The sequence below is a fragment of the Homalodisca vitripennis genome, chromosome X (genome assembly GCF_021130785.1).
Source record: "Homalodisca vitripennis isolate AUS2020 chromosome X, UT_GWSS_2.1, whole genome shotgun sequence".
Taxonomy (NCBI): Eukaryota; Metazoa; Arthropoda; class Insecta; order Hemiptera; family Cicadellidae; genus Homalodisca; species Homalodisca vitripennis.
The window spans coordinates 41,648,672-41,720,760 of NC_060215.1; positions in this window are offsets into that span (position 1 = coordinate 41,648,672).

Consider the following 72,089-nt stretch of genomic DNA (forward strand, 5'->3'; position numbering starts at 1 on the left):
GATCCAGCCCACAAGCAACAGATGCAAAAAATCCGTTAAACTCATGGGCAACCTCGGCTTCGTCCTCCACCAATCTATCTCCAATTTTCACTTTGATTTGTATGGAAGTTTTGGATTTATTGTTAATGATATCCCACACAGTTTTGGAAACGTTTTTGGAAGAAAGAATTTTATTCGAGACATCATATGCTTTCGCCGCCTGGATCACTTTTTTATAAATCTTTTTATAATTTTTAAAATAAATTTTGAAATTTTCATTTACATTAGTCCGATAAATTTCTCGAAACCAGTATTCCTTTCGTAATCCAGTTACTGTTTGTCATTTTAGGGCAAACTTTGATTGTTTTTGTAGGACAGCATAGATTGAGATGATAATTAAGGCAATTATTAAATGATTGAAACTGCTGTTCTACGGGTTGTGTAAAATTTAGAAAATTCCATTGTTCCTTTGAAAGGGAAGCATTAAGGAGAGCAATGTTATTTGGCCTTGTGTCTCTTATGATTTTTGTAATTTTTGGCTTCCTCTCGATTTGTTTTCCCATAATTATAGCCTCTTGGCCATAGTGGTCTGAGATGGCTGTATTAACCACAGACACTGTGACTTTTGGAATGTTGGAGACGACGTTGTCGATAGCAGTTTGTGTCATTGGCTTTACTCTCGTTGGAGATTTGACCAACAACTCCAAGCCGAACGACCGTAGCATATCGACAAGTCGTATTGTGGTAGGATGAGTGTTGTTCAGCGCGTCGACATTGAAATCTCCCATCAGTACATAATTCAGCTGAAGGTTGGTTAGGTCTCTCAGTAAAGATTTTAATTTTGAAAAGAAAACATCATCGCTTCCATTGGGAGACCTGTAAATACCGACAACGATTGTTTTTGATTTGTTGATGTCGACTTTGATTCCAGCTGCTTCGAAATCTTTTTCCACTGTTTCCTTGATTGAAAACACTGTGAACTTGAAGGCGTTTTTTAGAAAAATCGAGACTCCCCCTCCTTTGGAGAGTTGTCTGCAGTAAGAAGTAGCCCGATTGAAATTTGGAATTTTGCAGAGTTCAATGTTTTTGTTGTTAAACCCGTTTTCGGTCACGACAAGTAAATCTGTGTTCTGTTCTTCACAGACGAGTTCATTGAGCTTGTTGGTTGCGAATTGGGCGTTTTGGCGTAGCAGCCGAATGGAATTTTTATTTAGAAAATTTGCATTCGTTTGTCGTTTATTCGGCGTATCTGTCAATTTGTTCTGGCGCTGAAATATGGGTTCCCTGAAAAAAGCACTTTTTGTTCCTATTTTTTCCTATGTCTGAAATAATACAGTTTTAGGAGTCTCTAAAAAAACAGGTTCATTGTCTAAAGTCTTCTTGACCGCGTCGGCATAGGAGTCGTGTGGGTGGACGAATGACTCCGCAGTCTCGGACAACGCACCCTCGTTTCGGAGAGTCGGACGCAGGGCTTCAGTCTTCCTCAAAGGCACCGTACATTCAGCAGCGAGGCTCTCCACCACGAGCTCCGCCAGCTTACGCTTGCCGCTCATGTTGAGGTGCTGGCCGTGGGCTGTGAAACACTGTCGGCTGATCCTGTTGAAGTCGACCACGCGAGTTCCGTATCTCACAGCCAGCTCCTGAATAAAAGCATTTACCAGAGCGGTCTCCAAGTGAATGGGATTGTTAGGCTCCAAGTCAAGGCGGTGTGGGAGAGTCACGATGACCATCTCGGTGTTGGTGGGTCTAGCCGCGATTTGCCTCTCTAAGTGAAGATATATGTTCTTCTGTTCGCCGTCTGCCAGATCATTGCTTCCCGCAATTAGCACCTCGCAATGTGAGTTGTGTGTTGGGGAGGGCCTCAGGATGTTGAGCAGGTTGGCCCCGGGCTTGCAGATGCCACTCACAGTTGTTGCAGGAGCCACCAGTTTTCCCACCAGTCCGGCGAGATGACGAGCGTGGCTGTCACCACTTATCCCCACTGTTTTGAAGTGCACTAGAGTTTTTGGTGTTTGTGTTATCTGATTCCTCATGTTCTTATTTTTTCTTCGCCTGTGTTTGGGTTTATTAGGCTTATACTTCGTTGCAGAGTGAGTATTTTGTACCTTTTTGTAATTTTTTTCTTTTGCTGATTTTTTGTGTACAACCCTCATCCAAGGCTGTTCGCTCATGCTCTCGTCCTCGCAGGTGATACTTTGAAGTTTCAGGCACTGCTCTTCCGCTTCTAAAACCTCAACCTCAACCGTCGGTCCGAGCAACTCGCACTGCACCACCGAGTCTGTAAGTTGGCCTGACGGTTGCGACGAAGATTCGTTCTGGACGGCAGAGTCCACTGTCGGAGCTCGGTCAGTCTGAGTAGCGCGATGTACCGGCACAGCAAAGTCCACCGCAGTAGGCAAATGATCCTCTGGTAAAGCGAGATACGCCTCGCACTGGACACCGCAGTCCCTTGTCGCGGAAGCGCGGGCGGTCTGGTCGACGTGGGATGTGCTCACTTGAAATATTTGGTCCGTGAATTCTAGCAAACGAGTGTCCGACTCTATAGTATGATTGAGTAACTTTTGATATTCACTCTCCAGGCGCTCAATCTCTTTTCTGAGGCGAGAAATCTCCGCTAACGGATCTTCAGGAATTTTGTTGGCTGCATCTAATTCTTGCCTAAGACCAGGCAGATCGTCAGATAGTGAGAGATCCGTGGCGGGTGTGGAACAGACGGGTATTGCACAGGAATCCAGCGCAGGTGGTGTACAAGGCACAGGAGGCACCGCAGGCGATGCAGCAGTCACAGTTTGGGATTTCAGAAGCAGTGATAAGAGGGTACGCATTGTGACAGTATGTACGCCACTGTGTTTTTGATTACAGGTGATAACTTGCGTCATACCCGCATCAGTTTTGATCGACGCGCCACAGCTCTTCCCTAGACAGCGCCAAGACACCTCCTCCCCATTTTTTAGAATTCGTTGCTGCCGATATTTAGTACCGTTGAAAAGAATGCACGGTTTTCCAGTCTTTGTTTTATCAACAGTGAATGACATTTTATAATATATATATACACACACACACATATATATATATATATATTAATTAAATTTGTATAAAGTGGCAATAGCCTAATTTAATTTCAATAAATATTGAATCGCAAAAAGTACTTGCTCCACCGGGACTCGAACCCGGATCTCTCACTTGCCGGGTGAATGTGCTACCATTACACCACAGAGCCCTCACTTTTTACGATTCTATTTTGTATTTGGCCGTTTTTTTTTCACATATATGTTTAAATAACGAAACTAACAATATTTATTGAAATTAAATTAGGCTATTGCCACTTTATACAAATTTAATTAATGTAAACAGAAGTCATTTGACAGGTATTTGGTCTTCCGATCATATGTTAGTTTCGTTATTTAAACACATATGTGAAAGAAACGGCCAAATACAAAATAGAATCGTAAAAAGTGAGGGCTCTGTGGTGTAATGGTAGCACATTCACCCGGCAAGTGAGAGATCCGGGTTCGAGTCCCGGTGGAGCAAGTACTTTTTGCGATTCAATATTTATTGAAATTATATGTGTGTGTGTGTGTGTGTGTGTGTGTGTGTGTGTGTGTGTGTGTGTGTGTGTGTGTGTGTGTGTGTGCAATATAAATAAAATAAATAGATGGTTAAAATGCAATAAAATATTAATAACAGACAACGAATACAAATAAAAATTTCGATAATAAATAACAAGAGGTTAAATTATAAAGATTAAAAATATTTCTAACAATAATAAACGATATTTAATTTATAACAAGATCCACTATTAATAAAATGTGGATAAAATATAAAACAAAATTTAAAATAACACAATAAAAAAAATAAATATTAAAGATATAGAAATGAATATATGTAAAAGAAGATAAAATCTTAGACAAAAAGATATTTCATCAGCTAAGATTCGAACCGGCGAACTTTCGTGAATAAGATTGTGACACTGCCGCCTTGACCAACTAGAACGGTAATAAGATTTGAATGTTTATCTTTCATTAGTCGCGGTGCTCCTAGTTACGTCAAACGTGGATTATTGCAGTAAACACGTCTAAACCTTGTTAGTCTGAATGTTAAATTTATAACTTATAACTGCTTACGGAAAAATTAAACTGTCCTATTTTCTGTCAGTTCCTAACTATGTAGCTTAATAAATCTATTTCCGGAGTCAAAATTATTCGTTATGTCATAAAATCAGATAAAATTAAATTAAACTAGGGAGCGACGTAAAGTACGTGTCTGTAGGGTAGGACCAGGTCTACCAACACTCATAATATAAGTGTGCTAACTGTCTTATTTACCAGGGAGTTTGTGGGACGGTTAAATGTACTGTTGTAGAAAGAGCGGAATACATAAATATTTAGGTCGTTTTGACGAAAGAATCAAGTGGAAAATCCATATTAATAAATTTAAAAAAAACTATTTAAACAATATTTTGAGATACTTTTATTATTTAAGAGAAATGTATAATGAGACATTGTTACGAATGTTATATTTTGCTTTGGTCCAAAGTAGATTAGTATATGGAATAGTTTTTTTGGGGAGAGACATATTTTACAAACATTGAGCCATTATATATTCTGCAAAAACATTTCATAAGATTAACATCCTTTAAAAATAAAACTGAGTGTTCACATCCTTTTATTTAACATTAAAAATACTCCTATTACAGTATACGTTTGTCTGCAGTGTAATGAGACTGTTCTATAAGAATGGTAACATGCCTTGTGATAATAATGCACACAAACATAGACTTAGGAATAGAAATGCATTTTTGTCCCAAAATCTTGTACAACCTTTTTTTACAAAATCCTATATTTTTGTTGCAACTAGGATTTATAATAAATTACCAGACCGTATTTAAACTTATAAAAATGCAAATATATTTGTAAAAAGACTTAAACATTGGTAATTTAGTATGAAAGAGATTGAAACACTGCTACAGATTCCTGGATGAAGTAAATTAAAGTTGTAGTAGCATACATTGCAGCAAGGTATTGTTAATTAATTGTTTGATTTCCTATGTTTTTATATTAGTAATGACTGTATTAAAATTATTTTATTATTATATGTATGTATGTAGATATTTGTGTGCATGTATATTTTACAAGGAGTTATTTTATTTTACATGACATGGCACAATTTAAGTATATTAAATAGATGTGTGTTTTGTTTTTTAGCGAAAAGTTGAATTTTTTTTTTAATTCTGAAGCTGGATTCTTGTATACCATTTGTCATAATACATTGATGGAACCTCCAAACAGGCTTAGCCTTGGAGGCCCTATTATTTCCTCAAACATATTAATACTATTTTTTTATTTTGTTTTAAAACTACTAAATTAAACGGACATCTAATTTAATTTAAGTTTATTCTTAAGTAGGGCTTATATAGCCTAAAACAAATCTGGCAACAAGACATTTGAGTTTTAGTTTCAATTTTTTTCTATGTAAAATGAACCACATGTAAATATTTATTGTATTTTGAGGAAATAAATATGTTCTACTTCTACATCACAATGGGAATGGGACAGCAGTAATGTAATAACAATGACCTTGTTTTTAACTCCTCCAAGACAAAACTTATAGCATTAGGAAGGCTAAAAAATGAAATTACTAAACCTCAAATCTACAAAGGGTTGAAGCAAACAAGCGTCTAGATATAATATTAAATGAATAACCTTGGAAGCTTCACATTCACAAGCTGTGTTCTGAACTCAGTTCTGCTATTTTTTTAATTGAAAAGAAAAAAGAATTGTAATTACACTAACACCGACAAAAATAGCATATGTTCCTCCTTTGAATCTCATATTTGTTTGTTATGGGATAATCATTTGGAGGAGCTGTTCAATTGATAATCTCGAAAGAGCCCTTCTTACACAAAAGCACACTGTGTGGGTCCTGGCTAGTCTTCAACCTTGAGATAGCTGTTGAGAAGTCTTTAAGACCCTTTGCATTCTTAGAGTGGTATCTATCTACATAATTGGTCATCAGTCATGCTGTTTCACAAGGAAACTTGCTAGAATGACAGTTCATGATCATCACACGCAACATGGCAATGACTTTTCCTTACTGACGCAAAGAAATACACTTTTCTCCAAGAAACCTTCCTATATTAAAGTACGACTAATCAACATGCTTCCACATGACTTAAAAAGATGATTATGCATCTGACTCGGGGATAAATCCATCTACACTTTTGAAGAGTTAAAGATTGCAACAAACACTTAACCTTGAGAAGAATAAAATTGACTTGTATTTTAATAAATTTTGTATTTTGATGTCATTATCAAAATCATGTAAATCGATATACGTCAGTTTTAAGACAATATTGGAGCCAACAGAAAATCAAGTGAACCACCTAAAATACCACAAACAGATCTGCAAAAAACAAACAGAACATTTTTTTAATCAAGGAAAGAGCTTTTTTTTAATCAAATTTGTTTAAAAAGCTAAAAATTCATGAAAATGTTATAAGATGTTATGAAAAAACTTTCAGAAGCTTTATGAAAAACTGATGACATTCAACTAAATTCTTTTGAAAAGTTCACAATTTAAAACAAATTATCAACTTTTATGAAATATAATTCTTAAATAAAAATATACTTTATTACATAGTAAAATGTAATAGTAGAGTTTAGTCTCCTACCCTTGCTTGGATGGTACTCGTAGAGAGAGTGAAGTTCTCAATCTTCAACTGAGTACGCTGTAACAAAGTGACAGCTGAAATCTGCTGCCTATCTGCGTTTGAAGAGATGAAACGACATCAAACAGCTATCACTAGGTGGAATATATACTCCTTTGCTCATACTTGATTTCCAAATAAGTCAGGTGCATAGCATATTGGTAGTGCCCCCTATGCCTTAGTAGCCATACTAAATACAGCATAGAGCTCATAATACCTACAACTTGAGAGAGTAACAGCTATGTTCAACGAATGTTGGATAAAACCTCCATTAGGGATGTCTCTACAGACAACTATGAACAGTTGAGCTTACACAAGTACATCAGTGTGGTACACTTTGTCAGCACGTGCCAATGCAGCTTCAGCACCTGTAGCTCATGCTACATGGGGAAGGAAACCTTCCTTGCCTGGTCATGCTCGAGTGGTTCTCTTGCTCACTTGAGAGCATTTTTTCTGTAATCTGAGTTAAGATATACTTCTCAGAGTTAAAACTGATTGCTCCCTTCAAAAGCTATATGGCTCTCAACCATTTATTATGGCTACTAATGCATATAGGACATGACCTAATTAACAGGCGGATTTGCAAAATACAAGCTTTTTGTTATGGTATTGTCCTCCTAAACAAAACAATATACCGGTTCAAGGGGTGGAAAAGAGAACTAAGTTGCAAAATGTTCCAGTATTATAGTTATGGTATACATAACTCATTGTTTTAAACTGTGTTTTTTAATCTAATTTCTAGCAGTAACATATAGGCCTACATTCTAAGAACCTAGCCTTAATAGTACTACTATATTGACTTGATAGTAAGAAGTCCACATTTTGTTCTCTTTTTTTTATTTAAGTAGCCTATTTCTTTATTTATAAATATTTTATCTGAAAATTGTTGCTGTATTGTCATGTATGATAATTGTATTTATAAAACTATACCAGTATGGTAAAATGTACATATATATTTTTTGATAGGGATTACGGTATTCTAATAACACTGAATTATACAGTTTAATATGTATTTATATTGTTGTGTATATAAATAATCTGTACCTACTCAAAATATTATACAGTCGTTAAGGAAGAATACTAAATATTATTCTAGATTAGCATATGAGCTGCATATCAACATTCAGGTAAGAATGACTGATTGCAGCTTTCAAATAATATTAAAATAAAATGTTTGTGAACTGGTCCCACGGAGCGAAGTAATGCTAAAAATGCATGATTGTATTTAAAAATGATACAGTTAAATCTGCGGACGAGAGTGTATAAAAGTACGTTTAATTTTATTGTTTTGTTTGAAATTTATATTGTATTATACTGAATTTATATTTATAGCGATAAACTTTTAAATATAATCACGTTTGATTTATCTTAAGAACATTTTGTAATTTTAATTAAATACCAATAATTATTCTCTACAGAAGAAACACACAACAACTATGGCGCTCCCTAAACAGATAAGTTTAAACTAATTCAGCCCGTAACCTGGTGGACAGGAACTGAACTAGCAGTACAAAACACAACAGCAATGGCGCTCTCAACATACTAAGTTTAAAATAACTTAACCCCTTAAAGCATTTAAGTGACTTTAAAGTAAAGTGAAGTCAGGATGACTTAGGTGTAGGTATTTTAAAACATTTATTGGCACTTAAGGTTGCTTTAATATAATTAACAATCTGAGCTCATTGAAGAGTAATTATGAGACATCCAATGCTGTGTCATGTACTGTATGTTATGCTAAGTGACGCATAAGAGCGCTTTTGGGGCTCATAAGCCAATCAAAGAGCATAGGCATAATGGTTTAGGGCATCTAGTTTCTAATTACAGTTATGATTATGAGGTAGGCTCTATCTAAGAAATAAAATGTCGATACTAATAACTCATTACCTCATCATATACAATCACTTACCCCGGATTACAGATTCCAAACATAGAGTTCTTTGTGAGTTTAGGCTTACAATCTCGGTTGCTTTTGGTAAAAAAACGATAATGAGATAGTGACGCCTGGACCTGCTCATTTCTTTATCAACGTGGAAAATACAAATAATCCTTGCACGATAATTCCGCCTTTGATTACCCTGTAACTAATGGAAATGGCCATAGCATTGATAACGTCCTTTGAATGAGTAGTAACATTTATAAAGTTATTGTGCCTTTGCTGAGATACAATAGTCCATGGCCAATTCCTCTGTGACATTTTTTAAGACAAAGGCTGTTCCTCTTTTAAGCTTATTCTGTCATGCCTCAAGAGCCATTAGCCTGTGAGAAGAGATCATCAAACAGAATAAGGAGTGAATCGATACAGTACAAGGTCGATGGTAGTAATAAAAAGTGCTAAGGCCACCGACAGGATTTGGAGCTATGCTGTACGACGTTTTCGACCTGTCGGCCATCGGCAACTATTCTGACATTGACATCTGTAATTAGTACACATCATGATGTTTTGTAATATATCATAGACAACGCCAATGAAAAAGCTCATGACGATATATTATCGTCGTCATTCCTGATATTAAAAATACACGACGACGGAAGTTGGCTAGTTATCTCGAGAGTGGCCAACTTCGTGAGTGAAGCCAATAAGTGCCAAAGGTAACGTTTTATCAACCAAACAATGTTACAAGTTTTTTTAGTAAAGTATCTGGAAAATACACTCCAACTAATCCATTTCACACGCCGATGTAAATTTTATTTCATTGGAGGATGTTTGTGATTGGTTTATTTCTGTTTTTTTATGAAGTATTAATAAAATTTCTCCATTTTTAACAAGTTTTCAGATTGTTTTAACGTTTTATTTGTATAATAAAATAATAATATTATATATATATATATATATATATATATTTATTTATTTATTTATTTATCTGTTATCTGTTAACTTTTATCTGTCCCGAGAGTAAAAGTGACCGCAAACCGAAGCTTCCGGTACAAGTTACTGATATAGGTAGTTTATAATATATATATATATATATATATATATATATATATATATATATGTATTCTCTTCATGTGAAAATAAAAAACCAAATATTGATAAACTCTTTTTATGAATTTTCTTATGTCAGCATACTTCTTCAGATAACAAAGAGTGTATAAATATTTACAAAGTCAAGTAATTAAACTAACTAAATAGAAACAAGAAAAAGAACTTAAATAGAATAATAAACAGGGGAAAATACCTCACAGCTGATGTTTCATCATAAACACCAAAGAGTAAAAAATTTTGAAATTAACGAATGTTCAAACCTAAAGGAAATTTTGACCTTAAAACAAGTTGGTGAGCAGTTTCGCTCCTTCTCAAATTAAACCTATTTAAATTTTCGTTGGCATGCAATGGAACATTATTGATGCCTTTTAGTTTGTAACAGTTTTCAATTTTGTCCTGATTATGTTCCCTGGAATGTACAGCGAGGGGCTTGTCATCTCCATGAACAATACTGTAACGGTGACCTGTCATTCTGATACGAAGAGGGTTAGAGGTTTGGCCAATATACTGTTTATTACAAAAATTACAATTCAGCTGATATATTATATACTTGAATTACAATCAATTGTTCCTTTAATTGGATACGTTTTATTGGTTATGTTACTACTAAAATTTTGACTAGAGGACATAATTTTGCACGTACCACAACGTGGTTTTTGACAGGGTTTACAACCGTTAAAAATGTTCTCTCGATTTTTGTGTTTAAGATTGGTTTGGACTAGCATATTTTTAAGATTTGACGGCCTTCTAAAGATGACCCTAGGTGGTTTTGAAAATATATCTTTAGTATATATTTTAATATATTATAATATATATAAAATATAAATAATATATATAATATTTATATATATATATATATATATATATATATATATATATGTATATAAAATATAAACTACCTATGTCAGTAACTTGTACCGGAAGCTTCGGTTTGCGGTAACTTTACTCTCGGGACAGATAAGTACCTTTTGCAGTAATGAGTTAGTTGCTGAGCACTGAGCAGTTCTGTGCTGAGTTAGTTTGTTGTCATTCGGCGTCACTACGAGGCGACACCACCCTGGGTAGTCTGCCGAGTTGCGCGTTAAAACGAGCACTACCGGTTAAGGATAATAATAATTAACCTCCTCGTTTAAATCTGTGTTAAACATGAAACGTTTTAAACAGTGGTTTACAAAATTACGCTCTGAAGATAATGACTAAGACCTCCATAAGTGTCCAATTTTCTGAACCACATGGTCAAGAATACAAGTTGAGATATTAATTTAATGACAAATTTATTTACATACTATTTGAAATTCGAAATTCTAAATTACATACTCAATTACTGTATAGTTGCATCTATCTTTTATAAATATTTGGTATTAATCGGATCACAAGTTTCTGAGTTATGAATCTTCCAAGTTGCAGTTCGTTTGAAAAAGCCATACCCGGTATTTCTCGTTGTTATTGATATAAACCTAGAGATTATTGTTAGTTAACAGTTTTATACATAGTTTTATACGCAGAAATAAACAAGATATATTATAATATAACTCCCGTTATTGTAGCTCTTTTAGGTAGACATCAAGATTTAGTTTTGGTATGAATTTGTATTTGAAACTGACGATTCTGTCCAATATTTTGTTAATGTTATGATTAAATTTTGTTTTAATTTAATACGATTTATATAAACTGTATTTGTTGCAGAAGATTTCAATTATCCCGGTGTAAACCCCCTAGTTATTTATGGTAGAGAAGTTTTAATGTAAACTTACAATACACAGTGACCTGACCTTTGCCCTCCTTTTATTAGTTCAAAAGTGCTACAAAATAAACATTTGGACCTCATATTTCAAAACTTGACCGTGGGAGTGCCCCCGGATCCCCTACTGATTTGCGGTTATTCCATACTACCCGGTGTTCCAGACACCCCCAGAGAAAATTTCTGGATACACCGCTGACATCAGGCATACACACAATGCCGTCTTGTTTTGTGGTGGGAGGATGGAGGCCTTGTAAGAAGCCGGGAATCGATGTGAACGGGACGGGAGGAATCTATGATTGCACCCATTTGATGCACCCATTTGATTTGATACTAGGCCGATTCCTGGCTAGATTAAGAAGTTTAAGAAAGCAACACTGCATGACTCCATACGATAATGTTGAAAATAAATCTATAACTCACTTTCAGTAATCTGCGAAAATGTTGGACAAAGCTTTTTTTAATGCTTGATTACGAGCTATATGCCACTAGTGTATAATACATTTTGACTAAATAATCATCCTGAGTTTCAACTTAAGTTCATATGTATGTGTCTACTCTTTTACATTCCAAATGATGTGTTTGAAAACATATCTCGTACATAGCGTCTTAAAAGTCCCACCATGTTATTATTTTTATGTATTTACTTCAGGAAAGCTTATATGACCAACAAAAGATTTTTTATAAATGTAAAATGTAAACCCTTTTCCAGGAAATAGGGTATTTTGGATAGACACAAACATATTAATAGGGACCCCTGTCGAGTATCAACTTGTTTGAATGTATTAAATGTCTCTATAACGTTATAATATTACACATTGGTGTGGTGGCTGATTGAAGCTAAAATCCCAAGAATTACGCTTCAATCTCCCGGCTTCAATTTGTAACGAAAGCCAGTCATACCTGTGTAACGAAAATAGTTCTTTGTTATTTTAAATTTTTGTTATATGTAACAATCTTCTGTATGTATACCACATATTAAGGATCTAGAAGTATAAATAACCAAGTTTGAACTTTAATCTCAAACTAACTATTAGAGCTAAAATCATGGGAGATACATTAAAATTACATATGACACAAACTATTTACAAATAGTAAGTTTTAGCGCTAAGAATGAAAGTAGGTATCGGTTTTTGGCGCTTTTTAACCAAACTACATCTTTAAAAAATATAACTCGAGAACTTGTGACAAAATTAAAACGAATGTCCAATAAATACTCTTATGACAATTTTACACCAACGTGGAGTTTTTTCAAGAAACTAAACAAAAATCAAATCTTGATCGAGTCGATTACTATTACTGCTTCACGACATACACGATTAAGGTAAATTAAGGACCTCCGATGAAAAGTGTGCAAAATATTTTTTACCGACGGGACTTGGTGTGGACAAAATCACATGATATGTTACGCTTTGCAAGAAAATGTTATTACGGGTTCCTACTTCGAGTCAAAGGCGATAGAGGCTGCGTTCCAAAGAGCAGGTGCCCTTGGCAATGGTAAATTAACAAAATCTGTTTAATTAAACCGGTGTTAAAATTAAAGTTCTAAATTCTAATCTACAAAATTATACGCCCAAGACTAAGAGCTCCACAACGTGACCAATGCAGAATTGTTCGAACCGCCCGATCAAGAATAAAAGTTATCATAGTAATTTGATAACAACTTCTATTCGTAGTCTATAATTCAATATGTCAAAAATTAAATGATCTAAAACAGTACATTTTTACCTACCCATTTTGAAAAATTTGGTTTTAATAGGGTCACAAGTTGCCGAATTATGAGTTTTCACAAATGCAGTTTAGTTGAAAACACTAAAAAGTAATACCTTTTATCGTTCCTACCGATATAAAAAAAGAATTTGTTTGTAAATAATTGGTTTGATATGTCTAAACGCAGAAATAAACAAGCTTTAATTCTTAATTTAAGTCCCGTCATTTTAGCTCTCATCTAGTTAGTTTATGGTTAAGTGTAAACTCGAGTATCTACACCTTAGAGTACCTACTTCAGCCACTAGGTAGCAGAACGTCCCAGTCAGCAAGATAGTATTATAGTAGTAAGCCGCGGAGCCTCCGTTTTCCATAGTGGTGGGGAGGATTCCTCATATACGTACTAATATTCGAGGTATATTTTAACTTGCGTTAAACTGAAAGTATACTCGTTGTCGAACCATATACCATAGTTCAGTTTTGTTTATATTTGAACTGTAACAGCTGAGATACAGTACAACCATTCATTGCGTAAGTCCGTTAAAGGTGCAACACAAGACTAGCTTTTAGTAGTGGTGATGGAGGGGCCCACTCTTTGTCTCCCCAGCGTGTGATAACCCCATCCAGGTGCCCCATGAGGAGCTCGTGTGGCTGAGAGTCCAATCGCACTCCTTAATTATATAATAACACTGCTATCAGCCACCAACTGCGCTTTTAGCAGCTCGTTAAGGTGGCTTTCAAATAATGATAATGTCTACTGTCTTAAATGTACTTACAATGGCTATGAATTAATATATATAAAGAAAACACAAGCTGTTTTACAACCGCGAGGGTTACTGTTACGATGGAATTATAAATTAATTACCAACAGATTATGTTATGTTCACAATGTGATCTTAGACAACACTTAACCAACTCTGTAAAATTTGCAAAGCGAAAATATTATAGAACAAAATTAAATGAGACAAAAAGGGATCCAAAATTATTTTGGGGTATTATAAATGAGTTAGCTGGAAGAGTCAACACCAAGGACTCGTTTCCCATTACAAAGCATCTTCCAGGAGCCATCATGAATCCAAAGATTTAAAAAAAATTTCCAATGATTTTAATAATTTTTTTCCGCTGTTGGAAGTAACCTGGCAACAGAGATAGACACAGGAGGGGAGCTAAGCTAGTAGTGAGAGACTCTGACTACACACTGGGCACGCACTTCACACTGTGTACTGTTTCGGAACAAGATGTACTGCACTTAGGAAAGGGTCTGCCCCGGGACTGGATGGGGTATCGGCTAATCTTCTTACAAATAATATTCACTTTATCTTAAAACCTTTGACACATTTAATTAATACCAGTATTTCAACAGGAATTTTCCCTGATAAATTTAGATTGGCAAAAATAATTCCCATATAAAATTCTAACGACTTTACAGATAAAAGCAACTTCCGTCCAATCTCTTTGCTAAGCGTGTTCTCTAAAGTACTAGAACGAATAGTTAAAGGTACTTATCTATGTAATTACAGCTAGTACATATCTTACTTGGAAAACAATAACATTTTAAGTGAAAATCAGTATGGATTTGACAAATGTATAAATGATGCTTTATTTAACATAAATAAAGATTTAAATACCAATCTATCTAAAAACAATAGATGCATGCTCATATTCTCAGACCTGAAAAAGGCGTTCGACTCAATTCATCGCAGAATTTTATTGGACAAATTAGTAGCTATAGGCGTCCGCGGCACTGCTTTGGCTTGGTTTAGTAGTTATTTCAAAGAAAGGCGTCGAGTGGTTTCAATCTGTGGACATAATAGTGACGAACAAACTGTCGATTATGGGGTAGTCCAGGGCAGTACGTTAGGACCAGTTTTATTTTTGATTCATATCAATAATATTTCCAAAATTAATTTATTTGGGAAGCTTTATTTGTTTGCCGACGACAGTTTGATTTTCATTTCAGGTAAAAACTGGTGAGATGTTAAATTAAATGCAATGAGTGACTTAAAGACGTTAAAAAATGGTTTGACCAAAATATTCTTTCATTGAATATTTCCAAAACAAAACTTATGCCTATTTCTCTGCATTCTAGTACAGAATATAATTTGACAGATATAATAATTCATCAGTGCGGTAGTTACTCGAATCCGACATGTGGGTGCAAAGAAATAGAGCTCGTAAAACGCTACAAATAACTGGAAGTTGTTTTTGACTCTCGCTTAAAATGGTCTGAGCACGTTGATAATGTCATTAACAAAATTAGAAAGTAGGCCTATATTTATGCATTTAGGAAACTAAGTGAAATTTTAAACGGAAACAAGATAAAATTAGCGTATCATGCTTACGTTCAGCCACTCTTCTTTTCTTCGGTAACATTGCGTGGGGTGGTGCGTGTAAAACGCTTCTCGAACCTCTTTTCATTACGCAAAAGAGTATACTAAAGGCAGGGTTGAGGAAAAATATGCGTTATCCAACTGAGTCTCTCTTTCAGGAATCCTCCCTACTTTCACTACGACAGTTATATATAAAAAATTTACTAATTCACATCTACAAAAATGCTAATACAATATTACCAGAAATTTTGCACTCTTACCAAACAAGATTTCAGAACATGTTGGTATTAATGTAATTAGATTAGATTAATCCTTTTCAAAAACCAATTCTTACTATATTTCACATATTCTATTTAGAAACATATGTTACAAATTTCAGCATTTAAATTTATTTGAATCAGGTAGTATTACAAAATTTAAATATATTGTCACAGAACTGTTTTTACAAATTGGAGTCCAAGGATCCGAGACTTTCATTCACTCAGACTGGGGACCAACCTGACCTTGACCCCTCCTCATCCACCGGCGCTCGTCATATCACGGTCTTGTGTATGATGGTTTTGTCTAATACGACAATATTATCTCTTATCTCCTTCATCACACAACTACATTTCTACATTTTATGCCTTAAAACACACCGACACGTTACAGTAACACTTTTTCGACATCTAGATAACACATACACACACATACACTTTTTAGTACGACTCTAGCCTCCGCACAGGCTGCTTGCCCATGTAGGCTAATTTCCATTTTAGAATATATGTTAATATGTAATAAATAGTTTACTATTATATAAATAATATTTATCCAACTACTATACTTAAAATTAAATTGTTTTATTTTATCGCCACTTGGTAAGTATAGTAAAAGGGTAATTTACAATTTATCAAATGTAAATAAATCTAATATCTATGTGTATATTATGTTTTTGGAAATAGAAAATGTTTCTACTCTATTCTATTATAATACAGCCTAATCTAATATATATTTGTACAAAATTATTTCCTCTTACATTATTGATAATTTGTTAAATATAACTAATTTTGCCTGTAATGTAACAATAATGTAACTTAATATTCACGAATGCGACTCCAGCGGCAATAAATGGAACTACTACACCTAGTGGCCGATGATAAAACTAACGGTCCTGTAACTCACGGGCAGAACCAAGTCAATTGCCACAAGATTGTTAAAAATGTAACGATTTTTTAGTTGATTGTTAACGAAAAAATACTACGCGTTATTGCGCTTTAACGAGTTTTTTTATATGTGTAGTACAACACTTTCTAGTGCTTATAATAATAAAACTGTGGGGATTAAATCATACTGTAACATGAAACAATTATAAGTAACATAACGTTTACTAATAGCTTTTGTTGTGCTTGCAAATTAGGCCTCCGGAATAAAACAAATGGTTCACTCTTAATTTAAAACAAGGTAATTAAAATGTTAATTGATTATTATTGACATGACGTTTTATAATCAAAGCCGCTCACTCATTCTATTTTAAAATATACTATTTTTAAGTAATCAACCCTTTTGTATTTTTCTGTTTAAATGCTGATTTTAATTAATTATTTTAGTATTAAACAATGGAAATTGGTAAAAATTAAATAAAATATTATTCACTCCATATACATTTGAATTGCCTACTCGTTCAAACTTGTAATCTACATTATTTTCAAATTTAGTTTACATTACGTTGTTAATGTTACTTCGAACATGAACTAATACGGATGTCCACAGAATCATGTCACACTTATAAATAGTTTTATTTGTTAATGTTACTTCGAACATGAACTAATACGGATGTCCACAGAATCATGTCACACTTATAAATAGTTTTATTTGTTAATGTTACTTCGAACATGAACTAATACGGATGTCCACAGAATCATGTCACACTTATAAATAGTTTTATTTGTTAATGTTACTTCGAACATGAACTAATACGGATGTCCACAGAATCGTGTCACACTTATAAATAGTTTTATTTGTTAATGTTACTTCGAACATGAACTAATACGGATGTCCACAGAATCATGTCACACTTATAAATAGTTTTATTTGTTAATGTTACTTCGAACATGAACTAATACGGATGTCCACAAAATCATGTCACACTTATAAATAGTTTTTATTTGTTAATGTTACTTCGAACATGAACTAATACGGATGTCCACAGAATCGTGTCACACTTATAAATAGTTTTATTTGTTAATGTTACTTCGAACATGAACTAATACGGATGTCCACAGAATCATGTCACACTTATAAATAGTTTTATTTGTTAATGTTACTTCGAACATGAATTAATACGGATGTCCACAGAATCATGTCACACTTATAAATAGTTTTATTTGTTAATGTTACTTCGAACATGAACTAATACGGATGTCCACAAAATCATGTCACACTTATAAATAGTTTTATTTGTTAATGTTACTTCGAACATGAACTAATACGGATGTCCACAGAATCATGTCACACTTATAAATAGTTTTATTTGTTAATGTTACTTCGAACATGAACTAATAAGGATGTCCACAGAATCATGTCACACTTATAAATAGTTTTATTTGTTAATGTTACTTCGAACATGAACTAATACGGATGTCCACAGAATCATGTCACACTTATAAATAGTTTTATTTGTTAATGTTACTTCGAACATGAACTAATACGGATGTCCACAGAATCATGTCACACTTATAAATAGTTTTATTTGTTAATGTTACTTCGAACATGAACTAATACGGATGTCCACAGAATCATGTCACACTTATAAATAGTTTTATTTGTTAATGTTACTTCGAACATGAACTAATAAGGATGTCCACAGAATCATGTCACACTTATAAATAGTTTTATTTGTTAATGTTACTTCGAACATGAACTAATACGGATGTCCACAGAATCATGTCACACTTATAAATAGTTTTATTTGTTAATGTTACTTCGAACATGAACTAATACGGATGTCCACAGAATCATGTCACACTTATAAATAGTTTTATTTGTTAATGTTACTTCGAACATGAACTAATACGGATGTCCACAAAATCATGTCACACTTATAAATAGTTTTATTTGTTAATGTTACTTCGAACATGAACTAATACGGATGTCCACAGAATCATGTCACACTTATAAATAGTTTTATTTGTTAATGTTACTTCGAACATGAACTAATAAGGATGTCCACAGAATCATGTCACACTTATAAATAGTTTTATTTGTTAATGTTACTTCGAACATGAACTAATACGGATGTCCACAAAATCATGTCACACTTATAAATAGTTTTATTTGTTAATGTTACTTCGAACATGAACTAATACGGATGTCCACAGAATCGTGTCACACTTATAAATAGTTTTATTTGTTAATGTTACTTCGAACATGAACTAATACGGATGTCCACAGAATCATGTCACACTTATAAATAGTTTTATTTGTTAATGTTACTTCGAACATGAATTAATACGGATGTCCACAGAATCATGTCACACTTATAAATAGTTTTATTTGTTAATGTTACTTCGAACATGAACTAATACGGATGTCCACAGAATCATGTCACACTTATAAATAGTTTTATTTGTTAATGTTACTTCGAACATGAACTAATACGGATGTCCACAGAATCATGTCACACTTATAAATAGTTTTATTTGTTAATGTTACTTCGAACATGAACTAATACGGATGTCCACAGAATCATGTCACACTTATAAATAGTTTTATTTGTTAATGTTACTTCGAACATGAACTAATACGGATGTCCACAGAATCATGTCACACTTATAAATAGTTTTATTTGTTAATGTTACTTCGAACATGAACTAATAAGGATGTCCACAGAATCATGTCACACTTATAAATAGTTTTATTTGTTAATGTTACTTCGAACATGAACTAATAAGGATGTCCACAGAATCATGTCACACTTATAAATAGTTTTATTTGTTAATGTTACTTCGAACATGAACTAATAAGGATGTCCACAGAATCATGTCACACTTATAAATAGTTTTATTTGTTAATGTTACTTCGAACATGAACTAATACGGATGTCCACAGAATCATGTCACACTTATAAATAGTTTTATTTGTTAATGTTACTTCGAACATGAACTAATACGGATGTCCACAGAATCATGTCACACTTATAAATAGTTTTATTTGTTAATGTTACTTCGAACATGAACTAATACGGATGTCCACAAAATCATGTCACACTTATAAATAGTTTTATTTGTTAATGTTACTTCGAACATGAACTAATACGGATGTCCACAGAAACATGTCACACTTATAAATAGCTTTATTTGTTAATGTTACTTCGAACATGAACTAATACGGATGTCCACAAAATCATGTCACACTTATAAATAGTTTTATTTGTTAATGTTACTTCGAACATGAACTAATACGGATGTCCACAGAATCATGTCACACTTATAAATAGTTTTATTTGTTAATGTTACTTCGAACATGAACTAATACGGATGTCCACAAAATCATGTCACACTTATAAATAGTTTTATTTGTTAATGTTACTTCGAACATGAACTAATACGGATGTCCACAGAATCATGTCACACTTATAAATAGTTTTATTTGTTAATGTTACTTCGAACATGAACTAATACGGATGTCCACAGAATCATGTCACACTTATAAATAGTGTTATTTGTTAATGTTACTTCGAACATGAACTAATAAGGATGTCCACAAAATCATGTCACACTTATAAATAGTTTTATTTGTTAATGTTACTTCGAACATGAACTAATACGGATGTCCACAAAATCATGTCACACTTATAAATAGTTTTATTTGTTAATGTTACTTCGAACATGAACTAATACGGATGTCCACAGAATCATGTCACACTTATAAATAGTTTTATTTGTTAATGTTACTTCGAACATGAACTAATACGGATGTCCACAAAATCATGTCACACTTATAAATAGTTTTATTTGTTAATGTTACTTCGAACATGAACTAATACGGATGTCCACAGAATCATGTCACACTTATAAATAGTTTTATTTGTTAATGTTACTTCGAACATGAACTAATACGGATGTCCACAGAATCATGTCACACTTATAAATAGTGTTATTTGTTAATGTTACTTCGAACATGAACTAATAAGGATGTCCACAAAATCATGTCACACTTATAAATAGTTTTATTTGTTAATGTTACTTCGAACATGAACTAATACGGATGTCCACAGAATCATGTCACACTTATAAATAGTTTTATTTGTTAATGTTACTTCGAACATGAACTAATACGGATGTCCACAGAATCATGTCACACTTATAAATAGTTTTATTTGTTAATGTTACTTCGAACATGAACTAATAAGGATGTCCACAGAATCATGTCACACTTATAAATAGTTTTATTTGTTAATGTTACTTCGAACATGAACTAATAAGGATGTCCACAGAATCATGTCACACTTATAAATAGTTTTATTTGTTAATGTTACTTCGAACATGAACTAATACGGATGTCCACAGAATCATGTCACACTTATAAATAGTTTTATTTGTTAATGTTACTTCGAACATGAACTAATACGGATGTCCACAGAATCATGTCACACTTATAAATAGTTTTATTTGTTAATGTTACTTCGAACATGAACTAATAAGGATGTCCACAAAATCATGTCACACTTATAAATAGTTTTATTTGAAAAAATTATACCCAACACAAGAATGAGATTAACATAGGATTAAAGAGTACTTTTAATAGTTTTTCGTCAGTGTTTTTGAGCTCGACGTGAGCACCATGACGAATTCTATGTCGCATTAGAGAAAATTAAAAGCTTCATCACTAAAACAATACGGTTTATAACATTTTGATCCACTCCATTTTCATACAGAATAATAACAGCATGCAACAGTAAAGGTCTATAACCAATAAATTAAGTCTTTTCTTAAGCACTTTGCGAACTTTAGACTTGGCGACATTCAATTCACGAAGGTTTCCACAGACTTTTGGACTTATTACAAAACTGTTTTGGATGTTGTCGACGGTTTCATCTCTTCAAAATAAACTGAATTGTATTTGAAAGGTTACTATGATGATTACTTTCGAAAAACGATTGCCACATAATACTGGATGACAGAAATGGGTAACTCAACTGATGAAAACAACATTCACAAACAGCTGTTTAATTTACGTATGTTGCTTTCATACACTAGCGATCAATTAATAATATAGTAGCTATAAGTTAATTAAAAGTTTGACATGACTTTGTGGACACACTGTACTATTATAACACAAACTAATTGCAAGAATATTTTATTTAAAGTTATTTAAGAAATTTACGAATGTAGAATTAACCAGCAAGGAAGAATAAATACATGGTGACCAGCTTCCGCACTGGCCCTTCCACTACCAATAGTCATTGACTTCTGTAATGTGTGCGGCATTTTAGTACTGAGTTTCCTACATTTACATTTCTTACCGGAAAGAGCTTTATTGTTAATGACAGTGTTGTGCTTAAATTAACTATAATAAAAAATATAATTTCGTTTTTAGCTTTTTTCCACTTCGTCTTGGTAATTTCTTGACCAGAAAGGGCTCCTCGGATGTTGTGCACCTCTCAATATCTGACTGTCCTAAATGTGGGAATTTTATATTTCAATTGAAGATTTGAAAATTTAGTTCCCTCACTTTGTTCAGCATGTGCCTACCTCTTGCTTTGCTAAAAGCATTCAAGTAGTAGACATCGTGACTGAATGTCTACTTCCAATAAATATATTGTCTTTGTAAGTACAAAATTCCAAACAGTAATTTAGTATATGTTATGAATATTGTTTGTACAGCACGCCTCGTGTTGGCTGTTCAGGTCGAAACCTAGGAAGCGACGATGACATTGTCAGTAGCAGTGCAGGGCGGTCACGGTCACTTGTTTGTACCAACGGAGCCCCAGACATGTTTGTACTAGTGGAACAACGGGTAACTCACCGAGCTGATTGACTACCCAGTCTGTAAGTGACCCACTATCCGGGTCGGTAACATCTCGACGCCCACAGCGACGGACACGGAAGGTTCGGACCCGCTGCGGCACGCCTGCCTGGTTTCACCAAGGATAAGGATGAGTTCTTTCTAATATTTAAACTAAGCAAACTTAGGACGAAATAATTATAACATGTAGCCTAATTGTGATTTCGATTTATGGAAATTTTATGAATACGGTAAATTTGTCCGTGTCATCTGGTACAAATTAGCCTAAGCTCCTGATAGTTTTTTTACAAGAATACCAATTAATAGCTTATTTCAAAAATTGTGCCTTCCCATGAGGTAGCAGAGCGTTCAGGTATTATAATACGGGCAATTAAAAAAACTTGGATTTATTTCGCGACAGTTTCAAGTACCTGGTTCGATGGTGCAGGCTAAGACCTGGTCTAAGTTCGGGTTATCGAAATCAGGTAAATAAACTTACACATTTCAATCGAATACTATTTTAAATGGGAAAATTTCAGGGAGAAAATTGCTACAATGAGTAAAATTAACTGTTTTAACAAACCAAATGTTTGCTGTGCTTCAAAATAATTCCCACGAATCGTGCAAGTTGCGTCTTGTCACAACAGGCATTGGTCACCACGAGATGCAAATATTATTTCATAGTTCATCAGTCATAACTTATTAAAATACCTCATCTTTACCCTTTACATTTTTATTTGTTTTCCTAGTAAAAGCCTTGACATTATCGGAAGTTACAAATGGCTGTGGAGGGACATTAGACTCTACGTTATGGTGTTTACAATGCCTACATAGTTTTTATAGAATACCATATCCAACATATAATGTCACTGAGAACTAATAGTTAATATGATTGAATATTGTAACATTTACTTATTTTTGTAAATTATTAATCTGATTAACGCAATTAGTTTGGTGTATTAATCCAGACTTGATTTTAAATGTACTCTATACATTTTGCATATCAATTATTTATGATGTTTTGGACGATTTTCCCGCTCACACCTTTCCAATTATAAAAGCATTATGATGAGCAATGCTTTAAATTAAATTAATTGATCTCAATATCCCTTGCAGACAGTGGTTGAATAAAACTTTAGTATACGGTATAGTTTGTAAAATACCGATGTTTCATTTAAGTTTATTTGTGGCAGTAAATTTGTTTAACCCTAGTTCTGCCTGTCTAATTTTGTCTATACTGGCAAGCCTATTTTAGTTGATTTGTAAAGGTTTCTTTAAACTGCTGTAAGATATGTTATTTTTACACAAAAGTTATTTATTGTTTTTTATAGCACGATTTTAAAAATTTGTTTTTATTATGAAAAAGTTTTAATAGAAAAAAATATATAGTTATAGTTGTATGTACGATAAAATGTTATCGTAAACTTTTGGGTTCCCTAGTTCCTACCTAAAACCTTAAAAGTATAGAGAAACATAGAAAAATAAAGCAATACATAAATAAAAAAAGTAAACAATTTTGTGAAAATATGATTTAATGCTATACTGAAATTTATTTAAAAAGTACAAATTCACAAAACAGACTTTTTACCGACCTATAAAATAGCGCTTTACATTACCCGAATTTGTTATAATACAAGTATTACAGATGTATGATATTAGTGACTTGCTGGTTTTTGATTAAAGCTTTGTTATAAAAAAAAAATTAACTTGTAAAACACAACACAAAATTCAATTATTTTTCAGAACAAATGTCCTAACAACACACATAATAGCTCCGGGGATATATTTTGTAATCTCAGTATATATAGATGCTAGATCGTGAAATTAAATGTTTTCTTTTTTCCCAGCTGATTTATTTCCCATATCGTTTATTTTCCTAGCTGTATCGGGCGGTTTAATAACGATTTTATTGACTAAGTTTCACAATGAATAAAATTATGCAAGATATTTTCTGAATATAAAATAATTATATAAATTTTAGTTGCTGAGTGTTTATGCTTTCTTACATGTGAAACGTATATTCTTAAGTACAACTCCTAATTGTTTGTTATTTATCAGTTTTTGCATTACAACAGTTGTTTTAAAATCAAATAAGACATGTATATAAACGAGAATTTTTATTTTCACATAGATTTACATTAAGATTTAAACTTAAAAATGCTGCTCTTTTCTTTCAACAATGCATGCTTCAGTTCGGCGGTTTAAGGAATTTCTTGGTCTTACAAAGATCCCAGGAGTAGCTCTGATGTTGCTACATCCTTTTTGCACATGGAGCAATTCTTGTACATCTGGAATTTCTGTTTCGTACACCTGTGTTTGTAATTGAGTGTACCTATAATTAATTAAAAAAAATATTTTAGAAATGCCTTTTGCAATACAAATTTTTGAAGTTATTAACATCAAAAAGAATTATTATTATTTCTACAGCTATAACCTTTAGGTGACCCCATAAAAAGCGTACTCCTCCTTGCTGAACATAGCAACCCATAAAAGTTTAATATTTTAATGCAGTAAATAGTGCCAGTGAACGCCAGACAAAATCAAAGTTAAAAGATTATTTACATCACTTCATAAACTTAAAAAGAAACCACATTTAATACTATCATTAAGGAAATAATTGATAACTTTCTATTATTAGCTATAAAACAGCTCTTTTCCAGCTAATTCACACACACACACACACACACACACACACACACACACACACACACACACACACACACACACACACACACACACACACACACACACACACACACACACACACACACACACACACACACACACACACACACACACACACACACACACACACACACACACACACACACACACACACACACACACACACACACACACACACACACACACACACACACACACACACACACACACACACACACACACACACACACACACACACACACACACACACACACACACACACACACACACACACACACACACACACACACACACACACACACACACACACACACACACACACACACACACACACACACACACACACACACACACACACACACACACACACACACACACACACACACACACACACACACACACACACACACACACACACACACACACACACACACACACACACACACACACACACACACACACACACACACACACACACACACACACACACACACACACACACACACACACACACACACACACACACACACACACACACACACACACACACACACACACACACACACACACACACACACACACACACACACACACACACACACACACACACACACACACACACACACACACACACACACACACACACACACACACACACACACACACACACACACACACACACACACACACACACACACACAGTTTGTTAGCTGCTTATCCATATTATTGTATATTTGAAAATAAAGAGTAATTTGAATTGATTTGATTTAATAATGTGAATACCAATTAATAACAAACAGTTAGGACTTGAACATCAAAATATTCTTTCTGATGTAAAAAAGCATAAACACTCACCAACTAAAAATGATGTAATTATTTTATTTATCAACCGATAAAAAAATTGATATTGTTAGTTTTTTCATTAAATTTGCAATAAATATATATTATTGCAATTACACGAGGGATTAGCAATTTTTGGGATATCAAAGTTTGAATAGTTTGAAATGCCGTCATTGTAAAATGGAAAGTGATAATAGGTATTTTTTTTTATTTTTTACTTTAAATAGCTTAACAAAACAGCTAAGTTTTATGTTATTTGTTTCAACGGGTTCTGAGATACTATTAAAAAAAACACACATGGACAGAAAACACTAACCTTAAAATCCCAGAAGCATGTGGGCGCAGTGTTTTGGGTTACCGTTAGATAACCAAGTCAAGCAACGTCGAGCGTCGCTGCTGCTTGGATGGGTGACCGCTGAGCTACCTTGTCCTTGCAAGCTTGCCCGGCCATTTTTGGTGGTTCGAAACTCAACTTTAAGTGCCAAAGAGGGTTTCTTATCCCTAACTTTCCAGGCAAAATAAGACATCTTTTAGCATTTTATCTTTTAATGTCGCTGCTGTGGCACAATCATTAGAGTTGGCGTGTCCGTTTGTTCCTAATCATTCTCTACGCTGAAATTGATTATAGTCAAAGTCAAGGAACTAACATGTTTTTATATGAGGATCGTTCGAAGATTAACCTGTTTTCTGCAAACATTTCTGCGAGCAATTAGCATAGAGCAGAAACTTGAGTTTTGGCCTGGCCGGTTAGTTATATAACGGTATTTTAAAAAGTATGTGAACTGCCACTTCACTACAATAAATACTGAATTATGAAAATTGCAGAAAAACAGACAGAAGACCCGAGCATTTAACTTGAATAACATAGATTAAATTATCGTGGGACTATATTTCACATCCGACAAATGTAAAGCTTTGAGTCAAAGGTGAGGGGAAAACGTATAAACAAGCCCGTACCACTTCCTACTGGTAGTGAGAGAGCTTACAAAACTTTGAAGGTAGATCTCAGAATTTGTCACAATTCACGAATTAACGTGGAGCAACAATTTCAGTTGCAATGCACGTTAAATATGAATTAATTTGTGAACTTTCAGTCAACCCAGGGGGTGACCTGAGATAGAAACTTAACTCATGCAAGACTAATGTCAGCGCGCCCCCCCCCCCCAAGTCCGTCACTTCTCCACCGTCCTTTCTATACTTTATGACACCTCCATAATGTAATTTTTTACATTCTGTTTTTACGTTTTATATTTTTTAATTGTGTTATATACGCTCCTTAACACTATCAGTCCCACATGAAGACTCGTAGTCACGGTCAGGATATCTACACTTGTGGCAGGATAACGTAGACTTGATGACAGTTGATGATATTGAGGGTCGTGCATGAGTCGGGCCGAGGGTCTGAGACACTACTGGGGGGACTGTGGGGTGACGGGCGGTGGTGCTTGCGGTATGTGTATGAGGTCAGATAATGTGTTGGAGCGGTTGAGTGTGTTATTATCCTTTTTATTTTCTCTTGTCCATTTTTAGCCTGTTTCTTTACCTTTCATCAAAAATGATGTAATTAAGTTCACGAGTTATTTTATATGAACTAAGCAATTTGGTTTACATTTTATTATAAAGTTAAGTATGTTAAAAGTTTACGTTTGTCTTTATCCAAGTATTGTTGATTAACTGTATATGATATGAAGTTGAGTGTTAGAGAGGGTTTGTCAGCCTTAACTCCGCCTGGCGGCTGTATATAATTTTAGTGCAAGCATTTATTATGAGTAGAAATTGGTGGGGGGGGGGAGTTTAAGAGGCTCGTTTAGGATTTATTTTTGGGGTACCAAATATTAACTTTGGAGAGCTTGTTCAACCATTATACTTAGTAGTAGAGTTTAGTCTCCTACACTGGCTGGGACGGTAGTCGAAGAGAACTAAGTACGCTATACCACCACTGTGCTTCGGCTCTCTTGGCAAAACTTAGTTGAGTAGATACTATTCTTAGTGAAGCGGTTTCGACGTTGTTTCGTCTCTTCGGACTCAGATAGAAAACAGATTTCAGCTGTCACTGAGTTACAGCGTATCTCTTCATGTATTATGTGTAGCTCATAAGTGCATGAAGCTATATGTCCATATCTACTATATAAGAATGGATAATGTAGATTAACGAACATACGTATTTACCTTTCCTGATCTTGATACCAATGACAATCTTAGCTTAGATAATCTTTCGAAATTTAGATACAATGAAATTACTAAGATTAACGCAAGTTCAGATCGGAATTTCGTTTAGTCCGAGGGTCCAAAAGAAACTAATGCAAACTTATGATAAAATCAGTATTACATAGATACATAAAATCTGAAAACAAAAACACATTTAGTTCGTAAAGCAGGAAGTGTCTTTGACACATTATATTAGTGATATCATATATACAATCACACGTGTGTATAATATTAAAGTATGTTACTATAATACTATATAAGTAACATTCACCGATATGTGTTACTTTTTGGCGCCGTTGCCTAAACGGCGCCCCATTCTATAAGGACAGAATAAACAATTATTTTAGGGCGAACGTAATGGCTTGTACCGGCGTTTCAACAAAAGTTATACTGCGGATATAATTATTCAAAAACTGATTATGAGATTGTCGGAACCATGAGGTATCACAGCTAGGCCAGTCCCGTTAAAAAATTGTATGTAATACTGTATTCGAACTTCATAACTAAAACTATACCACTATCAACCACAGTGTTTGCCAGCCAACCAAAATACAGTTAAGTGATATTGGTTTAATTAAATAATCATGGTAGAAACAACATGGACAGAAGAAGCATTATCCGTGTTTTAACGCGACTGTAGCTGTTACTTCGATAGAAAATAACATTTTCGGCGTGGTGTGAAGTGATTGCTTCACGTAGATAATGTAGGCGCTCCACACCTTTATTTATGTACAGCCGTATTATATTCTTTTCGGTAGGAGAGGGTGAGGGCTCCTTTTCCCTTCATTACCTATATAATTTCATTCCGGGAATGAACGGCCCTCAGACTTTGTGGTATCGGTGAAATTTTTTTTGTACAACTATGAATCAATATACTAAAAATTGTATTTTATTCATTATTTTGTATACAACAATGGGAACACCGGTGCCACAGATCCTGTCGGGTCTGCATCAGTGGAAGTGCACTTCCACCGGTGCAGGATGTTCATTCAGAGCTGGTTGAACTGCACAAATACCAACACTTGAATTCCATCCATATTCTCTCCAAATCCACAATTCAGGATTATAAATTAATGTTAATTGAATGTATGAGTGCCATTGTGCTTACTGTTTTAGTGTGAAATACATGTGTGAGTGTAATAACTGTTTAGTATTTACTACGAGTACATGATATGGTTAATCAACAGATAAAGTTTAAATGATTAAGAGTTATTTTCCCTTTTTTAACTAATTATTTATAGTTGAACCGTTTGATTATTACACGGTGTAGGTTTTTATGCCTAATGTAAAGTATTATATTAATGTTAAGATACAACATGTGCTGAGAAATAAGGACTCGTATTACTTTATTGAAAGTTTGTTTTTTACGATGGAAGCTAAAAGGATTTTTCGGACTTTTGGTGGTCAGATCCACCTGAGTAAGAGGTCAGATCGCAGATCGCGAAACGTAGTGTTACTGACTTTTTGTGTCTTTGAAAAAATCCTGTCACCTCCACAACCCGGATTTGACAAGCCTTGTTCTGTACCAGCACACTTGTACTTATCATAATAATGGAGCTTCTTAGCAGTTACAAACTTGTACTAATTACAACAGCCAAACTGAGTTGATGTGATCGTATTGTTGCAAATTGGTCTTGTCTTAGTTTTAGTTCAGGATGTTTGAAAACTAATGTGACAACATTTGGGATGCCAATGTCACCCAGAGTTGTTTAATTTCAAACTGAGAGTATGGCAATCCATTTTGATCTTTGACGCTTAGGATGTATAGGTTTAGTTAGTGTTGAACAAGGTATTATAAATCCCTTTAAATCCTTTTGATTAAATTTAAGCCCATTCTACTATTATTCGTATGACATCGTACAGCGGGGTGAGTCAAACAACATTACTGTACAACATATTACACTTCCACCACTTTCTATCCCTTAACCTCCTCTTTTTTACAGTTTTTATAATTTCACCAAAGTAATTAAATGGAAATTATAGTTTTATGTGGCAAAAAGGTAGTATCAGTGAAGATAAAGTGTGAGTAATCTACAACAGTAATACATTTTTTTTCTCACCCTCAAGAAAGAACTTCATAAAGATCATTATCAGTCGCTCACCGATCTTCAATCAACTGGAATGGAATAAAACAGGAAAAGAAGGAAACCTTTGTGGACTTGAACACAAACAGAGTGGATATCATCTTCCTCAGCCACCGAGCTTCACACCACCGGAAGTAGAATCAAAACCCTAGATTGACGTTTACGAGCCTGGTTATGATTTCGACTAGATAACTGAAGTCTACAACGCCATTACCGTCTGAACCTACACCACCCGTCAACATGTGAAGAGCTGTTCAAAGTGCACTGTCCAATTCAAACACCGATGTTCATTAGCAACTCCCATCGTAAACCTGAGGACGTTCCTGTGTTCAGCATTATTAAAAAGAACAAATACAAATGCCACATCAAACTATTCAAAAGTAAAGTTATTTTCAAATTGAACCTAATCCCTCCTAGTCAACTAAACACTTCTCAGTAATCACACTCAGTATAAACTCTTCATTAGACACCCAGTGACAAAACTTCACATATCGACTACTGTCATTATGATGATTTTGTGGCATTTCGGCTTTACTGTTTTGTTTATTACAAACAAATGTCGAACTTCTGACAGTTATTCAGCACTTCCAAGTGTCCCATAAGGGGTTGAAGATTATTTTATTATGGTGTCAGACTATAGTGTATTCAGATTATTAGGATTATGCGGTATAATGTTTTCTTTCCATACTTTTATTTAGTAAGCAATGACGAACTGTTCACCAGTTTCATCTAGGGGGTCAGTCAGAGTAAGGACCCCCCATGTTGGGAAGGGGAGTGGGGGTCTCTGTATTTAGTGTTTGTTTCAAGTTAGCTCTGCTGTATAGTATCGCTGTGTGTCCCTCTTCGGATTATTAGTATCGAGTTATTTTCGTATGTGTAGTTATTTAGCGTGTGTTGTGTAGGTGTCGATTGTCTACTGTTTTGGTGTCGTCATCGAGTTCTGTCTCGAATCCTATAACAAATCATTCTAGCTAATTAAGAACTCATTGCATACGACACAAAAAAGAAGCTTATGGTTGTTCATGCCGTGATTATCATTAAGAAATACAGAATCCATTATACAAAAAGAATAAGTAATTATATCGAATTCATTAACTTAATAACTCTGTTATTACTCAATATAAACGTGTGAGGAGTGATTTGATATGTGTGTGACGTTGTGAGACTGTGGTTTATGCGAATGTAGTATAACTAAATTTTGATTATTTGCATCCCGATACCTTCCAGATTTGTTTACGCCATAGTTCTGTTCTCAGACAAAGTGGAAGCGACAGTTTTATATCAATATTTATAACGTCGTTTGGCTCACAATCCAGGGGTCAGGTAACATTTGGAAATCCGCTGCAATGGAGTTGTTAGATACGTTCGACTCTTTATTTGCCCCTTGTTACAAAATTGATGAAATGTCCTGCAATGAATTACCGTAATTCTATTCGGGATAAAAAAAACTTTCTACTTTCTCTGCTTTCAAGGATAATATATTAAAGGGCTATGGCTTTAGAAAAACTGGAATAAAATAACTCCAACCATAAATCGATTGAAATCTTCTCATCCTGGATGTTGTCAATTCATCCTTTCACTGAAGTCAACGATGAGTTAGTTATATTGTTCCAACGAAGGAAACTTTACCAAATAACAATATGTAGCCCGGTTTCGATTTTTATTCCGGTAAATGTAATAATTACGGTAAAACTTTCGGTGTAACACATACAACTTCTGTACTTGGTTGGCTGGTTCGATTCCTTCCTCTGACGAGTTTTTAGGTATAAGAATAGCACCAGCTTATTTTTAAATTGTCCCTAAGAGTTCCCAATTAAACAAGAAAGGCATGTTAATGATAATTACAGTAGAGACCATTACCTCAAAACCAAAACTTGATCTCGTGTATTTATAAAACCGGATTGTAAACATGAAACAAGTTGATATTTTGTTTACAGATACTCAACTTAGGAGATAAGAATGCATAGCTACATTTGTTATCTTATTGTTGCTCTGCAGTTCAAATACAAGATTGTAAGCTATAGTTTTTATAAACAGACAGTCTTTTTTTCAAACAAAGTGTTGACTATTTGAAATACGTCCTGAAAGTAGTTTATGCTCCGTAAAAGTAAAATCTGTACATGATTATTACCAATGTTCTAACTATTGAAAAAGACATGTTGTCTATTACAAAATTAAATAGCATGTGTAAAAGTGTGAGTACAGTTTTCCTCAGAGCTGTACACAGGTTTAGTTTGTAGGTAGTGTGGTAATATTTTTACTATGACATTTTTTGTTCTTATAACTACACTTCACCAATCCTCGAATTCAACGATGACACCGGCGCCAACTCTTGTAAAATCGAATGAGCGTGTGAGAATAAATCCTCAGACGTCATTTTGCAGGTATAAAACTTCATCAAAAGTGGTAATTTAAAAATTAAAATCTTTAGTTCAAATAAATAGTGGTATCAGTACCAGTACAATTCCGTCCACGAGTGGAGAGCCAATTTGCATTTTCCAAGCACACGACATGGTATTTTGTTAAATCGACAGAGAGGTTTAGCTTAAGAAAGAAATAATTTTTCAGCCACACTAGTTTTAGTCTAAATAAGAAGTTATCGAAAGGGAAAATATGTTTTTAACATGCAAATATGCGTTAGCTTCAAAAAAATGTATGTAAACTAACCGTCACACATATAAATAATAATTATAGTCACCACTTTCAATGACAAATTCTCTTTCTATAGTTGGCTAAATGTCATTTAACTTCAATTATTGTGTCTGATGAGATTACTCCATCGATTTTACGATAAACTAGGTTGTGTGCTTATACCATGTAAATGGGCTCCTGGAATATTGGGATCGAGAGCATATCGTAGTTGGGTGGTACAGAATTCAAGTTACGTTTGACCTTTCCAGAGCGCTGTGTAGTCTAATGCTCCAGCTCTATTTTCCTTTTTAAGGAGGAACTGATCACATTTTTAGCTTTATTTCTGTACGAGGATCTAATAAACAGAATAAAGAGGAAAATCGGTCCAATAGAAGGTCGATAGTATTGACGAAAAATGGCAACGGCCATAGAGAGATGTCTTGCAATTTTTTAGACCGTGTGAATGAACCCTACGTCTTAGATAACCGCTCCCTTTTTTACTTATCTAATGTATACAAAAGTTACGTAGAATATTTTTCACCTGATCTTGAAGATATAAAACAATTATTTCCTAACTTAATAGATAAATTTATGCAAAAGTAACGTTTTACTATAATTTATTTCATAATATAACAAAATAACTAATAATAAAATGTAAGTGAAAATTAATTATGTTAGTAATTTTTTTTTGTATTTTTATCCAAATGCATCATTCAGCAAATATGTAAAATGCCTTTCATTTGACAGAATACCTATCTGTTGAGCGAAATATACTGCAACTGTTGTGTTGTTGTTATATTTAATTTATTTAATTAAATGCACTCTTGAGCTAAACATTAAAGTTGTGATGTTTTTTAAAATCCTGAAATACTTAGCATCCATGTACTTAAAATTTTATTTTGAACACATTATGAATTTTTCAGATTTGTATGAGATTTGATTTTTTAATACGGGTTTCTATAAACAGAATTTTTAAACAGTCATTTTAAAGAGGTTAGTTTATTTATTAGGTTATTAATTTACAAATTATAAATTTTGTCCAAATTAATCATAACTTTGGATTAACAATCATTGTATAACTGAATAAACGTGATGTTAATTTATCTTTGGGGTATATTAAGGATTAAAAGATTAAAGAAATACAAGATTCAATTCAGATTTAAAATATCTATTAAACTTATTGATAGTGAAATAGTAAATGAAATAATATTGATTGTAACTTAATAAAGTTTTACATAGTAAATATTGTTTACTGTTAAGGTTAACAATGTATGATTAGTAATATAGATCCTTTAACCTCCTGGCGTTTTAACAATTTCAAATACGTCATCAAGTTTTAAGTGTAAATAATAATAAAACTTGTGTTGTTATTTTTGAAATGTTATAAGACATCACGATTTAGGCGCATTATTACGAGTTTAAACAGTGCGAATTTCACTATGACCTTTTTATACCCTATTTATATATATTTTTTTTATATATAATAATAAAAATGATATATAAAATGATATATAAAAATGATATATAAAATAATGCTAGTAATTCCTGAGTTAAGAATATCAAAATTAATCATTGTGGTTGATTTAATACTTATAACAGAATGTACTTGTGCCTATGCGTAAAACCAAAAGGAGGCACATTGACTGTCCCTGAAAAGCGGTCAGTACCACAATTTGTAAGTAATTTGGGAAGGGACACTGATCGCACTGTTTAAACTCCTAATAATACGCCTAAATCGTGATGTCTTATAACATTTCAAAAATAACAACACAAGTTTTATTATTATTTAAGATGACGTATTTGAAATTATTAAAACGCCAGGAGGTTAAAGGATCTATATTACTAAACATACATTGTTAACCTTCAGTATGAAGTTTACTCTGCACTTTAGTATAGTTATAATTATAAACTATTTAATTTAAACGGGGGATTTTCGCCGGCCTATTGTTATATCAATAGAAACTGACATCTCAGTGCGCTTTCTGCTTTATCGGTCGGTTTGACCATAAAACTGCCCTAATTAAAATTGTGACCATCGGCGCAAATAGTACACGTTCCTTTAGAGATGTAAATTTAAATAGTCCAATAAAAATATTATTTTAACTAATTAGTATATATTGTACTAACATTTTAAAAGTATTCATAATAATTTTTATAATTCAAATAATAATGTTTCGTGTGTTTTCAGCGAGATAGCCATATTTTATGATATGCTGTGCATACTTTAGGAACCACTATAATTAATAGTTAATTAATTCTCAATTGACATTGGTTTTAGGTAAGATATGTCCTGTTCTGGGCTAACCTTGGGTCCTCTTCTCGGATCAAAAAGCATATATACAAAAATTTGACTACAAAATAAATAGTAAAGCTACAATAACACGAGTTACATGAAAACTTGTCTAAGCTTTTTATTTCTACGTTTAGACATATACAGCAAATAATTTACAAACGACTTGCCAGTATGGCGGTTGTTGGCACGTTAAAACCAAACGAGCTGGCACGTTAACAAAAGCTGCTTGATAAATTCTGTGTTAAATATCAGACGTTTGTAGTAGTGGTTTGGAACATTACTCGCCCAACATTGATGATTTAAGAGCTCCATAACGAGGGCAAAGTCGAATATTTTAATTAACTGTTGAGAAAGTTATGATATAAATACACTGGTTAATCTAAAATTACACAATCATAAAACAGTACACTTGTAAACAAACTACATAAGTTATGAGTTTTAACTTTGCAGTTTGGTTGAAAAGCGCCAAAAACCAATATTTCTTTCGTTCTTACCCCATAAAAACCTGAAGTTATTGTTTGTAACTTGTTTATATTTCTAAACGCAGAAATAAACAACAACAGAAATTTTAATATTTTAATAATTTTCTAGCCAATAAAATTAGGGCCAACTTGAAGCAAAAAGAGTTTGTCCCTGCAAGGAACCGAACCTACGCCTTTGGCACGCTATGAGCTATAAAGTAACAGTGTCTGGTGGTGAATCAAAGTGGCTCAGTGGTATCGTTCTCGCCTCTCAAGGCAAAGTTCTCGTCTCTTTCATCGTTCTTCTCTTCTGCATTCACTATCTCTTAGTGGTGTGTGGAATCCACGTCGGTCATGAGATTCACTTTTTGCCTTTTTGATCAGGATGGCTTGTCATTAATTAATTTGTTTATCTTTTTTTATTGCACCGCATTGCAAATTACAATTAGAGCCTCATAATTAATTATTTACGTCACGAATATAAGAAAGGGAGATGATTGTTTAGAAACAATTTTACGCACAGTTGGTAGTCTGTATACTCCTTAATTATTACTTCTTGTTTTATAGAAGACCACTGGTACCACTTTTGCTATATATATATATATATATATATATATATATATATATATATATATATATATATATATATATATAAAATGTAATATATTGTAGGCGAATAAATTTGGGACAGGCTATATTTTTAAATGACAAAACATAGGAAATAAACATATTCACCTCTGTGATGGATAAGCATTAGTGTAATAAAATGCTTTTGTGAAATTCTTAACTTGACTATGTATAATTTAAAAATTCCACCTCAACATCGTATACAATATTGAATGAAGTCTAGAGTGAATTAGGGCGTAATATAATGTTTTTAACAAATTAGAGTAGTAAATGATTTTTTTAACAATAAAAGGATCTGATTGCCGATTTAATTTTATTATGAAGTGCAATCAATCAAATGATATTCCTGAACCAAAATCCTCACCTAGTATAAGCCCCGAGTACTTCATAAATTTACCTTTCCAGTAGATTCGCATTTAAACTTTATAATTAAGCAGTTTGTAAAGTGATATACTAATCTTTTGAAAGCTGAAATTGTTTACTTAGTTAAAATGAATAAATGTTGTTGACAGTAAATTCCAGTTTATTTACAAAACCCCTATTATTCTTGAATCTTATCTGTCACCAAAACTGAATTTTTTTTACAATTCGGAAACTATTCGTAACTAGACTCTGTTATGTTATTGGCATTATCTCAAAGGTTATTTCGTTCGCCATCAACGTGTAAGTATCAGTATCGGTCCCATGTGAATTATGATTCCATAGAATAACAGTTCAGAAACAGAAATACTTCCTAACCCTGTTCAAACTATTAAGACTATTTTTTTGGTATGCATTGAAAATATCAATAATTAAAATTGATTATTGAATAGGACAGTTTCAGAATCAGTTTTTAGGTTTTTGGAACAGATAACGGAGTTAAACCAAAGTCGTGTTAAATCATTAATACTGAAGTTCAAAAATTCATCCATCCAATAAAATGCATTAAGTACATTTGTCACTAAACCATAAAAAAACAACCAAATTGTGTATCCTAATTATTTCTTACTTTATATTTTAGGAACTATAATTACTTTGGAAAATGTTGCTAAAGTCAACACATATTTATCAAATATAAGCTATAAAAAATACATTTAAAATTGTCTGTGAGCATTTTAAACATCGTTAATAAATCAATAGCAGTTTCATTTTATTATTATGCACCAATAAATGATTTAAAGTAAGTTGTGCCATCTGGGTGTTCGTTTGTCTTGTTTTTTTTTTTTATTTAGCGGTTTAAAAGTTCTACATTTGTACTTTGTGAAAAAAACCAGTATTCTACTTATTTGTTTTATTACCATTGGAAAAGACAGTACTTTATTTCAATAGGTAGTTAGAACAGAATTAAATATCCATAAATATGTTCAATTCTCATAATATGACAAAAATCAATTAATATGACTGATAGATCATTACATACCGTACGTAGAACCAGGTATTTAGCAATAGTCATAGGTTTAATATCAAATTACCTCTCCAGGGAAGAGAGGTTTGTAGATTAAAACAATATCATGTAAAGTATCCGTACAGCCATTAGAGTCACAAATTCGTATGATGCAAGTTATAGTTTATGTATTAGGTTTTATCTAATTACAACATACTAAACAAACCATTAAAACTAATTGGTCCATTTATGAACAATTTGCAAATATTTCTTTATTCAAGTACGGAAATTCACATATCAAAGTAGTAGTATTACTACTACTTTTATTTTATTGTAAAATAAAAATGTTAATTAAGTAATCAGATTCAGAGACGAAATAAATCGTCTGAATATTGATATTTTTCTTCACTTTAAAGATAACTATGGTTTACAAACACAGTTATAAGACAGTAACGGCTTTTTATTGTAAAATTAAATTACAGTGTATAATTATTGATGTAATAACACATATTATAAGAAAGAACTAATCTGCAATTATTTTGTTGTTATACTAATTCTGCTACTTGTTTTAGAAACAAGTGGGCTTATATATAGTTCAATTATATATGAAAATGAAATAGTAAAAGTTGTAACTTTTCGATTGGAAATTTAATTGTATTTAACAACGAAAACAAATTTGTGATTAGGAAAAGTTAAACGTTTGTTGTGAGTCCGGTCTTTCTATAAAATATCCGATAGCAGGCGTGGTATACTGTTTCCAGTTAGCAGTGCTAGTTCAGTTTTTCACTACCAGTAGTAGCGCTCTACGATGGGCTCGTCGTCATAGCCCGCGAACTCTGTTAATGAACGGTAGAACTAATAACCGATTCGCTTTTTCAGCAGCGTCGAGTATGAATTCTGAGATTTCATCAGACTAGAATTAAAATAACGCATCATAAGATTTTTAAGATATCAATAAAGATAACATGAGATTTGTTTTTAACGACGTTGCACTTTCACAATCTCTTATTGTGTCTGGAAAGCTGTTGAACAATTTCCAAGGTATTGAATTGATTTTTAAGTGTGCTAGTTCGAAACACAGGTGTTACAAGATTACGCTTATGCCTAGTTTAGAATCTGGGTCTAGAGTTGGAAAATTTGAAAGATTATTAAAAGTGAACAAACAGACTGAATATATGAAAATAGTCAACAGACCCTCGACAGGGAAAACATCTCGACAGCTGTCACGGCATCCAAGCCCACAGATGAATCGAATTGCCCGCTTCTGTAATTTAAACACTCTCTCAAGTGAAGACAGCAGCGGTTTCCCAGAACATAATGCCGTACTACCTTAAAAGAGAGTAAAGGTAGCTGAAGTATACTACCAGCAAAATGTTTTGGTCAAGGATGTGGATTAGTAACTCAAAGAATATAGACAGCTTCTGAGTTTGGAGCAGAGAACGTTTACGTTAGCAAGAAACTGACGACATTTGATTTCATCATGGAATTGATATTCGGGATAGCGGCATCATCAGACTTGGTCCTTAGACGAAAAAGCACTATTTTTGTTTTATCGATATTATAAAACAAGGAATTTTTTTGGAACCAAATGCTAAGATTATTTAGGACAGAGGAATGTTCTGGTTGAGTGCAGTTTCTGATTTAGCATGTACAGCGACTCTTGTATCGTCGGCATATTGAACAATGTGACCCGTAACTTAGTTCTGGAAATCGTTAAAATAAATATAAAAAAATAATAATGGGAGCGATTACCGAGTCCTAAGGGACACCTTTTGTGACGGACAAAAATAGAGAGGGCTGTCTCATTCGAATTTGTACTTTGGACGCACTGGATTCAGCCAGAAAGATAAGAAAGAAACCAGTTCTGAGCAATGTCTCTGACACCACAAGCCTCCAACTTTTCGCGGAGACGCTGGTGGCCAACGGTGTCAAATGCTCTAGTAGGTCATAAACCAAACGTTCTAACACCTTGCCATTGGCGGGGAGGGCGGAAATGGGTCTGTAGTTTTCAGGGAGGTTTCTTTGACCTTTTTAAAGATGGGTAGTGCTCTTGAGCACTTTAGAGCCGATGGAAAGACACCCTGGAAGAGTGAGTTAGTAAAGAGTGTTGTAAGAGATATGAACAAAGGGCAAATAAGGGTTAATACCGTAAACATCCGTTGATGTACAAGATTTGAGTTGAGCAGCAGCACATAGATCTTCAGCACATGTGGCTGCACGAAGAAAAGGCCTTGTTCCGTATTTACAAAGTGGAAAGGAGTGTTGATCACTCCCAACACGAGTGTCAGAATGACCAATTATATTATAATATGTCACTCACTTTTAAAATAGTATAATACAGCAGCTACTTTCCGAATATTGTAATACAGCTAATAATAGTTATTTCTGCATTTGCATTAATAGAATATGATGTAAGAATAAAATTAACTACAAGAGCTAAACTGAACTATTTAATAACTTCGAAATAAATCTGAGTGAGGTGTTCTCCAGTGTAAATTAATAATATGTTCTATTATTAATTTAGTTTTTTTATTTAGTACCCTTGAAAATAGTGAAGTTCACTGCACTTGATTTCACTTTCCAAGTTAAAATCATTGCTAGCGTCTAATTTCACCACCGAAGCAATTGTTCCCCCCTCGAAATGCAATCGCCCCGCGTTCGAATCTCTCCTCGTCCTCAACGTCTGCCCTAACTAGCAGTCGTGGCATTCTTTTTTGTCGAAATAAGGTGTCTTGTTATTAATTGAATAGTTATTTTGTACACCGCAGTAAATCAACGTAGATTGCAGTTAGGGCATCAGTTATTAATTATTTAAGCCACGAATATAAGAAAAAGATTCAAATCGATACTATTACAGGGTATTAACTTAACATGTAATATACTTTTGTTAGAGTATACTTTGGGTGAAAATAAAAGAACAGGTCGCAATTAACGTATCCTATTATTTATTTATTTAAATTGCGCTCCTCCCGCAAGTTAAAATAAAGTTGGATAAACATTGTAACACATTCCAATAAACCTTTAAGGAGGGAAAGTTAGAAAGGTACCAAAAAACTAGAACTTTCACGATCAGAGAACTCTAATTTAATTAAAGATAAATATGACGTTTCGGCAAAATTAAACCATTTGTTGCAAAATATTTTTTTTTTAATCTAGGTCACTGCCCAGTTTGGAAGAATCTTTGGTACAAACTTGTTAAATGTTTTGTTGGACACAGGTAGTAGGGTAAACATAATTAGTGAAAATTTGTTTAATATGATATAAGAAAAACATATAAGGCGTTTCTAGTGTCATATGTACAATGTATGAGTGCAGAGAACGCAAAGGTAAAAGTTGTTGGTACTGTAAAATGTAAAATAAAAATTGAAAATGTTTCATGCAAGTTTTTTTATCGTTAGAGACTTAATACAAAAGGCTAATTTTATGAAACGCTCTCAGCTATTAATTTATGTAAAGAAAAACTGTTGCAAATTGGACTTCAAACCCGAAAATTTAATAGACATATTTCAGTATTGAGTAGGAATGTGAATCATAGTTATAAGATTGGTTGTGCTGAGATAACAAATGAAGTGTTAAAATAGTTAAGAATTTACCAGTAAGATAAGATTAGTGTAACCCTTGATTTTTAACACACATTGAGTGATCATGAAAGAGTTAAACTTATCAATCCGACTGAATTAATACAAATGAAATGTGTTTTTTATGAACTTTTACGACAAGATATAACACAGCCTGGTATTAGTTTAAATTCGAACCCTTTTTTCAAACGTTAGAGGGTGTGAGTTATCCTATATGGGACATTAATTAATGATATTACCATTTAAAAGATAAATCTGTGTATTCAGTAATTGATTTCACAAAAAGAGTTGATCAGATTAGTTATTTCAAAAATTTAAATAATTAACTTCATTTAGTAGTTATAGTTTTAAATGAATACCTTTTGATTTATTGGTAGATAATGGAGTTTGTCGACTTATTTTAACAGAATACTGGGTGAATTAAGATTTGCATGTAGATTAGCATGTTTGGATGACGTCATTGTGTAGATGAAAAGTTTAGAAATACATTATACACATTTTTGGACATTGTATTGGAATGTTTGAGTGTTTACCTAGAAACCCCAAATCTGTAATTCCTTTGTTGCAATTAACAATTCTGCCGTTTATCTCTGATAGTAGTATGAAAAACTGGGGGGGGTTTATAGTTGTAACCCATTCCCATTTAAACAATAAGTAATAAAATAATAACTCGTCATATGATTTTATATTGTGATAAGGTTTTTGTGAGAAATGGCACGTCGCAAAGTCAGGTCCATCTATAAAACGTCTGCTAGCAGGCATGTTATACTGTTTCCAGCTAGCGGTGCTAGTTTAGTTTTTCACTACCAGTAGCGCTCCACGTTGGGCTCGTCGGCATAGGCTGCGACACCTGTTAATGAACAGTAAAACTAACAAAACACCGTGAAGTTAACGTCACTTTATCGTCCGTCTGTATTCCGTGCAACAACGTTGCAGTCAACAATCTGAAAGCGCTAACAAAAATTCAAAAACTGAAATAATTTACTATTATTAATTAATAATAAACTAATTATTAAAAAAACGATCTTTCACAAAATCTACACAGTTTTTCGTATTTATTATTTTCCACAAAGGTTTCCCGTTAAATGTATAATAAATAAAAATCCCAAATATAATAAGTAAACCGCAGAAATGTATCGTAAGATGGACGTTCTCTAATAAAAGTCACTCCTGAGACTAAACCAAACAAGTGCCCGCAATGAAACCTTTTACACAGGTGCTCAATAACCTGGTAATTTTAATATACCAACGTCAAAAAGGTAGTGTCAGCCGTCAGAGATCCTATCGTCTAAATTAAATGCACCGTTAGACGGGCGTTCTCGTATAAAAGTCACTCCTGAGACTAAACCAAACAAGTGCCTGCAATGAAACTTTGTACACAGGTGCTCTGTAAACTGAATTTTTATATACCAATGAATTTGAATTTGTTTGTGTTTTGTACTTAGCAGTTATATAAGTAATACATTAACTTTTTATGAGACAATGCTTTTACTTGTTTTCCATGTAGTCAGGAAATTTTTAAATAATGAGAGCTACAACAAAAAGTAAGATTTAATATGACCCAAACAATTTTTTTTTTTTTTTTTTTTTTTTTTTTTTTTTTTTTTGAGGTGGTGAAAAAATGCATTGCTGCACGAACGCTTAGTCTTACCGTAAACAAGCGAACAAGTGTGGGGCTCTCCACCAGATAGTATTCTGATGGCATACCCACTAAAAAAACACCACTTTCTTCTTTTGTCTTTTTTCTTCTCTGGTCTCTGGAACTCAACTCAATTCGTTGGCTTTTTTCTATCAATATACTGTGCCTAACGATATTGGCACAATCAATATCACCACCAAAACGTTAAGAACATTTTCTTTGCGTTTTGCGGGACCGAATATTTTTCCTTAAACAGTGGTTGTTGCAAGTTCTATGTGGATGTCTTCAATTCGTTGGCTTCTGTCTATCAATATACTGTGCCTAACGATATTGGCACAATCAATATCACCACCAAAACGTTAAGAACATTTTCTTTGCGTTTTGCGGGACCGAATATTTTTCCTTAAACAGTGGTTGTTGCAAGTTCTATGTGGATGTCTTCAATTCGTTGGCTTCTGTCTATCAATATACTGTGCATAACGATATTGGCAGCTACTCAATCCACCACCAAAACGTTATGAACATTTCCTTTGCGTTTTGCGGGACCGAATATTTTTCCTTAAACAGTGGTTGTTGCAAGTTCTATGTGGATGTCTTCAATTCGTTGGCTTCTGTCTATCAATATACTGTGCCTAACGATATTGGCACCTACTCAATCCACCACCAAAACGTTATGAACATTTCCTTTGCGTTGTGCGGGACCTAATATTTTTCCTTAAAAACAGTGGTTGTTGTTAATTGTTTCATTCCCATGGGTTCCTGTTGTATTTCGATTTAATTGTTGGCATAGTTTGCAAATAAATATGAAATCATTTACCTCAACCTCATGTTGGGTTTTGCTTAAATACTTAAGACATGGTTTGAAGTGAGCCCATCGTTTGCAGCTGTCGCACATTATCCATATTTTGCATCGAGTCTCTCCCATTCCACATTGTATGCATATGTCTGCCATATTATCTGACCATTGCAGAATTTCTCTTTTTAAGTATTCTCTATAATCAGTAGGATTTATTTTCGTCGGCATTTTTTTGGTCTTTCAGAAAACATTCTACATAATCTATAACATATATTCCACAATTACAGCTCTTACTTTGGACTGCTCCTTCGCCTTTTACATATGTCCATCTGTCTACTTTCATGCCATAATTCTTGTACTGAGTTTTTTGAAGACCACTGAGAAATGTCCTACATTTTTTCAATCCAACTTCACAGTTGTCTGGATATCTTGGCAGTGGGTTGCAGAAAAAGCATGCGTGTTTCTGTATGTCTCCAACCAGCACGCAATAGTGATTTTTGTTTGATACAATATACGGCATTAGAATTTTGTCATACACATTCAAGTTACGGAAATAATACCAAACAGGCGATGCTGCAGTAACGGAATTATGTTTAAAAAGTGTTCCGCAAGTTTCTGTATTGACGAATTTAACGTTGTCTGTTTTGCACAGTTTTTTTAATTAGAGCAACAATAGCGCAGTCGATCACATTCTGGTGTAATTCTCTTGATCCATTCAATGTGAAATATCCGTTTCCGAACAGATACAGTTTTTTGGTAGGCACTAAATTAAAAAAAAAAAAACTACTACATACGTTTCTAATTCATTTTCTTCGTACAAATAAAAAATCTGGATTCATAAATAGGCCATTTGGAATCGCACAGACGTGAGGATACTGTTTGCTCATACTCACCATAAATTTCCTGTTATTATCTTCACCTACACTTCCTATTTCTTTTCTTGTACTGTGTTCGTTTTCAGAATGTAGTCCTTTATCAATAGTTATGTACTTCTCTTCATTTTCTGGCGGCTCGTCTACTGTAGGTTTATCGGCGTTCTCAAATCCTGCACTACACGTTTGTTCAGTAAATAATTTCGAATTTCTTTGTTTGTAGTCAAGTGATATGTAGAAGTCGACCTGCGCTTCTTTTGCCGTGTTTCTGTGATACTTGGATCATCAACATCTTCAATATCCTCAGAATGATATTCATTACTTATCTGGCATGGCTGTTAAAAAGCTGTTAGGACCGTCTTTGGCTCCATTGGATTAAATATGACCGTAGTTTCAATATTACAAAATTTATTTTTCTGTATAACTCGTTGTTTTTTATTTCTTTGTTATAATTTGAAATATCTATACTTATATTTTTCAATGAAAACTGTACATTGCTTTTTAGAACTTTTATCAAACGCCCTATTTTTAAATTAGTTTTACTCTGTAAAAACCTGTTGGAAGTAGTTTTCAACGTTCGCGTTTGATAATCTATTAAATTCTTCACTTCCATGCATAAACAACATTAAGCCACTGCAAAAAGGTAACAGTGGCATTAAGTGATTATGAACATAATCGAAGAATCCTGGACAGTAATAAATTTTTTCTTCGGTTTTTTTTCTTCAGTTTAATTCTTCGGTTTCTGGTTCATTTTTCTTGATGGTGTGTAGCTTGTCCGTGACGATTTGTAGAATTGAACAATATCTGGTAAAAAAAGGGACTATCTATATTTGTTTTTCCACTCACATATTGATTATCTATGTCGTTAATGTTTGAATTTTGAGGAATGTCTGATTTTGATATAACTAGGTCTTTATTTTCAAGTATCTGGTTCACTTTATCTATCTCATGTTTTGTAACAGAGTATTTCTTTTCACTGAGTGATATAGTTGCAAGCATTGTGTAGATCTCATCAGTCTCACTCAGTGAATTGCACATTATCAGCAGACCCATCACTTTCAGTATCATTTCCTTCACTCTCTTATTTAAAATATTTTCTTTTGAGAGCCTGTCACTAACCATTTTCATGAAATGTGCACAGCATGCGTGTATTGTTATTTTAGCTCTATACTGCTGCGGGTCACTCCTGCCCGTTACGATGTCGTAGCATATACGGAGATATTGCAACAAATCCATCGAGTTAAAAGATATAACAATTCCTATCATCATAGCCCAACTCCAACCACAAACAATACGTTTAATAAGTGGCCAATGTTGTTTACTTGATTTTAAGCAGAAATACTTATAAGTTGTAAATAAATTAGCTAGGGCGCTTATGTCGTGTACCTCAGACAACATTTCTATGACAGGTAAAATTTAACCATTAACATTAACAACCAATGCATAATACAAAATAGGTTTGTTATTAGATAAGACCACTTGTCTTGCAACCGAGCCTGTTGCATCAAAATGACCAGCTGGCTCGTTTTTACTTGCGATTACTTTTCTTTGCAGACCTGTAAACATATATACCTGGAAGGGTGAGGCTACTACCTTTCTAATATACTTTTCCTCCTCAGTGGATGAAACTGATTCGGTTTTTGCCGTTAAAATTAGGTCTAACAAATCGTTTGAGTGCAAGTAATCTTTTTGAACGCTTCTGATCGACATTTTCTCAGCGTCATTAATCTTCTGACAGACTGCATATTAAGATTAATAGCAGCATCTATATTTATATGTTTCATGTCTTCATTCTGTACCGTTTTTGCCTGATCTAGTAACAACTTCTTTTTGTATATTTTACGTTCTTCTCCCCTCAGTTGGTAAGGCCTTTTCTTTCCAGTATGAATCGGGACAGATGTACCGCTGCTTATTATTCTTACATCAACAATATCAGTTATTTCAACTTCAAATTTAAACTCTTTACATTTGCCACCAGCGCTTGAGCCACTCCTTGCATACGTTACATATTTTAAATTTTCATTATTTCTTAGTTTAATATTTGTAAATATTAACCTGCAATTGATATTTGCTTGTTTTATTACAGCATTTCGGAGCCAAATTCTAAATGTGGCTGTATCAAATACACCGTTAACCATTACGTCATCTTTGTGACCAGTAACTCTTTTTTCTTCAACTGCAGATGTATTAGAGCACAACGAGGAATGTTTCGTTTTAGGTACTGCTATGTATGATTTTCCTCATTTTTCTGCAATATTTTAAAAAAATTTTAGGTCCTCCTCATTGTCTGAACAATTAGCCGATACATTAATTTTTATATTTTGATGTAATATTTCCATATTCATATTGTCAGTCTCATTGGCGACATATTCATTGTAAACATCTTTTGAACTATCGAATACTGACATCCATATTCTATCTCGATATAAAAATTGTCGTCCATTCTATCAAAAGGGTATTTTTTATCGTCATAATACTGGTGATGTCTACAGATGTCGTAGTTGTCACTACCTCTTTCTGATTCTTTTATTTCAAATTTTAATTCGTCCCCAACTGTACTTAAGTGTACGATCATTTCATTGTCGCAAAACTTATACAAGCACTTTTTAAAAACTAGAATCACGGATTCTTTAATAGATTTGTTTTAAATTTTCTTTATATTTATACATGTCATCAAAATCTGTCCACGTACACACTCCACCAACCCTACGATGACAGCTAATAAACTCTTTGAGTAAAGGTTCAAATCTCTGATCTTTTTTACACTCATTTACCCACAAAATAACAGTGCGTATTGTTAATAAAGATTTCTGTTTTCATTGATGTTTGTAAGTCCTGGTGGCTTGGTGGTTGGCAATAAATCACTGATTTCACACAGCCTCTGCTGTCTTTTAATCTATCAGCGAGTGTTTCTCCTTTGCCTGTTATTTGCTTTATTCCAATATCTGACACAGGTAATTGTGTTAGAAACTTATTCCAAACATGCTTGAATTTTCTTGCATTATTTTTATTACTCCCTTTCCATCCTACCTTCTGACAATAGTGAGTCTACACTTTATGATAAACGATCTTTTCCTTTTCCATTAGTTCTTCTTTTGTTATTTCATCACTGAGCATGTTCAAAACACTGTTTAGTAATTCCGCATACTTCTCGTTTACTTTGTTCCGAGGAGATTGTTGGATGTCTTTTTCTGCTGTAAATTTTGTTATGAATTTTGAAACATGTTTTTCATACAATTTATTAAGCAATAACATGGGTTTGTTACTGCAGTCCTTAAATATCGACAAAGCAGCCTCTTTGAATAATGCGTGTCTTTCCTTGCTACCTTTTTTTAATTTTTGGTTACAGCATCCTTTCTTGTTTAAAAACTCAATCAATTTTTCTAACACATCAGGATATGTTACCTACTATGTAACATATTTCCAATTAGGTTTGCATATTTTAGAGGAGTTAAATTCTTCTCCGAGCGTATATTGTATTCTCTCGTAGTAATGCTGCCAGTTTGTTACTACGTGGTTCACTATGCTCGTCCTGACTTCCGGGTGCCGATGTTGTATACCCCTCAACGCCATACTCATTGCCCGAAATAAATGATTGTCCCCTATAACCTTAACTCTTCCAAACACCTCCTAAAATAAATATTATTTATGTTAGTGAAGCAAAAACACTGTAAATGTATGTATGAGTAATGTCTACTTTTCCAACAAGTATTCTTTGAAATAGGCTATTATTAATAAATGGAAATAGATTACAAGGGTCAGTAGAAAACGTTTTTTGACAAAAGTATGGCTTAAAACCAACACACACACACACACACACACACACACACACACACACACACACACACACACACACACACACACACACACACACACACACACACACACACACACACACGCACACATGCAGGTATATGTGTATATATAGAAGTAAAGGTCTCAGAAACCTGCTTTGGTCAATAAAATATACTTCCGGTCCTATTAATTTACATCCGTTGAAAGACAACTCCAGAGTATAAGTAGAGTTTGTCTTATTTTCCTATTATGTAAATATATATATATATATATATATATATATATATATATATATATATATATCCTACTTCTGGATTATTTACATGCTGATTTAGCTGCGACTCTGGCTGTAATATTGATAGGGACTCGTAGCAATGCGCTCGCGTGGTTCGTTAGCTACTTGAGTGAAAAGCGGCAGTTATTCTCATTTACAGGGAGTGTACTGATCAGTACATTATTGTGGAATCCTAGGCAGCATTTATGAAAAGTGTGTCCCATAATATTTGTATTAATATTAATAACATTACAAATATTCTACTAAATAGGACATTTTCTATTTACAAAAAATAGGCAATTTTTTTTTTTTAGAGGAAATCTGTTTAAAAGACATATCAGGCTACTTAAGTTTTAATGATTTATACAAAATAGTTGGATTAATTCCTTCTTTACATATTTTATAAACATCAGGTTTGCTTATCTATCTAAACATTAACACGAGGTGCGCTTTTGATAACTTGAACTTAAAAAAATTCTACTTAATTGGTATATTAGCGTATAACACATTACGCATTATTGATTACATACGAGTATTACGATGGTCGCATCATATAACTTGTTTTGAAAATAAGCAAAAACTGCTCATTTAGAAGATTAGGATAAGTTTATAACAGAAATATGAAAAAGTATATATTTTACATATATCGCCTCCTTCATTTGGTCTTAATGATTTATCTATTGATCAGGACTATTCAGGCCAGTCTTCAAACCTCTTTTATCTCAATAGCATCATTTTAAAGTCATTTTTAAATACTACAGATTATACAAAATTTACACAACTATGAAACCTTTGGTAAAGTTAACACAGGCCTACCTTGTCTCTGCTATTATATTCCATAATGGTAGTAGCGACACCACGCAACAAAGCCATGACAAAGTGGCAGATTGATCAACAGGAGTATAACTGACAAATCCTGAAAAAATATCGAAACGTGTATCTTCGGCCAGTAAGGAGGATATTGTGTTTAAGTTGTAAGCGTAAATACATGTGAATTGATTATTTTTAAACTATCAGTTAATACATGTTTAAAATTGAATAGTTCCAGTTTACTATATTATTTTTAATTCCATAATAATACTTAAATAAATTTCAAATTAAATCACAGTTAAGTCACCGTAACTTATAATAAACTACTTTTATTTTGGTTATGATAGATGGTGGTTAGCACTGTAAGGTCAGATATTAAGGCACAACAAATAAATAAATTTGTTTGTAAAAGACTGGCCTCTGTATTCACTGTTCTTAAATCCACGCATGAATTTATGTTTGAATTGTCATATTTATAAAAACACGTGCACAAAAAATAATATAATACCGTAATTAATATACCATCATGCAAAACTGTAATTATTGCATATGTTATAACGTCCGGTTATAGCGTCGCGTCGCCCCCACTTGCAGCGGCGTCGAAAGATGGAGTCTCACCGTCGTCGCCTACACCGCCGAGCATGCTGCAGACGTTTTGCCACCTCCCTCCGCGCCACGCTCCCCCACGCTCCTTCTCCGATCGCAACCCTTTGGCGGCGAGATCCTGGCGGCGCGACGGTACTTCATGTCAAAAGTGACGTTTCTCTTACTGAATAAAAAACGCTCTCTCTCAGTACAACTGAAAAGGTTATAAGCAGTCGAAATGCAGCCAAAACCGTACCTTAAACGAGGATAAACGTAATAAGCGGGAAACTTTATATGCGGCGAAACGGGGTCTGATTTTTACCGGGGTGGCGCTATTCCAACTTTATAAGCGGGCTAACGTTAAGCCGCGTTTACACCGAAGTTTCAAATAAAAAGTTGCATACTTTTATTGCAAACAGCAGTTGCAAATAAAAGTTTGCAATTTTTATTTCATGGTTTTATTTCCATGTTTCATGAAAATGTTTGAAACACTTTCGACCTTGATTATGACTCGCCTATGTTCTGATTCCTGGAATCAGTCCTTCCCAGGACAACAAGTGTCGAGGATGTCATTTTAGCCGCGGTGGCTGTGTCGTGTTGTCAAAGCAACGTAGGCCGAGACGATAATGGCCGTCTCTGCATTCCAGAGCTACTTACAGTGGAAACGACCTGTTGGACGATTTAAATAGAGATGATGTTGACCCTCAATCAGGTGAACTGAGAACGGACGGAAGTTTTAAAAACTTTGTAAGAATGATCAGTGAGGATTTTGAATATCTAACTTTAATGATTGGTCACAAAATTTCGAGGTTCTTTTCCGTTAATTCACTACCAATCCAATAGTTGAAATATAAACTATTTGATACAAAACCATTCATTTTTCTCGGGTTCCGTTAATTCACTGCCACCGAAAAAAAAAACTATTCGATACAAAACCTGTCTAGGATTCCTGGATTTATTATCTTATCTCTTGGCGATAGGAGCAGCGTGGCGCGGCGGGTGGCCAGTCTAGACAGTCATTGTTGCGGTAGCAGTAGCCATGAACATGTTGCGAATTGCTATTGAAGTCGATACTAACTAACACAATTGGCTAAAGAAAACCAAAATTTAATCTAATTTAAGTACAAACATCATTGGTAGTGAATTAACGGAATTCCAGACCATAAAACTAATGGTAGTGAATTAACGGAAAAGAACCAATCCCCCACTCATACCCCTAAAAGGTCCTTGGGTATTTTATGGCAAATATATTTTTATAATTTTATAATTTTTATAAAATTAACTATCACGCGAGTGATCACGTGAGTGAGAGTGGAGGTGGCAGCGTAGGGGATGGCGGGGAAATGTTTCTGTTTCATGTTTCAACGGCACATAGTGACCGAAACCAGTGTTAAAAGTTTGCAACTCCTTTTGAGCTTTACCGACTTCAGGTGGAAACAAAAATGTCTGTTGCAAACACTGAAAAACTGTTTGCAACAGCGAAATGTTTCGTCTAAAAATGTGCGTTTTTAGAGATGTTTGCAATTTCTGTTTGCAACTCGTGTTTTAAACTCCGGTGTAAACGCGGCTTTATAAGCGGGCGACGCTATAACCGGCTTATACTGTATTAGTACGCATTTCAATTCTATTCAATATTAAACAATGGAATGTTGCGAATTACAGTACTACAACATTATATCATAGTTGCAATAAAAATGTATATTTAAAATTAAATAATAACATTTTGTACATCTATTTTGTATATTACAAATGAAATCTCTTGCTGTGTATAGATAGGCATGGTGAGAATCAATATCGTCTCGTAATAATTGTAATTTATGTTCACTACAGGTAATTTTTTTTTATAGAAAATCGTATTGAAAAATAAAACCATGTTTTATAACTGGTATAAAGAAAATAATTTTTCTGTAGAAACGTTTAAACTAAAAAAAGTTGTATTAGATTACGTGTAACCACATAAGTAACACTGAATTTTGAAATTAACTGTTAAGTGTAAATCTCTTATTATATTTTTCGTTATTTGTAAAGTACGGAATGTTTATGTTAAAATTCAAACGTGTTGCTATTTGATAAATAAAATAATTAATTGAAGCCTACATCTGTTGTTTTCAGATGGATAATATACATAATTTCGATTTCACAATTAGTACGAAATGGTAGACTTTATCTATTATGTCATAATATTATGTATCATTCAAAATTTAATCGCGAGTGATAAGTATAAAATATTAATACTAATTTATCCATACCAGGTAAACTTTATAATACGTTTTAAAATTTTAAAATTGATTACCTCAGATAACAGGATACGGAAGATCAAGTAGCACTCCTTGTCTTGAATTTTGCACTAATGCAAACAACGTTCACAGATCACAGCCAATCCAAGAATGGTGCCAAACAGCCATATTAGAGATGTACAATGGGGTACAGAAGGAAAGATTGTCCTAGAGGGTACAAAGTGTAGGGTCCAACTTTCTCCAGGGTTCAAAGGGAGCCGCCCGTGTGCCGCCCTTGTGCCAGTAATTATGAATAAAAGTTCTGATTCTATTGGGAATTCCCAATATTCTCTTTGCCTAGTAGAAGCAAGGACATCGCTACCTACCTTACAAAAGCAAGGAATGGAAAAACACAGCTAGTCAATTTCCTCTCAATGTCTTCCAGGACGTTACTTAAACTACAAGTTTAAAAAAGATCTATACTGTGATTTTAAGAAAAGAGTGCAATTCAAATAATTAACAAATACAACTTGTACATTAAAATTCAGGATCTGTGTACAAAGTTTTATTGCGAGTACTTTTTTGGATTAGTCTCAGGAGTGACTTTTATTAGAGAACGTCCATTTTACGATACATTTCTACGGTTTACTTATTATATTTGGGATTTTTATTTATGACACATTTAACGGGAAACCTTTGTAGAAAATAATAAATACGAAAAACTGTGTTGAACGATCGTTTTTATAATTAGTTTTATACAATGTATCTCAGTTTTTGAATTTTTGACAGCGCCTTCAGATTGATGACTGCAACATTGATGCACTTGACGGTCTGTGCGATAAAGTGACGTTAACTTCACGGTGGTAACTAACAACAGATGGTGTGTTACTTAGTAGTGACGCCTATGAATTCTGTTTTCACCATATTAAAACTAAATTAATATATGGCCTGTCCGTTGGGAAAACACTGATGAAGCTTTCTTTATTGGTTTTAGGTCAAATGTATCAAATAATGGCGCACACAAATTCCACCGGTGAAACCATATCCCCCTCTTACTTTGAGTCTTGGTGTTGGCGTGAAGCTCACCCGTTAAATAAGTGATAGTTTGTACAAGTCAACGATAAACACCAAAATCATCAACAGAATTCTAAAAATGTTTATGACTAAAATCCAATTTTGCACATAAGAATAGATAACTAACTCTTTATATCGTTAATTACCGCGAGGTAAGTACTTTGAGTAATAACCAATTGTATAGAAGCACATGGTTGTCATAACGAACAGCTGGTGTGTTCAAAAACAATTAATTCGGACACAAGGACACAATACCTCTCAGAGTATAAGTACTCAACTCAGCTAAGTTCAAGCGATTCTGTAACTCAACGTAGGGATCAATATGTTGAAATCGTTATATTATGATCTTGATCGATAATAATAAACTTCAGATGTGTATAAATCTTATTAAATATGTTACACTAACGACTGCCATCTATATTTTCAGGTTCACACAGTTTTGAAGCATTACTAACACAATTCAAATCATACGTTTTTGATATGAAATTGTGCAGTGTGATACAAAAACATTAGCCTACACGATTGTTATAACAACGGTTATGTAAATCTTGGAATTCACAATAAGGTTTATTAAAGTTTGGCTGACCATTTCCTTAGTTACAGTTTTTCATGGTTATCAACCTTTTGTATCATATAAAAAAATTAGACAATGTTTTCATCGGAAACGTATTGGTATTGTGCTGCTTTTTCATCGTTTATACTGTATAAAGCTCGTCCAAATACAGTAAGAATGGCTCTGTCAATGTTTGTACATATGAAATTACAATCTTCAGTGCATTAACCATTAATAATAATAATTATAATAATATATTTTATTGCGAAAAAACAATATAAACATTGTATCACAACCGTACTTAATCTAACTTAGCCATTCTCGCTGACAATAACATACATGACCTCAAACTACTCTCGAAGTTTACAGGTCCGGCAATACGTTTTTGTGAAATTTTGTGCTCTTAATTGTCCCAGCGATTCATCATAAACTCATCAACAGAGTAAAATGTCTTTGACTCCAAAATAGTTTTCAACTGAGCTTTTACTTCTTTTTAATTTTGTTATTTAATACCACCAGGGAGACTATTGATTAATCTGACACCAACTTGAGAAGGCAAATTTCTGAAAGCATTTGTTCTGTGTTGTCCCTGCCTCCAGTCTCATGATGGTGAACGTCCCCACCTCGAACCAAAGCGCACCTTGATCTGGAGTAAAAGATCACCTCGAGAATATAGAGACAAAGCTAAGTCAGTAACCCCAGCCCCCTAAAAACATCTCTGCACGACTCTCTGGCTCTCAAACCCAAAATCACTCTCACTGCTCTCTTTTGGAGTCTGAAGACCCGTTCCAACTGAATTGCTACCCCAGAGTTTAATTCCATATCCTAGATGAAGATAGATTATGCCAAAATACGCCGTCTTCAATACTCCGATGGAGCAATACTGTGACAAGTTGCGAAGAGCAAAAATATCCGATGCAATTTATGTACATACGTGATTCTTTGTATCAGAATCTTGATTCCTCAATGCAAGTTTATTGAAATTTGTTTTTGTTTTGATTGTTTTCAGGATTATTTCAGAAAAAATTAATACAGGAATTTAGTTCAGAAAACGTGATCGTTTCCAGGTCCTGAACTGTTCTGGTCTTGACGCAGAGAGTCGTATCATCCGCATACCAAACCACCTTTCCATTTTGGATTGATTGGTTCAGTTCATTTACGTATATCAAAAAGAGAATTGGACCAAGGATAGATCCCTACGGGACTCCATAGGTGAACTTTGCTTTTGAGGGTACGGTGTCCGAAATCTGCACACACTGCTGTCGATCACAAAGATCAGATTCGACCCATTTTAAAGGCAGACCCGTACTCCGCACCTTTCCAACTTGTGCAGCAATGTTCCATGAGGAACACAGTCGAATGCTTTGGAGAGGTCAAGAAGTACGCTTAGCACATGTTCCCGTCTCTCCAGTCCATCGAGAACTTGCTCAAGGAGGTTTGTTACAGCTTCTATACACTTCTTTTCTCTGAACCCAAATTGAGTGGAACAGAGAATTTCAAAATTTTCGAGAAAACAGTTGCGTTGTTCAAGAAAGATTTTCTCAAAGAGTTTGCTCAATACTGGCAGAATTGAAATCGGACGGTAGTTGCTTGTGAGCAAGGGATCGTCCTTTTTGAAAATTGGAACGATTTTTGCTGCTTTGGCTGGTTTGCGCTTTTAATGGGAAGATTCTAGTTTGCAATAAACAGTTGACCAATTGTGTTAGTGGTGTTATTGACTGCTTGAAACAACGTTTTAACATCCACATTGACATTCCGTTGATGTCACATAACTTTTTGGTTTTCAGTCCCCGTACTACACGCGCCACCTCCTCCTCGGTCACAGGGGTTACAGCCAAAGATGTCACCAGTTCCCGGATATTGATATTGATTTTTGCTGCTTTGGCTGGTTTGCGCTTTTAATGGGAAGATTCTAGTTTGCAATAAACAGTTAACCAATTGTGTTAGTGGTGTTATTGACTGCTTGAAACAACGTTTTAACATTCACATTGACATTCCGTTGATGTCACATAACTTTTTGGTTTTCAGTCCCCGTACTACACGCGCCACCTCCTCCGCGGTCACAGGGGTTACACCCAAGGATGTCACCAGTTCCCGGATATTGACAACACGAGGGCGATATATTGTCGAATCCGCATGAGTCACAGCTACTTTTGAGAAAAAAACCATTGAACTCATTCGCTATTTCTAGTGGATCTTTAATAACATTTTGATCGACATTGTTTCGAGACATTTGATTTTGAAGATTTCGACAGATCATTTGTAATTTTCCAAACAGTTTTTGATACATTTTCAGAGTTCTCCAATTTATTATTGATTCCATAAGACTTGGCTGCTCGGATGACTCTTCTATATATTCTTTTATAATTTTTAAAATTGGTGTTGAAAATTTAATTTTGCGAGGTTATTAAAATCGAGTGAAGAAATTTTAGTTTGTTTCGAGACACAAGAATCCCTTGTGTAATCCAGTTCACTCCGTCCCTTTTCTATTTCATTTTTATTTTCTTGAACGGACAAAACAAATCAAAACAAAAATTCAAACGATTATCAAACGCTGAAAACATTTTGTCAGGGCAATCAAAACTATTTAAAAAATTCCAAGATTCTTTCTGAAGATAATTAATTAAGTTATTAACATTTTGAAAGTGCCTCTTAGTAAGAAAATAATGTTTTTCATGCTCAAGTGAACAGTCCGAGACCACAACTACTTGCGCAAAATGGTCAGATATGGCAACGTGTGAGATTTGTAACAACGTTGTCTATGACTGTGCTCGAGTGAGCAGTCACTCTCGTTGGCGAGTCTATGGACCAATTTAAATTGAATGAATTGGGAACATCACGTAATCTTTGGGTTTGGGGATTGGTGTTGTCCATTACATTACTGTTAAAGTAGCCGATCACAAGGAATTTAATGCTTTTTGTATTTGCGGAATTTAGGAGAGATTCAAATTTTTCAAAAAAAAGGAGTTTATATAGTTACGGGCTGATCTGTATAATCGTACAATTCCAATTTCCCTTTCCGGTGTTGAGCTGATTTTTATGCCTGCAGCTTCAAAATCAAGATCACTGCTTTCAGGTGTTTCGAAAGCCAAGAATTGTATTGGGGGTTTTAAAAATACAGCAACACCTCCCCATTTAAAACGTTTACGTTGATATGAACATGGCAATGTGTAATCTCCGATCTTGAACGAATTGATGGTATCCTCCGAAAACCCGTGTTCAGAAATGACGAGGATATCAGGCTTCAATTCGTCACATAGAAGTGTTAGCTCGTCCATTTTGTTCGTAGTGGATTGCGCATTCAAATGAATAATTTTAAATTTAGAAAAACAATGTTGGTTTTGTAATTTTGAAGAATTCTTTGGGTTTTGAAAATAATTGCGTTTGTTATTTGTTGTAGCCGGACCTGATATGCCTAATTTACTTTTGCATCCGACACAAAATACAAGTTTTTTTTTTAATTTGTGTGTTTACACATTTTGCCACACGTTTGAGTCCTTGGCCAATCGTTCCTGGCGTCTGAGGCTGCTGGAGAGTCAGTAGCTGGTGGCTTCGAAGTTCCGATGACAGCTTTGGCAAAGGTATTGTAGGGCAATGTTTAATACCAGGTGTATAGAATATTTCTGGTCTCTTCTTTATATATATATATATATATATATATATATATATATATATATATATATATCACATTTTTTACAAGGTACGGATCATTACATTATGATTAATTTCACCGCATCTGCCCGCACTGATGTTGACAATCTAGACAAATCCCTCTACATATTTATCATCACATGTATCGAAATCCATCACAGGTCTGTTCAAAAACGCTTTTGGCATAGATTGTTGAAATGATGGCTGTAATTCATGCATTAGAAATATCTATAAAATTGTTTAATTTAAAGCACAAAAGGAAGATATAGTGATGCCATTTGATGTCAGTTGTACTTAATACGGTTTCCAGCTAGCGTTGCACAGTTTAGTTTTTCACTACTAGTAGCGCTCTACGTTGGGGTCGTAGTCAAAGGCCACGAACCCCTTTAATGAAAGTTATAACTACACACAGGGGGTACAATCATACACATTAGTACACTTTGGCTTTGTAAAACATTTCTATTTACATGCAAATATAAGCTTTCATACAAGATTCGTAGACAGTCGTATTTCCTAGTTAGATTATTTTTTGGATGTCAAATACTGAATTTTGTAATATAGTTAGAATTTTTACTTTTTCTATTTTTAAAACAATAAAATAACAAAACGCTATGGACATTCCAAACAGTTAAATTGTATTTTAATTTATAATACCGTCATGACCATCCATATTTTTAACGCAAGATTCGTAATTTTCCATTTTTTGTCAAACATTTAGATTCATGAAAAAATTGAAACAAAAGTTATAGAAGGTTGAAATACTATTTACTCTGCACAGTTATATTGAAATTGTAGTGACAGTTAGTTAAGTTCGATATTTTATCAATTCAAACTTGCCCTGCAAGTACATCAGGAAAACGGATGTGATACCCTAAAATTAATAATATAATATGATAAGCTTATTTTCTATTAATTATGAACTATAGTATAAATTAATAGCAAGGTGTATGTGTATTATTCGGCGACGAAGAAGCTCAAAATGGACTCCGTAAATCGTTTCAACACCAAAGACTACAACATATAATTTAATCCAGGTGAAGAGGTATTCTCATTGTCTCATCAGGTGCACGATTGAGTGCACTACCAAGGTTTAATCACAATCTCTAAGCACAGTGGAGCTACCAAGTTTCTTTACACATGGCTCTATGGTGGGAAGAGCTGATTCGATGTGAATTTTGAGTTCAGCTCCAGTTCACAACTCGTCAGTTTTCAGACACTGCACTAAGAGGAAGCTCAACTGGCGCTAAACTAAACATTCACGTTCATTCAACCATTTGCTACATACGAGCTACGTTATGAGCGAGTTGTAGTTTCAACATAGGCATATTTTGTATTACAGCAAATTATTTATATTTTAATTCTCAACATAAATACACATTAAATTAGAATTCTGCTTCTATTTTGAGTACTCTATTTCCGAGTTACATAACTAATCTTGATCACGTTTGCTACAAGCAGGTTGTATTCACACTCGACAGCTTTGCTTCTTAAAACATACATCAATGAAAAAGATTCGTCTTCAACCTATTGTCACGATTACAATAGAAAATGGCTATCAGTGAAATAAGTTATATTGGTTGAAACGGTCATAAACTAACCCTTAGTACAATTCTAGCCATCAGCGTGTACACCCTCCTAATCTCTGACTCCCAGTGCTGTTTATAGCCACCGGAGATTCGGCGTGATCATGATCCTATACAAGCATTTACGCTCTCTTTGAACTTGGTAACGAAGTGGACTTCCCAATGGAGATGCTGCCTTGGGTTGTTGCTAGAGCTCTGTTCAACTCGGCAGGTGGTCACACGCAAGGGTGTAACCTGTACCTCTAGGATATGTAGATGAAAGCTAGCTTAAGGTACCCTAACCAACAGATCAGCTGGGTAACTGATCCGGTGGTCAGACTCTACAGAGGAAGGTGGGTCTTGGCTCACCGTGGCCTTTGTCTTACGGTGCAGGTCAAGGAGCTGGTCACCCCGGTGTATCTTGTACCTCTGGAGGTATGCCTGTAGAGCCGGTCTTCCGTTACCCTTTCCCAGGCTCGCCACGGTCTGAGAGGACCCAGAGGTTAGAGACAACAGAGGGAGGGGGCTTGGCTTCCGTCATGTGTACCTTTTGGTGCAGAATACAGTAGGAGAACATTTTGGCTTGACAAAATGTCCAGATGATCTGCAGTACTAAGGGTACTGTGGTTAAGGGGGACACGGCTAAGTATCAGAGGAAGCCGATAAGCTCTCACATTCAAATGGGGGCGTCGCTCAGAAGAAGGTGGCAATTCTGAAGACAAGGAACGGCGAGAAGCGAAGAAGAACATACTATTACAGCGGGAAAGATGAAAAACAGTGTCGACTCGAGGAACTGACTAAAAAGGCCTTGTGCCAATAGTCCGGGGTGGAGGTGTGATCCCCATGGGAAACCCCAATAATCCGTGGCTCCCAGTGCTGTGTAATATAGCCACCGGAGGTTCGGCGTAAATATGCATTACTTTTATCTAAAGGCGTAAAGAATTATATTAAAATCTTATCTACTCCACATCTACCATTACGCAAGACTTTCCACCTCGCGAAAGTTAACTAAAGTCGAGGAAACGTCCCTTGCGTTTAGATTCCTAGTTGATTGAAAATATTTATGCCCGACAGCAGTTGAAAGACATCCTTAGCAAGGTTTTATGATTGTAATAATTACTTAGTTAGGACTCAACAAAAGCAGTCGATGGGATGACGTCCCTCGGAAAGAGTGGACATTACTGAAACGATTTCGCACAGGAGTGGGCAAATGCAACTTTATAGCAGAAGACCCGTTGCGGGGTGTATACCTTCTGCACTGATGCTCAGGATTTTAATGAGGGTAACTTTATGGCTGACCCAAACGATGTAGGAAAGTGTGCTGATAGCCAGTTTCTATTGTGTCGTTACAGTAGGCCTAGGACCATCTCTCCCGACCTGGCTTTGACCGATGCGACACACCAGAATTGACGATAAAGCTCCGAGGAACTATGGTTATTGAAGGTCCTCATACCACGTATTAGTGCTGTATGTTATGTTAATTGATAAATCTTCTGAGCTTTCCCTACGAGTGAGACTCTAACTCTGTAATGAGATACTAAAAAAAGGAGCGAAATTTACTCTATATTCAATTTTAGTTATTACAATATAAAGTGTCCATTTAATAAAACTAGGCTTATTTATGTTGGAAATATAATGTAATAGATAACGAACTTTTCAACAGAATTATAAGGGTAGCACTAAGCATTGTATAAACAATGGTTTTGAATGCATATATCTATATTTATTACCTTAACGGAGAAAGTATAAAGAAAGACACATAACATAGCTATGTAGCCTCAAATTCGAAAGAAATAGTTATGCTATTTGATGTCAATTGCATTTATTATACTATACTAACAATCATACATACGTGTTGGCTTAGTAAAATTATTATTATTTGCATTTATAAAAAAGCTTAGTTCAAAAACTATAGTATTTTTCTCCCAGTGAAATATTATTTTTAGGGATGTGAAAATATTGCAGTTTTTCACCATATCAGAGCTGTATCTGTCTCTGCTATTCTTATTGTTTATTGACATGTAGGTTGACACCTGCTCACGTGTGATTGGCTGAGGAACGACAAAGATGTTTGGATGGGGGAGAGCTGAACGACCTTCCAAGTGCCACGTGGACTGATTCGCAGCTGTGTGTAGTCCGACTAGAAGATACGTCAGACGTCAGCAAGGTAATTCGCAAAGGCCGGTAATTTGGGTGTAAATGGGTTATCAAATATTCGACAAATGCGCCCTCGTGTTCTTCAGAATCTAGAACAGTCCTCCCTACCTCAGAAGTACTATTACAATATTCCACTGCTAGGCCCTTTGGTTTAATATATTTCTGTACTACGGTGAATAAGATAAAATTCTCTGAATGCTTCATTATTTATACTAAACATTTCTATTTAGTATGAAGAAACGTACTCAGCACAGTAATATAATAATTTTATTGGTGGTAAAGTTAGGTACTAATAAATAAATGAAATGAGAAATATAAGATATTTAAAAATTATGTAATGTTAATTTACTAGACGGTTGAGATGAGTAGACTTTTTGGGTTTCCTTCAAACATTTCCGCCGGCGCACATTGACAGTCCCTGAAAAGTGACCATCGCCAGAATTTGTGTGTAATTAGGGAAAGGGACCACCACTGACTGCTCCGGCATATGGTTGTGGTAGCGCGACTGAAGTTGAGCGAAACAGGGCTTAAATGACTGAATATGATGGACTTAGCTTTGTGAGGGAGATTTGTGAGAGAATTGTTTGCTAACCTTTTAGACATAATGCAAGTATTTTGTGTACTGAAGCAATATTAGCTGCAATTTTATTTTATAGTGGTTCTCAGACAAGAGTGATGGTTGGATTAGAGAAGATATACGATATATAACGGTGTTGTGTATTGCATTGAATTCTACGTTGTTGTTTATCTTAAGTAACTGACAGTAAAAGTACTTTTTCAGTAGTTTAAGATTGCCATTCTAAATTCTTACCTGAAGCTTTGCGGTTGTCTAAAAGATAAACCATTTGTATCAATATCAGATCGATATTAGTCTGGCATAACCCAGTTTCACTTCCAATTAAGCACGAAACATTGTAATTTCCGTTGAAATTTGTAGTTTTCCTGTTATTGTTCACATAATAATGTCAAAAAAGAACCATAACACATTTAAGATGTATGTTATTTGGTAACAATTATAGATATAATTATAATTTTATGTTCTTTTATTGTCTTGATAAAACAAACAATCGTGCAATATTACGAGTATTTAATGTTATCACGGGCTATGCAATGAACAATACAATAACAATAAGCAGCTGGACGCTTAGCGATACGAGATAAGACATGTTTACAGGAACTCCTTGTGGTTGTAACATTGGCTATAAAAATGTTTAACAATAAACCTCCGTGACTACAACCCATGTGTTTTAAGCACACACGTCAGTATCTGATAAACGCAGCCTTAATCCTAAGCTAACATTATATAAGAATTTCGGATATTTTTCACAGCTGTATGTAACAGTAGAACACGACACGTTCCAAGAATTGGAATCTATTGTCTTCATCAAGTGACAAATAACCTTAAGGTTTGAGGATACTCAGACACATCAATTACAATTCTAAGCTGACGGTTACATGTAAGCCGTGAGTGGTAAATGTGTGAAATGTAGGGGGATGCAGGTCCACATCGTAAATGCAAAGCTTGCATTGAGGTAAGCATATGTAGTAGATAGAGTCTTGACACAAATCTAATTTAGGTAGTCTAGATAATAGAGATGACCTTAATAAAAATAATTAAAACTTTTAAACCCCTAAAAAAATAAAGAACTAAACAATTATTGGAAGAATACATTTAAACCATAGTTTATCCAAATAATTTTTTCAGCGAGATGCTCTCTTGGTTTTAACACCCTTAATGGTTTTAACGTCATATTACAGTTTTAGAGAATGCGTTATAGTGTGCTATTACCGTATATTACGCATTGTTATATTGTTTTCTGCTGTAATATTAGGCAAAAAGCATTTCTGACAACAGCGCATTGCGCAAGTAGTTCTGGCGTTTACTACTAGATGTCAGCACTTCCTTGGTCATGACCACCTTGTGAGTCCGCTTGCTGTAGTCGCCCACGACATACAGACTGCAACCGCGCCCGCGTACTTAGATACCTTTTTACGTATAATAGTATTTATATCAAAACTCTAAAACCTGTAAAACAGGAAAAAGTCAGCAAAACCATATGATTTTAGCTATGAAGTAAAACCGTTAAGGGGTGGACAAAAGTAGAGGTAGTAACAAAACAATTCAAACAAATTAGCAAATTTTGAAATAGTTATGTACTGTTAAGTGTTCGTACACCAATGTGCTACTAGCACATTACCCAGCAAACAACTATGATAGATAATTTCTAACTACTGTAATACAGTTGGAGGAATTTAGCTGTGCTCGTGCAGCCTTAATACTTCTGTACCCTTTCAACAAACAAACGCTATCTGTGTGGCGGGTTGCGTTTACGTGCTAGCCGCTGAGATGAAGGCGCGACAATCTCTTAACGACTTTAAACTCACGATTTCGATTTGCCGATTAGTATTGACACATACGTTATTTTTAAAAACACGTTTGTTTAATATCACTTAGGTGATATTTTAATTATTACTTATTAATTAGGATTTAATAGGATTTAAATAATACGGCACATGTTCACAACACAATGTATTCTTCCCACCCTCTTCTTCAATCTATCTCACATGGAGCTGTGTGCCATTACAATACTGGTACACTGCCACATTCATATCAATATAGATATGTACTATATAAAATATACAACATATTACCAATATGTAACAACGTTAAACAACAATATAACAACTGAAAAACAAGGATAAGTTCTATTATTGTTATTATTTGGTATTCTCAGTCAAATTAATAATATATTATAATAATAAGTTACAATTACAATTACAATTACAATACAATTACAAGTATGTGTGGCCAACTCTAACCTAAAAATTGTTATTATTTGGTATTCTCTTATTGTACAATCACTTCAATAATATTTAGTTAATTAAAATGCTAGAATATAATTTTCTAATAACAAATGTTGCTTACAATGATTGTTTTTTCATTGGAGTTCTTCAATTCCACTCAAATTATCCTCCTCTTCTGGGTCACTGTCACTGCTGTCTGTATCCGAACCAACTGATATAATATGGGATTCTATAATATTGTCAATCTGGGGTTCTGCGGCTGCATAGTCACTTTCGATTTTCTCTACGTGCTTGCACTTTACTGACCAATGAAAGTAATGAAATTTATTCCTTTTAAAATCACAACATACAGTATAAAATATACAGTATAATGAGAAAAAATTAACAAACAGGAATATTAGTTGACCACTATTATAAGTATGTGTGGCCAACTCTAACCTAAAAATCAACTAAAAAAAATTCACTTAAAAAACAAGAGTCCAGTCAACAAAACTCGCTATCTGTGGCGCTTGCAAGAAAAAATTATTTCACAGAGAAAAAAAAATCGAAACTCTGTAGGCTAAGTTATATACTTTATCACTACTGGCATTAATTACAATAGTTATCAGTCAAATTAATAATATATTATAATAATAAGTATTTTTTATAGTAAATTACTAACTCATCTTATAAATGTACAAAGAATGTAAACTGGCACTTTTAGCCTATTATATATTATATTAGCATATACTATTATATTATATTATGTATTATTATATAGCATATTCTGAATATAAATTTGTAAAAAATAAAAACATGAACAGTTACAGAAATAAGAAATAACTGAAATCCTAGCACAAAACTACATGGTAAACAGTTAATTTAAATTGCAATAATAATGTTAATATATTCTGCTGACATTTGACAATTAATAATATCTTTACAATTTAAGTTTTAATAGATCCGTATCATCAATACAAAAAAGCCTAACTTTTAATTTTTTTTAATAATTTTAAATTTTTACAATTTTTTATCTCAAAAGGCAAACAGTTGAACAATTTGGGCCCAATGTATTGATATGAATGCTTAAATAACGATTTATTTACTTTAGGCACTCTAAAAACTCGTTTATAGCAACTTCTCGTTTTGTAGAAAAGGTCATTTGTTCCAGTATTTCCGCTTCTAATGTAAAATATCTTCAAGACTTTATAAATAAACATATGCTGGATTGGTAGTAATCTTAGTTCGCAAAATAGAGGATATGAACTGTCATGTTTATATTTCCGAAGGATAATTCTAATAATATGGTTTTGAGTGATTCTTAGTCTTTGAATGTAGCCTTTATAAGTTCCTCCCCAACAATGAACTCCGTACTGCAAACGAGAATCGACTAGTGCAAAGTATAACATTCTTAACACTTGTACGTCACAAAAATTTCTTAAGAAGTAAACAAGTTCTTATGGTAAACTTTAATATGCCATGTATTGATGAAATATTGGGTTCCCAATTTAAGTTTTGGTCCAAAATAACGCCCAGGTATTTAACATTATTACTCTTCTGTATTATTTCACACTTGCAATTTGTTCTTAAACATTCGTGCACGTGGTAAACCAAACTTGTTGGGAAGTCAAAACTTTTAACCAAACTGAAATTTATAAAATTTGTTTTACTAACATTAACTCTCATTTTGTTACAAAAACACCATTTACTCAAAAGTTTTAGATCTTCATTTATGTAACGACAGATATTATTAATATTGTTTTCAGAATAAAAAAACACAATATCATCAGCAAAAGCGCTTGGGCGACCATGAAACTGCAATTTAAGTAAATCATTTATAAACACTAAAAATAAAGTAGCTGATACTACTGAACCTTGTGGAACGCCTGCTTATACAAAAAGTGATGAACTTTATTGGTTGCCTATCCGTACTTTCTGCTCTCTATTATTTAATAAAACTATAAAACCAATTCAAAGCGGTTCCTCTGATTCCTGCTGCTTCTAACTTACATAGTAAAATTTCATGGTCAACAAAGTCGAAAGCTTTTTTAAAATCTATAAAAAGTCCTGTTATTTTATGATTTTTATTAAAACTGTTGTAAATGTTTTCAGTTACCGCTAACAAAGCGTCCTCTGTACCCATTCCCTTTCTAAAACCGTACTGACAGCTACTAAAAAAATTTATTCTGTCTAAATAAGCTACAAGCCTTTTTCTCATTAATTTTTCGAACATTTTAGAAAAAACTGATAACAGGCTAATCGGTCGTATGTTGTCCATTTTTCTTGAAGTAGATTTTTTTTTAATCGGAACTACATTACTAGTTTTTAATAGGTTTGGGTCGGGAAGACGCCGTTTTGAAAGCTAAGATTAACAATATGAACAATCACAGGTGAAATAACTTCGGCAGATTTTTTAATAACTTCGACAGTTATATTATCAAAACCGGATGATTTTTTATTTTTTAAATTTTTAATTGTTGCTAATACTTCGTTAACATCTGTGGGAGAAATAAAAAAGGACTGTGGTAAGTGTTGGCCCACATGCTCAGCATGGTGTTGCGCTAGAGGTAGGGTTCAGGTGTATGTCCTGACATTGAACCGTGATAAGATAAGAGTTTAACCTTTCAGCTATCTCTTTAGGAGCACTGACAATCTCACCGTTATCTAACTCAATGTGTTCAATATTTTTGCTCCTTGACTGACCTGTTTACCTCATTTATTAACTTTCCAAATTTGCGTCGAGTCACCGTTGCAACAATTTATTTTATTCATTTATAAAAGAGTTTTTTGCACTATCTATGTCATTTTTTAGCCTATTACAATATGAGTCAAAATATATTTTAAAAGCCTGATCGTAAGGACGTTTCTTTTCTTAATTTGTACAGCTTTATTACGTTGTTGGAGCCTATACAAAATACTTGAATTTATCCATGGGCTAAGAGAATTTTGCTTTAAGTAATTTTATGCTTTTTAATAACTACCTGACTGTCCTCAATCGTTTTTTTTAGTATAGTAAAAAAACTTTCGTAAACTGATATTAACTTCACTTGAGTACAAACAATCATCCCATTTAACTTCCTTAATTTTAAATTTAATAAATCAATATTACATAGAGTTCTTTTTGTTAAAATCTTCACTAGCTACTGTATTTAACCTTTTAAATTTAGACCCGCAGTCCAGCTTAAGGCCAAGCAAAACAGTGATCGGTGATTCCCATATCAAAAATAGCACTTTCAAAGAATCTACATTAGTATGGACGAACGAAAATATGATCCAAAAACTGAACGCGAATTGTGAGTAATTCTTGTTGGATTGTTAATTAGCGAATTAAGCCGTTATTATTCAACAAATTGCTATAGCCTTGTAACATATTTACAGTTAGATAAAAATAAATTTATATTTATATCGCCAATGACTACAATATGATTTATTAATATATTGAATTTTGTTCTCGAGTTCATAATAAAATCACTCTCAGAGTGGCTGTGCAAACGATATAAACAAAAAAGTTTAAAATAAGCCCGCTCATAACTTATGTTTAGCAACAATACATAAGCTGTTATATTTATATATCAATCTGATTAACACTAATACTATCACTAACATAACACATTACACCACCTGCTCTGTAGTTTGTTATTACAATTAAAAAAACATATTATAACCAGGTAGCTTATACAAACTCATTTCATCTTCATTTATCCATTTTCGCTTAGCACTAAAAAGTTTATTCTATTTTTAAGCTGGCTTATCTCAGCAGAAAGCTATTGAACCACTCTTCTGCGCCCATATTTATATTGTCCCCTTAGCGCCTCCCTCAAAAGTTTTGCAGTCTGTATTCGATGTTCTTCAACATCGAAAATTGTCAACTAGTCATCCTTGAGTCAAAGGAAATTTTCAGGACGCAGCGCATAATGCTACCCCGCTACCCCTACCGCCAATCACCACACACTCAAGGTCACGCGCACAGCTAAAGTCCTCGAACTGTAATTTGATGGATAACAAACAAACGTTTTGGCTTCGTTATGCGTCATCTGTTAACCACGAATATATAAAAAATCAAAAATTAAAAAAGGATTGTAAAATAACCTTTTTACCTAAAAGAGTATATATCTTGACCTTAAACGCATTGTAACTGTAAAAAATCAAACAATCAGCAAAACAACATGATTGCGCTACCCAACAAACAGCAATGATAGGTATTATATAGGTTTTGCAACTAATATTTAATACGGATAGGGATAGTGAATGAGAAAAATGTAAGCATATATAAAATGCAAAATATAAATTACATTCATTTTCCTGCCGACGAAGTATTCTATTGTGGGGTTTCATTATAAATATACACGTATATTTATTTATTTATTTATCTTCAATATATGGTACGTCATTGGAGGTCAACGACTTTTTAACAAAAGAATGTAATGATAACAGCACCAGAGTGTCAACATTAAAGCTTATTTCACAGTCTTGATGATACTAGAGATTCTCTAATATTCTTAAAACTTTCTGGAACTTTTAATATAAGTCTAAATCGCTTCCACCTAATATTTTAAAACATTTTTCGATAGATCCTCGTCATGGGTTTTTACGTTAGTTCTCTCACCGACAAGATTTCCTATAATTTTTTTTGACAAACAGCATTTTTGACCACCAAAGTGTCAAACTAAACCTTATGTTTGTCCTCATTGATACGAGAGATCTCTACTGATCTAAATTCTTCAAGGGACTTTGAATATAAGTCAAAATCAATATTAAATTATATTTATAAAATGTCTCGACAGATCTTTGTCAAGGATTTTACATTGGTTTTTCCTACCGACGAGGTTTTTCTATTCTGACGTCTTTTATAATTAAGGAGCTTGTTTCCAAAAGCAACTAAGTCCAAAACTGAAATTTCTCAGAAAACACTTTTTTGTGTCTTTTGCTTACATGTTTTTTGATTGATTATCTATTAATTCCAGTATTATATTAAGTGAATATATTATTACCGTATAAAAACAGATTATATTTCCATATTTATGTCTGAAAATGGTAATTTGTATAGGATAGTTTTCCAAAAATGCACTATGTCCATGGACTCTAGCAGTTTTAGGGAAAAATAATATTGGACTAAGTGAGGTTTGAAAAATAACATTTGAATTATTTCTTAAATTGTAAAGCTTTATTTATATAATAAACTAAACACTTAAAAAAATAATACAATAAAATATTATTACTTCTAAATTAAGACAATATTGAGACATTTTAAGGCACGTTTACTATTTAAACAAAATGTTCTTCTTCATCAAACTATGTGAGGTTGGAAAAATGCATTGATTTGATGTGACATTTGAAGCTTTAGTCATATATAAAACTAAACAGTTTTTTACAATAAAACAATAAATTATTAAGATGCTAAAATATGAAAAGATATTGAGATATTTCGAAGGCAAGAATAATCAAACGAAAGGATCTTCTTCATCATACTGGACCACTTCATGATCCATTACGTTAGGCTGGTCTGCATTGTTTTTGAAGTGCTTTGTTGTAATAAGTTTCTGCTTCTACTGTAAGTTTTTACAAACTTCAATAGATCTTGCACATCCTTCTTCTTCTTGGTACTTATTTTATTGCTTTCATTTACAATGTTTATCACATTAAATACAGACAGCCAAATTTTTTCGCATTTTATTTTTTTGGATCTGATGCTCATTTTCAGAAACCAGTGTAAGTGTTCTTTACAAAAACAGCTGAACTTCCCTTTTTGTAGGCAAACAGCCTTTTTTTCCACGCATTTTAAAAGGTAGAACTGATTTAATGATAACATTTGCAACATTTTTTGTAGTTTAAAACTTTCCAATCAACCCCTAGTACTTTTAACTGGCCATACTGCTGAAGAATTCTGTAGTATTCCTGAGGTGACAGAATTTCTTGTTTTTTTTTCTGTAGATCTTTTCAACTCTGCCAAAGAGCCTATCTGGAGGTATAAAACTATGTCCCCTGATAGGAAAATAATGATAAACTTCTTTAAATATTTCACTTCGATGAACATAGTTCAATAAAAAATGCCATCATTGTAGCATTTTTGTTTTGACTACATGTCGCATCAGAAAAAAGTCTAAGTTTAGTTGGAACAGTCGTATTATTGTCTTGAGCTTGACTCTTAACTCTTTCTTCTAAGGATGTCAAACAATTTCCAAGGCTGAAAACAACCTCATTAGATCCTCTGCCTGATTGGTCTTCCGTCCATACATACATAAAGCAGTTCTCATGACTTTGTTGATCCTCGTGAATAATAAAAGTAAGATTATATATCCAAATCTGCCGAGCATAAAAAGTTTCAGAAATCCGTATCACAGTAAGGGTTGGTTTTGTTGCATATCAAATGCTACTGTAACAGTATCAGGACTCTTCTCTTTAAGAAGTTCATAAAAACGCTGAGAACGTAATTTATGAAGTCTGTAGCGGCCCATAATCTGTGCTTTTTTCACCTGGAGATTTAGACTGGTTTCATCTCAATTTTACACTGTTCGCAGTAGCTACAGGTGTCAGATTTTGGGTTTTCCGAACCCAATGTTAAATCTGAGTTGAAATATTCTAAAGAATTTACTGTAGGATGCAGCAGCCTTTCCACTCTCATTTCTTTTTGATCGCCACAAATTCCAAATTTTTTTGTACAGAAAGTGTTGGATCCATAATATACACGAACACTTTTAGCTCGCCCATAATGACTTTCCCTGCACTGTAAGGTGCCAATGAACTGGACAATAGAGTTTTCTATCTCGACATCTGTAGGTTTTAGTCTGCTACCACCCCTTTTTTTCAATTCTGTCCTCACCAGTTTTGGAAAAACTCTTTGAAATACTGTTTATCCTGTATCTACTAATTCCAGTAATAGATGAAAAGGTTTGTGCACAAACACACAAAAGCTGGCCATTGCATTTTTCTTATAAAGTACTCAGTTATTAACCTAGGCCTAGGGTCCTTCGGTCCTTGGCCTTCGCCTTTTCGGTTCTTTTAGCAATCATATATTTTAATAAAAAGTTGTCTTGGTCTACTTTTGATTTATTACTGTACAACTTATCACGAAACTGTTTGATGTCATCTTTACTTAAATTTATTACTTTGCATATTTTGCTTTCTTGATGTTTATGACTGCAAAATCACAGGAGGCTCACTGTGGGCAGAACTATTGCGAGCGTACTTACGCACATTTTTAGTCCATTTTGTAGGGTCCCTTTTTCTCTTTCTGCTCCTTTCACTATCCACTACTGGATTAACTAATCCCTCAAGATCAAAATCACTCATTGTTTAATATCACTTATCTGTAAAACTTGACAAGTAAAAATGTCAAATTGCAACACTCAGATAGAGGAACAACAACTAAACTAAGTAAACATCATAGGTTATAATCTATTTTGTTTGCTAAATACAGCTGGTTTGGAGTTTGTCCATGCAGCTTAAACGTTCTTCATCATGATTGTTTTGTTACTTTATGGTATGTAAACATCTCTTTTATTATGGAATTTTTTCACACAATCATGTTATGTAATATTTCACTAGAAGTAACTGCTGCAGTTTGACATTGCGCATGCGCAAGGACCTTAGCGTGTTAGGAAAATCACGGAATTGGACTTAGCATAGGTTTGGAAAAAGAACCAATTTTTAACAATGCTTTTATACTGGACTAAGTAGATTTTGGAACGAATAATTTTACGAGCAGATGCATTGATAGTTGAGGCAAACTACCCTAGCATAACTCTATTATTCACAAAATGGAATTAGCAGCTTTTGGAAACTTGCTCTTCAATTGTAATCTATATATTTTCTTAATATATGTTACATTATTGATAACTCTACCAAAGTGTGAACAATTAAATCTTATTTCAGTGTCATTCATATTAGAGATCTCTACTGATCTAAACACTTACTGGAACTTTGAATAAAGGGTTATTATAAATGAATGGTGGGGTTTGGAACATGGTTTAAAGAAAAACTCGAATTACTTACAGTTAATGTTGTTTATATTCATCTGATTTGTCGTCTCAAACAGTTTTTAACATAATTAATCAATTTCAATAGGTGTGCCCTCAGTCGTTTGATAAATGTCCAAACGATACTCAACTTCTCTCCAAACAT